This window comes from Balaenoptera borealis (assembly GCF_965194805.1).
Source record: "Balaenoptera borealis genome assembly, chromosome: 10".
NCBI lineage: Eukaryota > Metazoa > Chordata > Mammalia > Artiodactyla > Balaenopteridae > Balaenoptera > Balaenoptera borealis.
Window position 1 is genome coordinate 106,176,376 of NC_138874.1, and position 72,089 is coordinate 106,248,464.

At 41.3% G+C, this 72,089-nt stretch overlaps 2 long non-coding RNA genes across 3 annotated transcripts; one reads left to right on the forward strand and one right to left on the reverse strand.

Moving 5' to 3' along the window:
- The first annotated feature begins 16,688 nt into the window (after window positions 1-16,688).
- Window positions 16,689-29,244, forward strand: LOC309635701. 2 transcript variants are annotated; one of them, XR_014248972.1, is made up of 4 exons: window positions 16,689-18,254; window positions 18,568-23,955; window positions 24,298-26,909; window positions 27,049-29,244. It is a non-coding gene; the product is annotated as an uncharacterized lncRNA (long non-coding RNA). The 2 variants fall into 2 exon arrangements; XR_014248971.1 differs by having other exon boundaries at window positions 24,298-29,244.
- LOC309635703 lies at window positions 25,650-38,179 on the reverse strand. Its single transcript, XR_014248974.1, has 2 exons — window positions 29,282-38,179; window positions 25,650-27,590 (listed from the first exon to the last, which is right to left on the reverse strand). It is a non-coding gene; the product is annotated as an uncharacterized lncRNA (long non-coding RNA).
- Window positions 38,180-72,089: the final 33,910 nt, after the last annotated feature.

The following is a 72,089-nucleotide window of genomic DNA, read 5'->3' on the forward strand; positions in this document are numbered from 1 at the left end:
AATTCTGATTCATCCGCCGTATTCACCAGACACTGCACCTTCAGATTTCCATGTATTTCGGTCTTTACAAGATTCTCTTAATGGAAAAAAATTCAATTCCCTGGAAGACTGTAAAAGGCACCTGGAACAGTTCTTTTGTCAAAAAGATAAAAAGTTTTGGGAAGATGGAATTATAAAGTTGCCTGAAAAATGGCAGAAGGTAGTGGAACAAAAGTGTGAATACATTGTTCGATAAAGTTCTTGGTGAAAATGAAAAATGTGTCTTTTATTTTTACTTAAAAACTGAAGGCACTTGTTGGCCAATCCAATACTTTGAGATGATGATTTCAAATTCTTTGCCAGAAAATTCATCAATCTTCATTTCTTTGTGCTCCGCCAATGTAGTTTGATTTCATTCCTTTGAAGGTGCCATGTTTCCTTGCATCTTTGTGTTCCTAGAAGCCTCCTGTTGCTGTCACCAGCTCCAGTTTTTAGTGACTGGCTTCAGGGAAGAATGACCTTCACCAGTCAGCCCAGCTAGAGATTCTGGGGTATCTAAGATATTTTCTATGGGTCTACCAGCTCTGCTCCTCTTGTTCCCTCTAAGGGGGGAAGTCTTAGGACTGTGTGCCTTCTCTTGATCCCAAAAAGCCAGACTGGGTGCTCCAGTTCATGTTCCCTAGGGCAATACCCTGAAGTTTCAAGGCTGTATGCCCAGTCCAGTCCAGCTGACTCCAGTCGGCTGCTGGCATCCATCCCTACTACCGAGATCTGTGTGCTGTCAGCAGGGCCTCACATAGATCATTTGCAAGGGCATGTAGGGTGCCATGCACAGGGGCATGCAGGGTACACTGGCTGATTGGGGGTTCTGCAAGCAGGTTGTCCTGAAGGGTCCATGGACAGGCCTCTTGGTAGAGTCTGCAAGCCAATGAGAAGGACTGTGGCCACACTTTTGAGATCCACATGCTTGTTGTTGTGAATTCCCATCCCCTCTCTCTCTGCTCCTAGCTGTTCCTGACTGCCCCCAGATGATATAACCCCGCTGATCCCCTGCAGTGTTCTGCATGGGGCAGGATGGAAGTGGGCCTCCTGGGGATCATGCTGCAAGCATGGGGAAGCCAAGTGCTCACTTTGCTCTCATTTTCCCCCATGGGAGAAATCATAGGCTTAGGGTCCTCTTTAGGCACCAAGCTGTGTCACCTTTGGGAAGGGATGACATGGGTAAAATAAAACTGGTCTTCCTACCCTATTCAATGCGTCCACTCTCAGATTTTTTACTGGACTTGTTTCACTGCAAAAGGGGAAAACTGTAGCAATAAACATCTTCCATACAGGAGAACATTTCCTAATAAATCCATGTAACTGGAACTCTGAAACTTCCCAAATGTTATACATTAATAATAGTAATGGCCATGAGCAAATATTTATACATACAACCATCTGCCAGTGTAAGCTGAAGCCAACCTATTTTAAAAGTAGCAGTGAGCTTTACTATACGCTTATTTATCGGAGGGAAAGTATCTTAACCCAGCATACTGCCTGTATGTTTTAACTTATCCTGGAATTGCTTTTGCTAGCCAACTATTCTTCAGCTAAAGTTTTAGTGTTCCCTTTTAATAATAGCCTAAGCAACTATTCTTTATTTGTTTTTTTAATGTAAAGTCCTGGAACTTAACAAGCTGATCAAATGATAAAGACATCTTTTGTTTCTTTCTGTACCTCTGCCTTCTTCTAGGTCTTTCTGCTCTCCAATTCTTAATGAGTGTGTTATCTAGAACACCAGTCCAATAAAGGTCTTCATAAACCAAGAAAAAGATAAACTCGTTTCTTCTCTACACTGTTAGTCTCTGAGCACAGTGAGACTATTAAGAGCCTTCCTACTGGGAAAAGGTCATGTGGTAAGGCCCACACACTGGCTGTGAACTTCTTGTTTCTGAAAAATGTGTCCATGGTGCTGACAGTCATCTATCTGAGAAGACATCTGCCCATCTCCTATCTCATCACCAGTAAAGCTCTGAACCTAAAGATGATGAATAGTCAGGGGCTGCCACACTGTGGACCATGTACAATCCACATAAGCAGAGATTAAAATGAGCTAAGCAACTAGACACATCTCTGAATGTATCTCTTTCCCTCCTCAACACTGGCCATCAGTAGCAAGTAATAGATTTTTGTGTCTTAGCTTTGACATCCCAAATCCTTATTCACAGTTTAATTCCCGGACCATCAAAGAAAAGGGGAAAAAACTTTGCAGGCCCTCTGTGTTATGAGCTGAATGTTTGTGACCTCTCAAAATCCATATGTTGAAATATAAACCCCAATGAGATGGTATTTGGAGCTGGGGCCCTCAGTGATTAGGTCATGAGGGTGGAGCCCTTATGACTGGAATTAGTGCCTTTATAAAACACCAATGTGAGGACCCAGCAAAAAGACAGTCATCTATGAACCAGGACATGGGCAGACTCTGAATCTACCAGCATTTTGATCTTGAACTTCCCAGCCTCCAGAACTGTGAGAAATAAATGTGTATTGTTTAAGCCACCCAGTCTATGCTATTTTTATTATAGCAGCCTGAGCTAAGCCATGCAACAAACAGCTTTCTGGAGGCAGCAAGTTTATTCTCAGAGTAGTGGATAAAAGCTCAGTGCTGGAAGCAAGGGGGGAGCCTCATTCATCATTTACTGGTTGAAACCAGGCAAGTCAAATGAAGTCTCTGGGCCTCAGTGTACTCATTTCTAAATGGGAATACCATCACTGGCCCTCAGGGCAGGAGTAAATTAAATTTGATAAAGTATGTAAAACCCTTGATACCAAGTCCAATACAAGATAAGTGCTCAATTGCCCCACATCAGGTTTCCCAACCTGGGGGTCCAGCAACAAGGGGAGGAATTCCCAGAGAATCAGACTCTGAAGGCTAGTGGGATTTGATTGCAGGACTTCGACAGGACTGGGGGAAACAGAGACTCCATTCTTGGAGGGCACACACAAAGTACTGTGCACATCAAGAGCCAGGGGGAAGGAGCAGTGACCCCATAGGAGACTGAACCACACCTACCTGCTAGTGTTGGAGGATCTCCTGCAGAGGTGGAGGGTGGCTGTGGCTCACCACGGGGACAAGGACACTGACAGCAGAAGTTCTGGGAAGTACTCCTTGGCATGAGCCCTCCCAGAGTCCACCATTAGCCCCACAAAAGAGCCTGTAGGCTCCAGTGCTGGGTCACCTCAGGCCAAACAACCAACAGGGAGGGAACTCAGCCCCACCCATCAGCAAACAAGCAGATTAAAGTTTTACTGAGCTCTGCCCACCAGAGCAACACCCAGCTCAACCCATCACCAGTACCTCCCATCAGGAAGCTTGCACAAGCCTCTTAGATAGCCTCATCCACCAGAAGGCAGACAGCAGAAGCAAGAACTACAATCCTGCAGCCTGAGGAACGAAAACCACATTCACAGAAAGACAGACAAAATGAAAAGGCAGAGGACTATGTACCAGATGAAGGAACAAGATAAAACCCCAGAAAAACAACTAAATGAAGTGGAGATAGGCAACCTCCCAGAAAAGGAATTCAGAATAATGACAGTGAAGAGGATCCAGGACCTCAGGGAGAAAAAGGATGGATGCAAAGATCGAGAAGATGCAAGAAATGTTTAACAAAGACCTAGAAGAATTAAAGAACAAACAAACAGAGATGAACAATACAATAACTGAAGTGAAAAATACACCAGAAGGAATCAATAGCAGAATAACTGAGGCAGAAGAAGGGATAAGTGACCTGGAAGACAGAATGGTGGAATTCACTGCTGTGGAACAGAATAAAGAAAAAAGAATGAAAAGAAATGAAGACAGCCTAAGAGACCTCTGGGACAACATTAAACGCAACAACATTCACATTATAGGGGTCCCAGAAGGAGAAGAGAGAAAGAACCCAAGAAAATATTTGAAGAGATTATAGTCAAAAACTTCCCTAACATGGGAAAGGAAATAGCCACCCAAGTCCAGGAAGCACAGAGAGTCCCAGGCAGGATACATCCAGGGAGAAACACACTGAGACACATAGTAATCAAATTGACAAAAATTAAAGACAAAGAAAAATTATTAAAAGCAACAAGGGAAAAATGACAAATAAAATACAAGGGAATTGCCATGAGGTTAACAGCTGACTTCTCAGCAGAAATTCTACAAGCCAGAAGGGAGTGGCATGATATATTTAAAGTTATGAAAGGGAAGAACCTACAACCAAGATTACTCTACCCAGCAAGGATCTCATTCACATTCGATGGAGAAATCAAAAGCTTTACAGACAAGCAAAAGCTAAAAGAATTCAGCACCACCAAACCAGCTCTACAGCAAATGCTAAAGGAACTTCTCTAAGTGGGAAACACAAGAGAAGAAAAGGACCAACAAAACCAAACCCAAAACAATTAAGAAAATAGTAATAGGAACATACATATTGATAATTGCCTTAAATGTGAATGGATTAAATGCTTCAACCAAAAACACAGGCTCGCTGAATGGATACAAAAACAAGACCCATATATATGCTGTCTACAAGAGACCCACTTCAGACCCCCAGGGACACATACAGACCGAAAGTGAGGGGATGGAATAAAGATATTCCATGCAAATGGAAATCGAAAGAAATCTGGAGTAGCAATACTCATATCAGATAAAAGAGACTTTAAAATAAAGAATGTTACAAGAGAAAAGGAAGGACACTACATAATGATCAAGGGATCAATCCAAGAAGAACATATAACAATTGTAAATATTTATGCACCCAACACAGGAACACCTCAATATATAATGCAAATGCTATGCAAATCTTTCATGGCTATGAAAGAGGAAATCAATAGTAACACAATAATAGAAAGGGACTTTAACACCCCACTTCACCAATGGACAGATCATCCAGACAGAAAATTAATAAGGAAATGAAAGCTTTAAATGACACAATAAACCAGATAGATTTAATTGATATTTAATTTAATTGATATTTAATTTAATTTAATTGATATTTATAGCACATTCCATCCGAAAACAGCAGATTACACTATCTCCTCAAATGCACGTGAAACATTCTCCAGGATAGATCTCATCTTGGGTCACAAATCAAGCCTCGGTAAATTTAAGAAAACTGAAATTATATCATGCATCTATTCTGACCACAACACTATGAGATTCGAAATCAATTACAGGGAAAAAAACCCGTAAAAAACACAAACACATGGAGGCTAAACAATATGTTACTTAATAACCAAGAGATCACTGAGGAAATCAAAAAATACCTAGAGACAAATGACAATGAAAACACGACAATCCAAAACCTATGGTATGCAGCAAAAGCAGTTCTAAGAGGGAATTTTATAGCAATACACTCCTACCTCAAGAAACAAGAAAAATCTCAAATAAACAATCTAAACTTATACCTAAAGGAACTAGAGAAAGAAGAACAAACAAAACCCAAAGTTACTAGAAGGAAAGAAATCATAAAGATCAGAGAAGAAATAAATGAAATAGAAACAAAGAAAACAATAGCAAAGATCAACAAAACTAAAAGCTTGTTCTTTGAGAAGATGAATAAAATTGATAAACCTTTAGCCAGACTCACCAAGAAAAAGAGGGAGAGGACTCAAATCAATAAAATTAGAAATGGAAAAGGAGAAGTTATCACAGACACCGCAGAAATACAAAGCATCATAAGAGACTACTACAAGCAACTCTATGCCAATAAAATGGACAACCTGGAAGAAATGGACAAATTCTTAGAAAGGTATAACCTTCCAAGACTGAACCAGGAAGAAATAGAAAATATGAACAGACCAATCACAAGTAATGAAATTGAAACTGTGATTAAAAATCTTCCAACAAACAGAAGTCCAGGACCAGATGGCTTCACAGGTGAATTCCATCAAACATTTAGAGAAGAGCTACACCCATCCTTCTCAAACTCTTCCAAAAAATTGCAGAGGAAAGAACACTACCAAACTCATTCTATGAGGTCACCATCACCCTGATAACAAAACCAGACAGAGATACTACAAAAAAAGAAAATTACAGACCAATATCACTGATGAATATAGATGCAAAAATCCTTAACAAAATACTAACAAACAGAATCCAACAACACATTAAAAGGATCATACACCATGATCAAGTGGGATTTATCCCAGGGATGCAAGGATTCTTCAATAAACGCAAATCAATCAATGTGATACACCATATTAACAAACTGAAGAATAAAAACCATATGATCATCTCAATAGATGCAGAAAAAGCTTTTGACAAAATTCAACACCCATTTATGATAAAAACTCTCCAGAAAGGGGGCATAGAGAGAACCTACTTCAACATAATAAAGGCCATATAAGACAAACCGACAGCAAACATCATTCTCAATGGTGAAAAACTGAAAGCATTTCCTCTAAGATCAGGGACAAGACAAGGATGTCTACTCTTGCCACTATTATTCAAAATAGTTTTGGAGGTCCTAGTCACAGCAATCAGAGAAGAAAAAGAAATAAAAGGAATACAAACAGGAAAAGAAGAAGTAAAATTGTCACTCTTTGCAGATGACATGATACTATACATAGACAATCCTAAAGATGTCACCAGAAAACTACTAGATCTAATCAATGAATTTGGTAAAGTTGTAGGATACAAAATTAATTAACAGAAATGTCTTGCATTCCTATACACTAACAATGAAAGATCAGAAAGAAAAATTAAGGAAACAATCCCATTTTCCATTGCAACAAAGAGAATAAAATATCTAGGAATAAACCTACCTAAGGAGGTAAAAGACCTGTACTCAGGAAACTATAAGACACTGATGAAAGAAATCAAAGATGACACAAACAGATGGAGAGATATACCTTGTTCTTGGATTGGAAGAATCAGTATTGTGAAAATAACTATACTATCCAAAGCAATCTACACATTCAATGCAATCCCTATCAAATTACCAATGACATTTTTCACAGAACTAGAACAAAAAAAATCTTAAAATTTGGATGGAGATCCAAAAGACCACGAATAGCCAAAGCAATCTTGAGGGAAAAAACCGAGCTGGAGGAATCAGACTCCCTGACTTCAGACTATACTACAAAGCTACAGTAATCAAGACAATATGGTACTGGCACAAAAACAGAAATATAGATCAATGCAACAGGATAGAAAGCCCAGAGATAAACCCACGCACCTATGGTCAACTAATCTATGACAAAGGAGGCAAGGATATACAGTGGAGAAAAGACAGTCTCTTCAATAAGTGGTGTTGGGAAAACTGGACAGCTACATGTAAAAGAATGAAATTAGAACACTCCCTAACACCATACACAAAAATAAACTCAAAATAGATTAAAGACCTAAATGTAAGACCGGACACTATAAAACTCTTAGAGGAAAACATAGGAAGAACACTCTTTGACATAAATCACAGCAAGATCTTTTTTGAGCCACCTCCCAGAGTAATGGAAATAAAAACAAAAATAAATAAATGGGACCTAATGAAACTTAAAAGCTTTTGCACAGCAAAGGAAATTATAAACAAGAGGAAAAGACAACCCATAGAATGGGAGAAAATATTTGTAAACAAATCAACAGACAAATGATTAGTCTCCAAAATATATAAATAGCTCATGCAGCTCAATATTAAAAAAACAAACAACCCAATCAAAAAATGAGTGGGGGCTTCCCTGGTGGCGCAGTGGTTGAGAGTCTGCCTGCCAATGTAGGGGACACGGGTTCGAGCCCTGGTCTGGGAAGATCCCACATGCCACAGAGCAACTGGGCCCGTGAGCCACAACTACTGAGCCTGCGCATCTGGAGCCTGTGCTCCACAACAAGAGAGGCCGCGATAGTGAGAGGCCCGCGCACCGTGATGAAGAGTGGCCCCTGCTTGCCACAACTAGAGAAAGCCCTCGCACAGAGGCGAAGACCCAACACAGCCAAAAATAAATAAATAAATAATAAAGAAGTAGTAAAAAAAATAAACTTTAAAAAAAAAAAAAATGAGTGGAAGACCTAAATAGACATTTCTCCAAAGAAGACATACAGATGGCCAAGAGGCACATGAAAACCTGCTCAACATCACTAATTATTAGAGAAATGCAAATCAAAACTACAATGAGGTATCACCTCACACTGGTTAGAATGAGCATCATCAGAAAACCTACAAACAACAAATGCTGGAGAGGGTGTGGAGAAAAGGGAACCCTCTTGCACTGTTGGTGGGAATGTAAATTGATGCACCCACTATGGAGAACAGTATGGAGGTGCCTTAAAAAACTAAAAATAGAATTACCATATGACCCAGCAATCCCACTACTGGACATATACCCAGAGAAAACTATAATTCAAAAAGACACATGCACCCCAATGTTCACTGCAGCACTATTTACAATAGCCAGGTCATGGAAGCAACCTAAATGCCCATCAACAGACGAATGGATAAAGAAGATGTGATATACAATGGAATATTACTCAGCCATAAAAAGGAATGAAATTGGGTCATTTGTAGAGATGTGGATGAATCTAGAGACTGTCATGCAGAGTGAAGTAAGTCAGAAAGAGAAAAACAAATATTGTATGTTAACGCATATATGTGGAACCTAGAAAAATGGTACAGATGAACTGGTTTGCAGGGCAGAAGTAGAGACACAGATGTAGAGCACAAATGTATGGACACCAAGGGCAGAAGCGGTGGGGGTGGGGTAGTGGTGGGATGAATTGGGAGATTGGGACTGACATATATATACACAAATATGTATAAAATAGATAACTAACAAGAACCTGCTGTATAAAAAATAAATTAAATTAAATTCAAAAAAAAAGATAAGTGCTCAATCAATGAAAGCCATCACTAGCCAAGAACATATTGTGCAAAGTAGGTGCTTGATATGTGTTCTTGATTGCAATTGAATTCAGCTAATGGGAACTCAAAAGAAGCTTCTTGGGAAAACTATATTTTATATTTTTCATTTAGTGAATTTATTTAACATAATCTCTAATTTTTTCACATAAGTCTTAGGTTAGCTAAACTCCCCTCAAGGTGGTTCTTTATCATGCTATCATATTAGAGAATGGTTATTGGTTTTGTGTGTTTTCCAGCATGTTCAAGTTTTGGAGGGAAATCATACCCTTCTTCCAAGGCACTGAAGCATTCAACCCAGGGAATCAATGAGACAACAGATGTTAGAGACAGATGCCCAACTATCCACTCGATAGTCAGGCTTAATGAACTAACACAGGAAGAACAATTAGAGACTTCATTAATTATACTCTAGGTTCAATTCCATTGTTAATTCTAATCCTTTATTTGAGCTAATGACTTCAGGTTTTCTTATAATTTGTGCCTATCAGTGAATCATAACGTCTTTAAATTTCCATGACTGTGTAAAATTCACACTGTATATATATAACTTTCTATTTCCAAAAAAGACCTAAAGTATTTCTAAAGATACATGAAATTCTTCAAGATAACATGATTTCTTTAAAAAAAAGTATGACTATAACATGCAACAAGGAATAAAGTTAATACAAAAATATATATTACAAAGTCTTACACATTTGTCACAAGTTCTATTTTATAAACAGGAATAGCTCAGACAGGTCAGCCAAGATTTTCATCCGTTAACACAAAATCAAGGCACAGACTTTCCTTTAGGCAAACATCCACCATAGTAAATCCACTCTAATTCAGTAGTTTGCTAATTGTTTGTCTTTGTTATTCTTGCAGAATAATAATATATTACAGGCTGTCCTGTATTCCTTAATAGTTTATTACAGAAACCAAAATAAAAATTCCTTCAGTTAATAAAACATAATGAAAATGCATTTTTGGTCACTTGATGTACTCTGGCCATCTTTTGAGAGGAGGGTAATGTGATTCTGGGCTTCTAACCTTTAAGGTGCTCAGTCTTGCTCTTGAACTAATGCATATGTGCTCATTTGCATACTCTCTTTCCCTCCCTCTTGAGCAGACCACACTGACACCAGGAGCCTCCTTACCAGGCACCGAAACTGTTTCAAGATGTTTCAAGCTGAGAAATGGCCACCTGCATGCATTCTGGTCAAGATTTTAAGTTATCCTACCACTCAAGTCTTCCTGAGGAAAGTTCAAAAGGTGTTCATCTGAATCATTCATGCTTTTGTTATCCTTGACCTAAAGCAATCTGGTGGATTTTTCTTTTGGGGGCGTGGGGTAGAGAGGACAAACTTTTTATTAGAAAACGTAAAAAAAAAAACATTATATGCTCCAATATGTCAATAATTGTATGGATTTGTTTTTTATTGTATCATAAAACTATTTTTTATTACTTTAAAGTTCTAATATGAGGTATAATAAAATAAATAAGATCTATAAAATATCTACTGTCATTTTGATCAAAAAAGAGAACCAGGTATAAAAATATGACTTTAATCAACTACAATAAAAAATTTTAATAAATAAATAAAAATTAAGAACCCACAAGATATTAAAAAAAGATCAATTAATATTTCTTTTCTCCTTTTTAAAAAAATATGACTTCACACAAGTGCGTAATTTTATCTTATGCATATATACAATTTCGTTTGCTCACACAAGCTAAAGTAGTAAATAATACAGCTTGATTTACTGACTTGGTTTAAAATGCCTAAGCTAGAAAACAATTACAGTAGCAGAATTTTATTTCCATTTATTAGTATGGAAACCTTTTTTGTGATTTCAAGACCAGAAAATGCGTGACACATGAGAAGATGCACCTTCTTCTGTTCAGTGAGAAGTGTGCGAATCAACATCAACACAGAACTGCTGAAGAAAGAAAACCTATATAGCGTGGGTTATTTCACCTTCGCAAGCTGGGAGCCATTAAGTAATGGCTCCCTCCATTCCCCCCACCCGCTTCGGTGAAACACATCCTGAACATTGGGCCCACCTTTTCCAGAAGAATGTGCCCCACTGCCCCTTGGAAACTCCATTTCGTTTACTTGGTTCAGTTAGTTAATGACGGTCCATTTTGGCTCAAACATCCAATTCCCTTTCATCAATCATGTCTTTCTGGACTGTCAGTTTCACAGCAGTGATTACCAAGCCTTTCCAGGCGACATCCACAGACGTTCTCGAAGAGAAACCCAGATCCACTTCTCTGTTTAGGATGTCCTAGGGACCCGTTTCCTCCACTTCCTTCCAAATGAAAATGAGTTTTGTGAAAAGGGGAAACCCCACCAGAAAATGGATGCTGGCAACTCAAGTGTTAATCTAGAAATCTTATTATTTGGTGCTGGAAAAGGGCATTGTAACAAGATGGGTTTTTTATACAATGCAAACATGGGGAATGCAAAACACTGGCAACCATGAAAATAAGATTTAATTTGGAATCACAACACACAGGATTTTTTCTACTTTAAATTCTTCTTATTCAATCATATCTGTTATAAATATTCAATAGAAACAGTTTTCCAGGATTGAAATAGTCTTTAAGGAAGCAAGCCATGTGTGGTTTTTCAGTCAAGCATTTTCATGCTTCACTAACTGTCAGGCTGTTCGTGTTCCTTTCCCAAAAAATATTCTTTATGACTCTGCTTAGGTCTCTGAAAAGCAACTTATTCTCTGGAGACTTGAGGAATCATCTACACATCACAATTCTATAGACATCAATGCATGCAGCATGTGGATGTGCTTTAACACAGAGGCAGACCTTCCATTTGGACATGGCCACCTGTCCACGTGTCACTGCAATTAATTCAGCCCATTGTGAGCGCCTGCCTGGAAGCTGGAAAGGCCAATTTCAGCTCTAACTCTGCCACTTGTTGTGTAACTTACTGTTTAACTTTGGGCGAGTTACTTTCCCACAAAGGACCTAAGGTGTCTGATCTTCAAAATACGGAAGATGGGCTCCATGAGGGATCATCAGAATACGACAGGTGGGCTAAAATCTGTCTGCTGCCTGCTTTTGTAAATAAAGTTTTATTGAAACACAGCCATGCCTGTGAGTTTACTATTATCTGCAGCCACGGGGGCAGAGTTGAGTAGTTGTGACAGAGCCCATCTGGCCCCCAAAGCTTAAAATAGTTATTATCTACCCATTATTAACAGAGCAAGTTGGCCAGCCCTGGACTAGTTGATTTTGGGGGTCCTTTCCAATTCTAGAATTCCTTATATATTCTATAAAACACCTAATATTTATATATTAATCCTTTCAATCCCCAAATCTTTATGGAGCTTCTCCTGTGAATTATGCCTTGTGCTGCTTCAAAAGATACATATTATACATTAAGCAAACTTTATAATAGTTTCTTTTTCTTGTAGGATTTAAATTATGTTAACAGCTCTTGGAAATATCCAAGGCAATATTTTGGGGCAAATGTCTTATGATTTGATTATCATTGTTAAATAGAACATATCTTTTTTTCTACTATAAATATTTAAGAAGTTTTAAAAAAAGTGCAGCACAGGAGACATCGCATTAAGACATCATTTTAACAGATTGTTTAGCTTTGGTAATATAATTTGACATCTAAACATAAGCTGAGAAGGATCTCCCTCAAAACCTTTGATAATATGATTCATTGTCAAATGTTTGTTTTCGCTATCTGGCACTCATTAATTAATTCTTTTTAATATAGCTTGGATTTACTGATTTTGAAAAAGAGAATTATTCTTATTGATGTTGCTAAAATATCCAGGTGGCTTGAATTTCACCAACTAGATAGTTTAATCTAGCACATTTGTGTAGCCCTAATCAAATCTTTACTAACAGATGTGAGAAGCCCAGTACCGGAGCTAATGTTTGTGTCTCTATGATAATTAAATTAGCTCAATAAGGAAAGTAAATGAAAAATAATGACCAAAATTTTCCCCTAAGCTTGTGTTATAGTCTTGAAAACATTTTTTTCCTACCAAGTTTTTCAGTAATGAAACACAAATTGAGAACTTTTAATTTAAAGACATATATTTTTCAAGAACTAGTCATGCAGTAAATTGTTTATAATCAAGTAATCATGTAACACTTTTTTTCACCAGAAAATAAAGCCTACAACTAAGCCAAAATTCAAATTTGAGGTTTCCTGACAAATTCATTATAAAGAATGGAATAATCCTTTCTTTTGGCCAATAGCATAGAAAACTTTCTTTTTTAAGTATTATCTGTTCACAGTATTTTCTAATGAATAGGAAATACCTTTCTTAGGTTGAATGATTATTTCCAGGTATAATTAGTTCCTGCTTACGACAGTGCTGTACCAATGTCATGGCTCAATGAACTGGCTTTATCATTCATTAATCATAGCTTTCATTGAGCTCCAGGTGACAGTGCCAACTACAGGCCAAATAACTTCTCATTTAAAGGCAATTTGTAGAAATAGGAAAGTTTAGAAGTCTCACATTCACCAAAGGATTGAAGAGTGTTTAAAAAGCCAAGATCAGGCATTTTATGGATGGTGAGTTCATGGAAGAAGGGTGGCTGATGGGTGAGGGCAGATGGCTTTCTGGGGAGGCCGTGTTGCAGCTGCAGGTCAGAGCACGCTGGATGGTATTCCGTGTGGACATGAGACAATACTGCCTCTGTTTCTGTCCCGCTGTACTCTGACCTTGCTGCAGGCGAAGTGGTGTTACAGCTGCACTTGCGGGATGGTCAGTGGTGGTGGAAATGGGGCCAGTGTGGTCCCCTCTCACCCAGCCCGCATGCCTGCAGGTGTGGCAAGCTCTATTTGTATATTTTACTGTATTTGTTTATTTGCCTGGCTAATCAGCTCGGGGTCACATTCCCAAGCTGGAGGTGTTCCTTCTTTGTCTCTTCCTAAGGGAAAGAAAGAGAGAAAGAGAGAAAGAAGGAAAGGAAGAAGGAAAAGAAAGAAAGAAAGAAAGAAGAGAGGAAGGAAGGAAGAAAAGAAAGAAAGAAAGAAAGAAAGAAAGAAAGAAAGAAAGAAAGAAAGAAAGAGAAAGAAAGAAAGAAAGAAAGAAAGAAAGAAAGAAAGAAAGAAAGAAAGAAAGAAAGAAAGAAAGAAAGAAAGAAAAAGAAAGAAAGGAAGGAAGGAAGAGAAAGAAAGGAAGGAAGGAAGGAAGGAAGAAAGAACGAGGAAAATAAGAAAGGTGCTTTCTAATTTTCTTTAGCTTCTGTGATAGGTTGTCTTACTTTAAGACCTCTTAGGCAAGGAATAGAAATATGACTTGACAATCAGTTAGAAAGTTTGTAGGTGTATCATTTAACGCACTGTAGGCAAAGTATCCATTGCAGTATACAAATAAAATAGCCCCTGTCCCAGTTCTGTGCTCTTAGTTTAATATATTCTCTTAATTTGGAAAGCTCCAAGACAAGGGTGCAATTAGTTTTTCTTTCATGAGGAGGGCTAGGATCCCTTTAGCTTGCTTACAAAAGCCGTGGAAAATCAATGTGTTAATTGCTTTCCATTGAATTGGAAATAATTTTTTTCCTGTTTCACGCAAAACAAAGTGCATTTGCCTGTTAGTTCATTCAAATGATGAAATTAACCATGTCTATCAGCGATGGGGCCCCTAACAGGCCAGTCCCAGTCCTAATGCTTTATTTACCTCATGTAATTCACGAAGGAAGAGCTTGCGTGTCCCATTGACCAGAGGAAATCGAAACTCCAAGAATAAGCTGCCCAAGTGAACACAGCCTCAGTGGGGAAGCTGCCTTTAAGATACAAGCTATTTCTCCAAAGCACTTACTTGCAGATGTGTGGTTAACTTTGCACCCCTGCAAAGGGGAACCCATCCCTGCAAATCACAAACACTCAGGTAAGTTCACAATTTTTTTTCAATTAATTCATTTATTCAACAATTATTTACTGATTTCTTTTTATATGCCAGGCATATTTTTAGGTTTGGGGGAACAGAAGTGAATAAAATGTCAAAGATCACTATCCTCATGGTGTGGTGCTTATAGCCATAAAGTAAGCCCAAAAATATAAAGTGTATAAGATGATGATAAATTCTTCTTCTTCTTTCAGCGGGGAATATTTTTTTTTTTTACGTCTTTATTGGAGTATAATTGCTTTACAATGTTGTGTTAGTTTCTGCTGTATAACAAAGTGAATCAGCTATATGTATACATATATCCCCAATCCCCTCTGTCTTGAGCCTCCCTTCCACCCTCCCTATCCCACTTCTCTAGGTGGTCACAAAGCACCAAGCTGATCTCCCTGTGCTATGCAGCTCTTTCCCACTAGCTATCTATTTTACATTTGGTAGTGTATATATGTCAATGCTACTCTCTCACTTCGTCCCAGGTTCCCCTTCCCCTGCGTGTCCTCAAGTCCATTCTCTATGTCTACGTCTTTATTCCTATCCTGCCACTAGGTTCATGAGAACCTTTTTTTTTTTAGATTCCATATATATGTGTTAGCATACGGTATTTGTTTTTCTCTTTCTGATGTACTTCACTCTTTATGACAGACTCTAGGTCCATCCACCTCACTACAAATAACTCAATTTCATTTCTTTTTATGGCTGAGTAATATTCCATTGTATATATGTGCCACATCTTCTTTATCCATTCATCTGTCGATGGACACTTAGGTTGCTTCCATGTCCCAGCTATTATTGTAAATAGTGCTGCAATGAACATTGTGGTACATGACTCTTTTTGAATTATGGTTTTCTCAGGGTATATGCCCAATAGTGGGATTGCTGGGTCATATGGTAGTTCTATTTTTGGTTTTTTAAGGAACCTCCATACTGTTCTCCATAGTTCACAATTTTCACATGAAACATGCTTTTGAGACAAGAGTGTGTGACTTGCATTGACTCACTAGAAGGCACTCTAATGGGCCTGGTCTACAAATTTAAATATGAGTATTCCTTCAATAGGAACAATTTATTATAATTAATATATCTAGAATAGATAAATTAATTCTTTTTATGGGAACAGGAGCCTCTGGTTTATAGAATTGCCAATAAATCAGGTAGAGCAAGATGACATGAAATACTGAAAATATTGAAACAAAATTAGTGAGACAATTGGAGAAATTTGAATTAGTATAGGTCTGTAGACTATATATAGGTCTGTAGATTAGACAATAGTCCTGTGTCAATGCTAAGTTCCTGATTTTGATTATTTTACTGTGGCCATGTAAGAGAATGTCCCTATACTGGGAAAATAAACACTGAAGTATTCAGGAATAAAGCAACATCAGGTCTACAATTTATTCTCAGATGGTTCAGAAAATATATATATATCTCTATCTCGCTATTGAGCGTGATAAAGTAACTGTGGTGAAATGTGAACATAGGCAATCTTGATGAAGGATATACGGGAACTCTTTGTCCTATTATTGTGACTTTTTCATATATAAAATTATTTCAATATTTAAAATGTAATTTTAAAAACTTTAAAATAAATGACCCTCTAGACTAGACATCCAGTTCTGGAGTGAAAGGCTGGAATGTTCTGAGACTAACCACCGCAGGAAACATTTCTCTCCACATGTTTGTAACTTAGTTTCTGAAAGCCAAAATGACCATAGTATCCTGATAGCTAAAATAGAATTCATTTTCCAGCAATTTATTTGAATGGCCACTGGAAAATATCTGTTTTACCAAACAATGAGTACCAACATAAAAAAGCAAACTATTTTCAGATTAAATATTCAAGTGTAAAAATATGTATGAACAATTAAATTATTGCCTTCCTTATAGACCAATGTTTCTGTATGCTGAATTTTCAATGATCAATATCAAAATATTCCAATAAATGTAGAAGGTGCGCAAACACCGTGGCAATTTGTAGAAATAGGAAAGTTTAGAAGTCTCACTTCTAAACTTAAGATTAAGAAGCACCTTTGGGAATGTATATCTAAACCCAAGGGGAGGTAACATAAACATGGAAAGTAACTTCAGAACTAAACTAGGAATATTAAAGCATCATAAAATTTAAGAGCAGGTGAGAATATGAGTCTGGAAGAAGTAATATTCAACCTATATTTCAATTCTTAATGTATGGAGTGTGTAATGCTTTTGAAGGTTGCCCTCTGTGTTCTATATAAGATTTTCACTAACACTAATAAATTAAAAAAACAAATGAATGGAGAAGATTTAAATGTCAAAATGCTACAGGTAGCATTGGCAACCTCCACAGTCCCCCCTGGCTTAGCTGCAACATTAAGCACTTGACATTTAGGAACTAGGAAAAGCCCTGGACTTAGTCATTGGACCCGAAGCCCCTCCCAGTCCTGGATCTGTGACATACGCAGAGTCACCAAACTGCTGCCATTCTCTGGTCCTCAGTTTCCCCATCCATAAAGCGAGGAGGTTGGCATACATGACATTTATGATAACTTGTGGCTAGCACACTATGACCTGCAACACCTTGTTAGACGAAAGATGTGAGTTCCCAGGGAGGCATTCAGATTATGCCGGAAGAGAATTTTGTTGCATTTCATATTGCTTGAAATCATTGACCTACAAACTAGAACTCAGAAATCTTCGGGTTACATAAATCGTGTTGTTTGAATGAGAATTTTCTTTGGAATAAGAGAAAATGACAAGCAAGCAAATGTACTTTCTTCTTAGGTTGAATGTTGGAATTAAATAAAAGTAACTCATTTTTTAAATTTTTACCTGCATTAAAAAAACATTTCTTGGGCTTCCCTGGTGGCGCAGTGGTTGAGAGTCTGCCTGCGAATGCAGGGGACACGGGTTCGAGCCCTGGTCTGGGAGGATCCCACATGCCGCGGAGTGACTGGGCCCGTGAGCCACAGCTACTGAGCCTGCGCATCTGGAGCCTGTGCTCCGCAACGAGAGAGGCCGCGATACTGAGAGGCCCGCGCACCGCGATGAAGAGTGGCCCCCGCTTGCCGCAACTAGAGAAAGCCCTAGCACAGAAACGAAGACCCAACATAGCAACCAATCAATTAAATAAATAAATCTTTAAAAAAAAAAAAAAAAAAAAAAAACATTTCTTGTGCTGGAAACATTATTAGGGAGTTTGGGAGCTCCGTCTCTTTTCCCTACCTCCCAAGAAGAATTTAACTAAATCTTGAAAAGTCACCCAAATGCCAGTCTTTCTCCTGCCACCTTCAATATTTTTCCACCTGTGCTCTTATTTATTTAACATTTTTCTTCTAATTGATTCATTTTTTTAAACCTCAAAGGCTTATAACAGCCTCATGCATACCAGTGGTGTGCATATCATCCTTCAGGATAATAATGCCCTAAAGGTTAGTAATGATAATTAATATGTATAGTTTGCCAAATGTTGCCCCCATATATTAGCTCATTTAATCCGTACGACAAGCCCCAATTTTACAGGTGAGAAAATGGAGGCTTAAAGAGGTTAAATGAGGGCTTCCCTGGCGGCGCAATGGTTGAGAGTCTGCCTGCCAATGCAGGGGACACGGGTTCGAGCCCTGGTCTGGGAAGATCCCACATGCCGCGGAGCAACTGGGCCCGTGAGCCACAATTACTGAGCCTGCGCATCTGGAGCCTATGCTCCGCAACAAGAGAGGCCGCGACAGTGAGAGGCCCGCGCACCGCGATGAAGAGTGGCCCCCGCTCGCCACAACTGGAGAAAGCCCTCGCACAGAAACGAAGACCCAACACAGCCAAAAATAAATAAATAAATAAATAATTAAAAAAAAAAAAAGAGGTTAAACGATTAGCTGTAATTATACAATTAGTGATTAACTAAAATTCAAGTTCAAATCTTCTTATTCCACATCCCATGTTCTCCTTGCTACACCAACAACGTTACAGATGCTAAGGCTCATGTTACATTTTCCTTCCTAAAAGCATTTTCCATTTCAGCTGTGTTCTCTTTTCCTAGGGTCGGGAAGTAGGGAATGTGCTCATTTAAAAGAAAAAATCCAGGTTATAGATTATTTGTTTATCATTTACATACTTTACACTATACTTTCTACTCTATGCTAAGTACTATATATCATATAATATATATTACATATCTAATTTTTCTAAAGACAGAAAGTTCTGACATCTTGGTTTGATTTTTGTTTCTAAACTCATGAGCCGAAAGACCTGATCTTGAGCTTCTATAAACTGGGCTTGTTTCCTTGTGAATGCAAGCAAAATTGAATTCCTCTCCTCTTACTTAAAGAAATCAGATAAGTTGCTGATTGGAGTGAGATATTCTGATTTTCATTTATTTATTTTTAGCGTTAATCGACTTGGTTGGTGAGTGTGTCTTGGTTGAAAAGGAGTTAAAAATACAGTCAAAGAGATTTCCTTTCCTCTTTTCTTCCTGTGGATCATGACCTTTGGTTTTTTCAACTTCCTCAATTTAGATTCAGTAAATTGTCATAGAGTGCCACAACACCTGCTTTGGTACTTGAGAAATTGACTTTTCCTGCAAATTACCCTGATCAGTGACCTTGTCTTGGCTACCAAAGGGTTTGGAGAAGGAGGGAGGCTGTCCATGTGGCCATGCCCCAGCCCACGGTTGGTATTTAGCTCTTTGAAGTTCACAGTTATCTATTTAACGTACAGACATATTCTGAAAAAAATGCCACATTATAATCATCAACTAGAAAACCCAACTGTCACCTCTTAGGGAAATAACACTCGATCTTACAAGGGATGGACCGCAGTATAATATAAGAGCTTCCAATTATAATTTTCTTAAAGCGGGGACACTTGGTAGATCTGGCTCTTTGTTGTGAGTGATGATCTCAGTCAGGTCTCCGTGTGAATAATCACGCAAGAGTGAAATGACAGAGGATAGAAAATGTGCGGCCAGCTCTCGGAAATTGTGTCTTTCAAAGTGCTTCTTTAGGAAGAAAATTTAAGATTGGTGTCTCCTGCCACACAAACGTTGGACAAGATCAAAGGTCACCCCTGGAAGCTCAGGAGGTAAAATTATATTTTTATCCTTTAGCTTTGATTTTTGGCGGCTTACTGCATTTTTTAAAAAAAAAAATTAATTGCTCTGTCCAGCCAACAGGTGTTAGCCCTCAAGTGTGGGCCCAACGGCCGGCGGCTGGGCAGGCAGCTTAAAGGCCCATAACTCACTGCAATCTTGAGCTTCCTCAAATTGGTCCAGGAGAAAGTTCTAAAAGTACTTCAAGGCCAGATGACATGGGAACCTGTGTCCCTGTCAAATATCAAAGAAAAACAGACTGTAAAATGTAAACTTATAAAGCGTGCACTTAATTCTGACAAGCTTTTAGTATCAAGTTGCAGATTTTAAGCAATAAGGCGGCTTAGGCTGAAATCAGCCATAGGAAGCGGAACCTGAAAGCTCATTTCGAATTATATGGGGAGCCCCTGACTCATTTTTTCCACATCTGTTCAGTTTAGTTTAGACAAGGAGTTTGATGCATCATTTCAGGAATCAAATTCACTTTTTACCTGTGATTTTTATAAGTCCCAAGAGCCAAAAACAAAAAGTTTTTTCTTGTTTTTCATGAAGTTTCCTACAGGTCAACTTGTATTCGGCAATTGATTAAATATTGAAACATATTGAAAATATTATTTCAAACATTGTCATGCTGTAAATGAAAATTCAAGCTTTTTTTGGTGGGGCCATAGGTTTTTTCTTAAATAACTGAAAGTATAGGGCTTAATCAAATATTTGACCTCATCCTAAGTCGGCTTAGAATGTCTCTAGAAAGCCTCGTTTCACCAGGACCATCTGTGCCATTTACACGGAAGGACAAAGGTTATGAAAGCTATGATACAAAGAGCCTCCAACAATCCTGTTGGTGATGAACAGAGATGATGGAAGGGTTGTCACAGCTTTAGTCTTCTCTGGGTGGGCGGTGCATTGTGGGTATGTCAGCTCTTTGGGCTACGACAAAGTACTAATGAGGTTGGAACTGTGAGGCTGTCATGGAGTTACCTTTTGTCTGTTTGACCAATCACTGTTGTCCCATTTTTGATTGGTCATGGAGAACCAGGTGAGGGGAAAAGGAGGCGGGGGCCATGGGGGAGAATGGGGGGTATCATAACCTTTCTACTAAATAAATACTTTAGACCCACACATCCCACTGGTTATGGAGAAGGAAGGTTACCCTTGTGTATAAAATGGTAAACAACTGAAAAATAAAATTGATGGGACATCCATGCCACGTGTTTGCACTGGTGGCCCGTCAAGTTCACATCCAGAAGTCCTGGGAGTCAATGAAAGTCAACTACGGGAAGCGCCTAGTCCGGCTCATTCAAGTCCATATTGCTGGGGAGCAAACTATTTCGAAGGTTCCCCGGGCTTTAAAATAAATACTCTGACTGGAGGGTTAGCTGTCTTCCCCACTTCCTCTCTCTTCCCACCCGCACCGCTCCAAGAAGCGTTGGCTCGGTAACCAGGCTGCTGATATAGCAATATGCTTTCTCACATTGAAAGGAGGCGAAACTTCAGCATGTGAATTGTATTCTCCACAACATATGGTGGAGAAAACAGACAGTGGGAAGGGAAGTGATTTGTGACTGTTCATCCCAATGTGCGTTCTATTGTGTTGCCAAAAATGATAGACTTAAATGAATTGCTCTTTTTGGAATTTATACTCGTGCCTTCTTCTCATTTTTAAAAAATGAAAACGAAAATCCTCATGTCCATGTAGAAATTCCCATTTATTTATGTGGTTCCCTGGCCTGCTCCCTCCTCCCCCTGACTTCCTTACCCCAGCAGAGCCGAAGGCATTTTGGATATGGAAACTGCATGTCCCTCTGCGGTCAAGATGAACAAGAAAAGGAGATGAAGTAAAAGGGGAGGGGAAGCAATTAGTGTGGAATCCTAAACTCCAGATTCTTCTCAGAAATTTTTATGGCTTTTCTTAGGCAGCTGAGGAGAGACTGGCTTTGCTTAGAGAAACTATTAAGCCTGCTGCAAATTAATTTTCGTTGGTCTACGTCTTCTGTTTTAATTTTGTCAATGGCAGCTCCTATTGTTGAGAAAAAATTAGTACCTTAATGCTGTCTAAACATAAATCTCATCTTCAATCTATTAACATTCAGCTGTGATAAGAATAATTAGATGAAGTGTTTTTTAAGCATTATTTACAAATATACTCACAAAAGAATGATTCAAACAGGCATTTTCTTTAATGGATTTAAAGACAGGCGAATGAAATTAATCCAGAAAGTCTTGCCATTCTTAATTTTATGGTCTGTGGCCGGGGGGAGAGCAGCGTGCTGCAGCCCCGATACAGTACAGTACCCTGCGAGCACATCACAGTGCCCCATGGAGAGGGAAGAAGCACGTTAGGCCAAGATAAGATTTAGAATGCCTACAGATCACGGAGACAGGCTGGAAATGATCCAGGGGTCACAGTGGACCAGACAGAGTCACATATATAACCCTGTTTATAGATAAAGAAGTGAGGGGGTGGAGAGATGGAAGACACAGGGTTGTAAAACTAGGAGTTTGGAATAAAACATCTGAGGTAGGGTAAAACCCTAACGGTGGGCAGTTCTGGTTCTACCAAAGAGGAGAGATGAGGAACGGTTTGAGGTACATCAAAGCAGAGCCACAAAATTTACAACAGGGTTGAAAACCAACAGCTATGAGGAGGAAGAGCAGTGGGAATACAGAGATACATGGCATGGGGTGATTGAGGCTCCTGCAGAGACCAAGGAGTGCCCTCTATCGTGGCTCTCTGTGGGCATCAGAACTTGGGCAAGATGGCACCATAACCACTTGTGCCAGTTGGGTCAGGATCTTCACCCTGATGTCCAGGGTGGGCCCAGCCAACCTCTCCAATCAGCCCTACACACCTCCTCTCTTATTCTCTGCTCCAGCCAAACTAGACTTGCCCCTGTTCTCCCAGACCCTACACTTCCCTGACTGCTAGATAGGCCATGTGCCCACCCATCTCCAAACACCCAAGTCCTTCTAATGGCCATCCCTTCCACGGAGGCTTTCCTAAACTCCTCAGCCAGACTTTATCACTCCTTTGAAATCCTCTCCCACATCAGACTTTTGCGGCTTCCTTTACTTTTTGCCTTCTAGACTTTGCAAAGACAACATTTTCATGGCTGGCTTTCACTGAGAGCTTACCTTGTGCCAAATGCTTTACATGCATTATTTAATTATTCCCCCAGCAGCCATTAATCCCAGTTTACAGATGAAAAAATTGAGACACAGGAAGATTAAGTAATTTGCCCCAAATCACATTGGTGAAACCAGCCAGGAATCAAACCTGAGTGGTCAGACCTTAGAGCTCAAGCTCTTGATGATAGCAGCTTGACCGTGTAAGGAACTACAGCCATGAGCCTGCAGCCCACCTTCTAACACAGTGTGGAACAGTCTATGGCAGACTCTGGATGTCAACCTTACTCTTCATTTTATTTGGCAAGCCCTTTCCCCTGTCCCACTGCTGATGGTCCCTCTTGCTTACTGTAGTAGGCTGAAGTGTCCCCCCAAAACTCGTGTCCACCTGGAAACTGAGTATGTGACCTTATTTAGAAATAAGGTCACTGCAAATATCATTACTTAGATGAAGATGAGGTCATACTAGAACAGGGTGGGCCCTGAATCCAATGACTGGTGTCTTTATAAGAGGAAGAGAAGACACAGAAAGAAACGTAGGGAAAATGTCACGTGACAATGGAGGCCGAGATTACAGTGATACAGCTACAATCCAAAGAATGCCAAGGACTGCCAGAAGCCACCAGAAGCTAGGAAAAGGCAAGGAAGCATCCTTCCCCAGAGCCTTCAGAGGGAGTGCGCTCTGCCAACACCTTGATCTCTGACTTCCGGCCTCTATAACTCTGAGGGAATAAATTCCTGTGGTTTGAGGCATTTTGTTAAGGCAGCCCTGGCAAACTAATACATATAACTGTTATCTCATCAGATCATGGTTAAGTGCCTTAATTTTTTTTCAAAAAAATTGGATAAAAATGTATAAAAAATTAAATTAAATTTCTGCAAAAACATTAAAAGAAAACGGCTAAAGAGATCGTACACTCCACTTAGAAAGGTCTAAAATATGAATCACGTGAGCTTATGTGAAAATCACTCCAGGCGAGCCTGAGGTGGGACGTGGCAAATGGATGGATGGTGATTCTCCAGATTAGTCAAAACTAGGTGCCAGGGCTTCCCTGGTGGCGCAGTGGTTGAGAGTCTGCCTGCCAATGCAGGGGACACGGGTTCGAGCCCTGGTCTGGGAAGATCCCACATGCCGCGGAGCAACTAGGCCCGTGAGCCACGACTACTGAGCCTGCGCGTCTGGAGCCCGTGCTCCGCAACAAGAGAGGCCGCGACAGTGAGAGGCCCGCGCACCGCAATGAAGAGTGGACCCCGCTCGCTGGAACTGGAGAAAGCCCTCGCACAGAAACGAAGACCCAACACACCCAAAAATAAATTAATTAATTAATTAAAAGGAAAGGAGGGGGGAAATTGATAAAAAAAAAAAAAAAAAACAACTAGGTGCCATAAGAGGCCAGTGTGACTGCTGATGGGGAGAGGTGTGACATGCACTTTAAGAGCAAACAGATGGTCATTTCAAATAGCCCCAACCTGAAGGTTACAGGCATCGATGCCCCCAAATTCAGGCTGATTTGTCAATCAGTTGCTTCTCAGAAGGGCAGCTCTACCCCGTGCTCTCACGTGTATATCAGCCCAGGTCGGCAGTTATTTCGTGTTTGATTCTCAACCTGGGATGCTAATAGCTCTCCTCCCCTTTCTGGATCATGAGTTTTCTCTGGGCAGCTGGGCTTTTTTCACTTACCTCTTCAGCACTTAACATAATTCTTCCTACAGCGTGGTATCTCAGTAAATTTTGTTGAATCAAATTTCTGAGAGCAAGAAAGGAAGACATTCCTCTCTGTCCTGAGAAAAACTTTATGGATGTGAGGTGGAAAATATTTAGAATAATTATCATATTCTTCTAACACCCTACAGGCCCGTATAAGTCTGACCAAAGCTTTCAGTATGAATAATAGCACTTAACCTAGGGTCTTAAAAACTATTCCCCAACTACTTATATCAAACCAATCCACAGTTGATTGGAGGGTAAATCAGCTAACATAGAAATATTTGTATCATGAATTACTCTTTTCCAAGAAAGTTCACATGCACTATCTCCCCTGATCCTAATCAGAGCTCTGGAAAGTGCATGGAGCAGGTATCAGCCCACTTTAAAGAAGAAGCAACTGAGAACAAGAAAGGTAAATAAACTTGTGGTAGAGTTTGGGAATAGACTCTTCATGGGACTTCACTCTGGGAGAGACCTTAGAGAAACTTTCCACTTGGACCCCAGACCAGGGAAATGATGCTCAAACCCATTGTCTAATGGGCCCGGCAAGGACCAGGGCAGCCAGAGGTTTGAGCAGGTATCCCAGTGAACATCAGAAGGTGGAGTTATGGGGTGGATCCAGCATAGTCCTGCCTGGCCACCAACTGGACAAGTGGCAGGCCTGAAACCACTCTGGTCTTGACAGCCTCACCTCTAAAGTGAAAGGTTTGTAATATCTGGTCTCGAAGGGCATTCCTGCTTCTCAATGCTGAGACAAACCTAACCAACTTCCTTCTAGTCTTATGTAAACTTGGCAGTTGGGCTTCTTGTTTAGCCATTTGAATTATTTAATTTTTCCCCTTGAAGGATAAGCAGCTGATGTATCAAACACAATGGAATATTACTCAACAATAAAAAAAGAATGAAATAATGCCATTTGCAGCAACATGAATGAACCTAGAGATTATCATACTAAGGGAAGTAAGATACACAAAGAAAGACAAATATCGTATGATATCACCTATATGTGGAATCTACAAAAAAATGATACAAATGAATTTATTTTCAAAAAGAAATAGATCCACGGACATAGAAAACAAACTTATAGTTACCAAAGGGGAAAGGGGGAGGGGGAGGGATGAATTAGGAGTTTGGGATTAACATATACACACTACTATATGTAAAGTAGATAACCAACAAGGACCACAGGAAACTATACTCAATATTTTGTAAAAACTTATAAGGGAAAAGAATCTGGAAAAGAATGGATATATAAGTATTTTATGTACAATTGAATCACTTTGCTGTACACCTGAAACTAACACAACATTGTAAATCAACTATACTTCAATTAAAAAAGTGAAGCAAATTTTGTAATTTTGAGAAAACTTAGCATTCAAAATTGTGAGATATTTCTTTTTTTGTGAGTAAAAAAAATGCTAATTTCAGTTCCGCATCCCAAATTGGATGTAGGAGCGTAATTCGGTGTAGGGGCTCTGAAGATGCTCAGAGGATGCTGAATAATATCTTCGTGGTTATATTAGGGAACCCCCAGGGTTGACAAAGCTTGAACTTGGCTGAATTTAGATTTTTGGACATTTATTTGACCATATTAATTGTAAGCAGATCAAGAGGATGCAAATTAATTATTCCCTGGTGGAGTTTTGTTGTTTAACCAAAAAGGGAACATTTCTTTCTAAATAAATGACCTGTCATCACTGCATGCAGGTCTCTTCTCTGCAACCCATCTTCTACTCCACTGCTGGCTTCATCTTCCTGATGCGTTTCCTTCTGTGTGTCTCTCATTTCCCCACTGGCCTTTAAGAGTGCTCCTTCCTTGCCAAAGAAAGTCCAAGTCTCACCTGTCCTGTCTCTTGGGCCCCTTTTTCCACTATGTCCCTCCATAAACTATATCCTTGGCAGAGGTCCTGGAGGCATGTCCTTTCATTGCCCTTGAAGAACAGGTGGAGACTCACCCTCGCGCCTTTCCTCCCTTCTCCTCTTTGGCTGACCCCTCTTCCCCCTGCTACATCCCAGGTCTACTTCCTAGGGCCAGCCCAGTCCAAAAATACACAGAAGCAGGGTCACGTCTGTGCCATTCCCTTGCAGCTTCTCATCTTCCTGTCTCTATGTCTGGTCTCCTCAGCAGGGCTGGAAGCTCCCTGAGGACAGAGGCTGAGTCTTCTTGCTGCCAGCAATTGCCTCAGACAGAAGTAATGGGCAACAGATAAAATAAACAAAAGACCCAGACCCTGGCTTAATTGGGAAAATGGTTTCTCCATGTCGTCATGCCTTGGATGTGTCGGTGAGCCATTACTGAGTACCTAAATAAACTCAGCATTCCACTCAATTCCTTACTCTCAAACACTTCCTTTCTTATCATGATTTTATAAAAGATTCCTCATGTTTAAGGTATTGTTTTATTTCCCTCTCCTCTTCAATAGATTCTACATTTGAATCTCTTAAATCTGTACATAGAAACCAAACTAAACAGAGAAGTTCTCCAGGCTGTATCTCCGAGAGGAAGTCCTAGGACCACTTCCTCTGTGACGTCTGCTTCCTGCAGAAGGTATGGAGGCAGACGATGGAAACTCACACTCGAGGAATTTTTCTGTCATGGGAAAATCTTTGGTGCCCAAGAAAACATTGGCTTTGCCTGTAATTCAGGGTCAGAATAGACACCATCTCATGTCAGCATCACATGTTCCTCAGAATAGTTCCCATGCTTCAGCGCGCCGCCCATACAGCAGCAGGTAGGGGAAACTCAGCAGGGTTTGGCCTCCATTGCACGGAAGGAATCTGAAATTCAAAGAAGATGCCATTTCTCCAGCTTGGGTCCAGATGAGGATTCAGAATATAACTCAAGACTTTCAAAAGATGATTCATGAGTTGGAGAAGTTATGGTACAGAATTTTTGAAGGGGGTGGAGAAGTAGTAAATTCCCATCCTCTCATTGATTCCAAACAAGTCTTCTCATGGTTGGAACCTGGAAGCATTAGAGTAGGTAAAATGTTCTCTTTTTAGATGATAGGGAAGAAAGCCTTCAGGAAAGATTAGGTTTTTTTTGTTTTTTTTGTTTTTTTTTTGGAAAGATTAGTTTTATGATTTTCTATAAAAGAGAATTATTTATTTCAGAGTAGGGAAACAAATATGCCAATTGTTTAGTATAAATCTTTAATGGGTCCTATGTTTTGTTCTGATTTTTATGGTCCCATTTCCCCTTCTGTAAAACTGCGATGTTTATATATGCCTTACCTCCTTCACAGGATTCCCAGCAGGATCAAATAAGATAAAATATAAGAAAGTATTTAAGAAAGCATAAAGAATTCTAAATATAAGGGAACATTCTTTTTATTCTGTGAAGGTTTTGGATAGTCTTAATGACTGCAGGTTTCTTTAAAAGACCATGCTGAGTATTTATCTCTAAGTTTCACATCTAAGTTTGTTTAATATTTGCTGTATTTGTTTTCCTACTGTGCAAACTATAACTTCAAAATTATTATTTTTAAACAAAATGCTTTATATTCTTTAAAAATAAAGATAACAGAACTTCAGCTTCAGAAGATAAAGTCAGTGTACTTTTCTCTATCCCTCCTTCAAACTACAACTAAAAATCCTGGACATAATATATAAAACAAGCATAAGAAGACTCTGAAAGGCAGAGAGAAGAAGGCAGATGGGCTAGGGATCCCAGAACTTGAAAAACAACACAGCGATGATTTTTCTTGTTGCCTCAGACATCCCAGACTGGGTGCTGGCGAAGCAGGCAACCTGCAAATACCAACAGATGCAGACAGAAAAGCCTCAGCAAAAAGCCTGCTCTCTCTAGCCAAGGGACAAGGAAAGGGCAGCCTCGCAAGAAAGTAATAAACTTTTAGAAAACAACTACTCAGCTGTAACTAAATATCACAGAAAACACTGTGGCCCCAGCCCCACCCATGACAGTAAAGGCCAAGTGGGATTCTAGACATCACCCCTCACCAGGCTGTAAGGAGGTGTCCAAACCCCACCCCACCCTTGCTGGGGTGGTGTCAGAGATGGCCATGTAGCTGGGACTTTCATTCCTTACAGGGAGTAAGGAGCTCCCCACCCCAAACCCCCATGTCCCTGCAGGATCAGTGAAGGTCATGTGGTAACCCTAAACTTCAAGCCCCACCTGACAGTAATGAGATGTCCCCACTACCCCAATCCACTGGTGGTGTCATAAGTGGTGGGCTTGAAGAGTCAGGATAACCTTCTAACATTCAGAGGCCACTCCACTCTGGGGTGTCACTGGAGGCCTCGTGGGGAGCCAGAACTCCCACACCCTCCCAGCACTAACAAGAAGCATCCCCCGGGACTTCCCTGGTGGCGCAGTGGTTAAGAATCCACCTGCCAATGCAGGGGACACAGGTTCGAGCCCTGGTCCGGGAAGATCCCACATGCTGTGGAGCAACTAAGCCCGTGCGCCACAACTACTGAGCCTGAGTGCCACAACTACTGAAGCCCACGCACCTAGAGCCCATGCTCCACAACAAGAGAAGCCACTGCAATGAGAAGCCCGCGCACCGCAACAAAGAGTAGCCCCCGCTCACCGCAACTAGAGAAAGCCCACGCACAGCAACGAAGACCCAACGCGGCCCAAAATAAATAAATAAATAAATTTTTTTTTTTTTTTAAAAAGAAGCATCCCCCTACCTTTCAAATATGCGTCAACAGAGGCCAAGAAGAAACCTGGCCATAACGAGGTGCCACTCTCCCCTTCCCCTTCTCCTGCTGGAGCAGTGTCAGAAGAAGCCAACTGAAACAGAAGATTAAAATAAGATCTAGTGTCTTATAACATTATACTAAAAATATTCAGGGGCTTCCCTGGTGGCGCAGTGGTTAAGAATATGCCTGCCAATGCAGCGGACACGGGTTCGAGCCCTGGTCTGGGAAGATCCCACATGCCATGGAGCAACTAAGACCGTGAGCCACAACTACTGAGCCTGCGCGTCTGGGGCCTGTGCTCCGCAACGGGAGAGGCCGCGACAGTGAGTGGCCCGCGCACCGCGATGAAGAGTGGCCCCCACTTGCCGCAACTGGAGAAAGCCCTCGCACAGAAACGAAGGCCTAACACAGCCAAAAATAAATAAATAAATAAATTTATTAAAAAAAAAAAATTCAGATTTCAATCAAAATCATTCATCATACCAAGAACCAGAATGATATCAAACTGCATGAAAAAAGACAATTAATAGATGCCAACACTGAGATGACAGAGATATTAGAATTTCTAAGATATGAAAGCAACCATCATAAAAATGTTTTGATAAGAAATTATGAACAACTTGAAACAAATTCAAAAAACAGAGAATCACAGAAAAGCCACAGAAGATATAATGAAGAACCAAATGGTTCTTCTGAAAAGTATAATAACTTTAAAAATTCATTATATGGGCTCAACAACAGAATGAAGGGAACAGAGGGAAGAATCATTAAATTTGAAGACAGAACAATAATAGCTCCCTAATCTGCACAGTAGAGAAAAATTAAACTGAAAATAAGGGATCAGAGCCTCAGGGGCCTGTGGGACTTTAATAAAAGGTCTAATATTTATGCCATTGGACTCCCAGAAGGATAGGGGAAAAAAAGAGTGAGGCTGAAAAAGCACTGGAAGAAATAATGACTTAAAACATCCCAAATTTGGCAAAACACATACATTTTTAGATTTAAGAAACTGAGTGAATTCCAAACAGAATAAGCCCAAAGAAATCCACATCAAGACACATTATAGTCAAACTTGAAAAAAAAAAAATTGAAATCACTGAAAAACACACTGAGGAAATTCTAATGACAGTGAATTTCTTATCAGAAACCATGGAGGCCAGAGGAGGTGGCATAACATTGTTCAAGTGCTGAAAGAAAAGAACTGACAACCCAGAATCCTATATCCAAGAAAAATATCCTACAGGAATGAAGAGGAAATCAACACATTTTTCAAATGAAGAAAAACTAAGAGAATTTGTTGCCAGCAGACTTATCCTAAGAGAATGGCTAATAGAAGTTCTCTAAATAGAAATGAAATGATAAAAGAAGCAATCTTGGGACACCAGGAGGAAGGAAAGAATATAGCAAGCAAAAATATCGGTCAATACAATAGACTTTCCTTCTTCCCTTGAGTCTTTTAAATTATGGTTGATGGTTGAAGCAAAAATTATAACACTGTCTGACATGTTTCTAAATGTATTAAAGGAAATATTTAACACAATCTTATTATATGAAGAAGAATAAATTGACATAAAGGGAGATAACTTTTTTACATTTCACTCAAACTGGTAAGATGGTGACACTAGTAAACTGATAAATTATGTATATATAATGTGATACCTGGAGCAACCACTTATAAAGCTCTAGGAAGAGATACACTCGAATTTTGATTTTAGATAAATCAAAATCGAATTCTAAAAACGGTTTAAGTGAATCACAGGAAGTTGGGAAAAAGAAAACAAAAATTAAAAACAGAGTGAACAAGCAGAAAGAAAATGGCAGACTTAAGACCTAACATATCAACAATAATCTTAAATGTAAATGGTCTAAATACACCAATTGAAATACACAGATTAGAAGAGTGTATTAAAAAACATACCCAAGTATGTGCTGTCTAACAAGAAACTCATTTCACATGTAACAAGAAAAGCAATTTGGGAATAAAAGGATGGAAATCAAAAATACAATCAATAATCTAAGCTTCCACCTCAAGGACCTAGAAGAAGAGCAAAATAAACCTAAAGCAAGCAAAGGAAGCAAATTATAAAGACAAAAGCAGCAGTTAATGAAATTAAAACCAATATAAAAATAGAGAAAATCAATGAAACAAAGAGCTGGTTCTTTGAAAAAAAATAAAATTGACAAAATTCTAGCAAGACTGAAAAAGAGAGACACACACAAATGACCAATATCAGGAATGAAACGTGGAGTATTGCCAAAGACACTGAAAACATCAAAGGGACAATAAGGAAATACTTCAATCTACATACATACATTTAACAATTTAGATGAAATGGACCAATTACTCTCAAAAAATCAAACTACCACAACTCATCCAATACAAAATAGATAATTTGAATAGCCCTGTAACTATTAAGAAAATTAAGTTTATAATTTTAAAACTCCCCCAAAAGAAATCTCCAGACTCAGATGTTTTATTGGAGAATTTTAATGAAAGTTTCAGGATTAACATTAATTCTACACAATCTCTTTCAAACAATCGAAGAGGAGGGAATATTTTCCAATATGAAGTTAGTATGACCTTGATACCAAAACCAGGCAAAGACAGTACAAAAAAGAAAACTATGGACCATTATTCCTCATGAGTAGAGGTACAAAAGTCCTTAAACATTGGCAAGTAGAATTAAGCAACGTAAGAATTATATATCATGACCAAATGGAGCTTATTTTAGGAATGCAAGGCTGGTTCAGTATTTGAAAATCAATCAGTGTAATCCATCATAATGATAGGCTAAAGATAAAAATCATATGATTACATCAACATATGCAGAAAAAGCATTTGACAAAATTCAACATCCATTCATGATAAGAAAAGACAAACAAAAAACCTCTCAGAAAAATAGGAATAAAGGGCACTTTTTCAATTTGAGAAAGAGCATCTACCAAAAACCTACACCTGACATTACATCTGATGGCAAAAGACTAAGTGTTTTCCCCTGACATCAGGAACAAAGCACTCTCACTGCTCTTATTCAACATAGTGCCGGTCTTTCTAACCAGTGTAATGAGACAAGAAAAGAAAACAAAAGACATACAGATTGGAAAGAAATAAATAAAACTGCACCTACTTACAGATGACATGATTTTCTCCATAGAAAATTCCAAGAAATCTACCCAAAAAAACTCATAGAACTAATAAGCAAGTTTAGCGAGGTTACAGGATACAAGATAAATATGCAAAAATCAAGTATATTTCTAAATAATAGCCATGAATATAACATGAATATTTTAAATATAATACCACTTATTTACTTATTACCATTTGAAAAAATAACATACTTAAATATAAATCTAACAAAATGTGTACAGGACTTGTATGCTGAATTTATATAACACTGATAAAGGAAATCAAAGATCTAAAAAAATAGACATATTTATTCACGGATTGGAAGACCCACCGTAGCAAAGATACCAATTCTACCCAAATATATAAGCAGGTTTAATATAATTCATATCAAAATCTCTGCAAGATCTTTGTAGATATAGGCAAGATTATTCTAAAATTTGTATGGAAAGGCAAAGGGACTACAATGGCTAAAACAAGTTTTTAAAAATAAAAAATAAGTGAGAAGAATCAGTCTACCTGATTTCAAGATTTATTATATAGCTACAGTAATCAAGCCTGCATAGCACTGGCAGAGGAATAGACTCATAGATCAATGGAACAGAATAGGCAACCCAGGGATAGACGCACACAAATATGCCCAACTGATTTTTTTCCAAAGGTGCAAAAGCAGTTCAATGGACAAAAGATAGCCGTTTTAACAGATGGTGCTGGAGCAATTGGATATCCATAGGGGGGAAAATTAATCTTGACCTAAGTCTTGAACTTTATCCAAAAGTTAGCTCAAAACAGATCACTAACTTAAATGTAAAAGATAAAACTAAGAGTTTTAGGAAAAAAATAGAGAAAATCTTTAGAATCTAGGGATAGGCAAAGAATTCGTCCCAATGACTAGGGACACCAAAATCACACACCACAGAAGGAAAATTTGATAAACTCACTTCATAAAATTTTTAAACTTTTGCTCCAAAAAAGACCCTGTTAAGAGGATGAAGAGACAAGCTTCAGAGTAGGAGAAAATATTTGCAAACCATATACCCAACAAAGGACTGGAATCTAGAATATACAAAGTACTCTCAAAACTCAATGGTGGGAAACCAAACAATCCAATTAGAAAAGGGGCAAAAGACATGAACAGACATTTCATTGAAGAGACTATACAGATGGCAAATAAGTACATGAAAAGATGTTCGACATCATTAACCATTAGGGAAATGCAAACTGAAACCATGCCCTATCACTACACACCTATCAGAATGGCTAAAACTAAAATAGCAAAAAATGCAAATGCTGGAGATGGTGTAGAGAAACTGGATCACTCCTATATCGCTGATGAGAATGTAAAATGGTATAGCCCCCCTGAAAAACTGTCTGGCAGTTTCTTTTGTTTTTCTTTTTTTTTTTTTTTTTTGGACAAAATGTTTATTACAGCACCTTAATGACATCAATAACAAAACCTGGTTACTCTCAAATGTCTGCTTTAAGGAAATTAAATTCTTTATGGCACATCCATATAATGAAATACTAAGCAGCCAATAATAGGCCATATGTGCCAACAGTATTGTGTGAAAATAAGAGAATATAGAACTGTGTGTAGAGTTTGATCCATTTATGTCATATATATACATTTTTTTAACATCTTTATTGGAGTATAATTGCTTTACAATGGTATGTTAGTTTCTGCTTTATAACAAAGTGAATCAGCTATACATATACATATAACCCCGTATCTCCTCCCTCTTGCGTCTCCCTCCCACCCTCCCTATCCCACCCCTCTAGGTTGTCACAGAGCACCCAGCTGATCTCCCTGTGCTATGTGGCTGCTTCCCACTAGCTATCTATTTTACATTTGGTAGTATAAAGTCCATGCCACTCTCTCACTTTGTCCCAGCTTACCTTTTCCCCTCCCCATGTCCTCAAGTCCATTCTCTATGTCTGCATCTTTATTCCAGTCCTGCCCCTAGGTTCTTCAGAACCTTTTTTTTTTTTAGATTCTATATACATGTGTGAGCATACGGTATTTGTTTTTTTCTTTCTGACTTACTTCACTCTGTATTCTCTAGGTCCATCCACCTCACTACAAATAACTCAATTTCATTTCTTTATATGGCTGAGTAATATTCCATTGTATATATGTGCCACATCTTCTTTATCCATTCATCTGTTAATGGACACTTAGGTTGCTTCCATGTCTTGGCTATTGTAAATAGAGCTGTCTGGCAGTTTCTTAAAAAGCTAAACGTGCAATTATCATACCACCCAGCAACTGGACCCTGGAAATTTATCCTAGAGAAATGAAAATTCATGTTCACACAAAACCTGTAAGTGTATGTTTATAGTAGCTTTATTTGGAATAGCCACAAACTGGAAACAGCTCAAATGTTCCTCAATAGGTGAATGATTCAACTACAGTGCATCCATACCATGGAATATTACTCAGAAATAAAAAGGAATGAATTCTTGATATACACAACCATCTGAATGAATCTCTAGAGAATTACAGAGAGTGAAAAAAGCCAGTCCCAAAAGGTTACATACATACATCTTCCCATTTATGTTACATTCCTGAATGACAAAATTATAGAAATGGAGAACAGATTAGTGCTTGCCATGGCTTAAAGGGGGATTGGGTTGGGAAGGAAGTGGATGTGGCTATAAAAGGGCACCTTGAGGGATCCTTGTGGTGATAGAAGTGTCCTGCATCTTGACCTTATCAATGTCAATATCCCGTTTGTGATATTATACTATAGTTTACAAGATGTCGTCATTGGGAGAAACTAGGCGAAAGGTACAAGAAAATTGTGTCATATTTGGCAACTTGTTTGAATCTACAGTCATCTCAAAATTAAAAACTTTAATTTTTAAAAATCCAGAAAAGGGCTTACGAAGTTGTAAAAAAGTTGTAAAAAAAAATTTAGAGGGATACAGTGCTAAAAGACCAATGAAACCAGTAAAAATCAGTAAAAAAAAAAAAAGTAAAAAAAACCAATGAAATGCTAAAAGACCAATGAAACCGGTAAAAACCAGTAAAAAAAGAAAAAAAAAGTTGTAAAAAAAAATTTAGAGGAATACAATGCTAAAAGACCAATGAAACCAGTAAAAACCCAACACCTTAAAAAAATAAAGGTAAGCAAGAGAGAGGAAATCATAAAAACAGTGGAGATTGAAACATTAATAACAGCATCCCATTTCAAGGCTTCTTCAGCTGTCCACTACTCTCCTGGGAGTCATTATGTTTTAACCATCAGGGTTTGTAAATAACAGAATATTGTTACCCTTTCTGTTCTATCTACCCTCCACCTTGATGTCCTGCTGTGATGGCTATAGACATTTCTGAGTTATCTAATGTATAGTTACCGTTATAAGAACCTGAAAACTCATACAAGAGTGATAACATTAAATTTATAAGCAGTGTTTAAAAAGAAATAAAACAGTGTAAAATATATATAGTATTCCAAAACATTGAGAGTAATTCTGATGTATCTGATTACGATGAACTGAAATGGTGACATTTTTTGACACTCCTCCCCATCCAGAAGTGGGGTCTGTCTCCCCTTCCCTTGAATCTAGCTGGACTCTGACTGACCAATAAAGAAGGGATATTCTGGCAGTCTCCAGGCCCCCTCTTGCCATGGTCATTCTGAAGGAAGCCAGCTGCCATCTAAGACAAATTCCTTAAAGACCACCCTGCTGTGAGGAAGCCCAAGTTAGCTGCGTAGAAAGGCTCCTTGGAGAAAGAGAGATGCCTAACTAGCCCCAGCTCATCCAACTACTCCAACCCAGTGTCAGACATGTAAATGAAAAACGCATTTTGGAGCCTCCAGGCCAAAAGTTGTGATATGGAGAAGAGTCAAGAAACCCAGGCAAGAGCCATAACTAGGGTCCCTGGCGTGTAATGCCCAGTGAGCCATGCCAGTCATCTTCAGCCATTTGAGTCGATGTAAGCAGAGATGAGCCATTTCTACTGTGCCTTACCTGAATTTCTGACCTACACAATCATGAGCATACTAAAACAGCTGTTGTTTAAATAACCAATTTTGAAATGGTTTTTAAAGCAGCAATAGATAACTGGACCACTGATATATCCATGTAGCGAGCATTAACTGGCACTTTCTCATGGTGATTAATATGCTAAACTTTGGAGTCAAGCTGACAGGGGTTGGAGACTAGTCTCTGCCTTATACTAGTTGTATAATCTTGAGCAAGTTTAACTCCCCAAGGCTTAGTTCTTTCATCTGTAAAACAAGTGATAATTATACCAATGGCGTGGGATTTTGTAACTATTAAGTCAGGTAGTGCATATGATTGCTCGAGACAAAGCTATTGTTATAATATATATTATATAAAATATACATAGCTAATGTAACATATACAATAGGTGCTCAATAAGTACTTATTAAAAATAAACACTTTTATAGTTTATTAACAGAAATTGTTCCCAGTTCATCTCAGCCAGTGAATTTAGACTCAGCTCCTCATATTATCAGTAGTAGGTTTGGAGGCCCTTTTTTTCTTCCTTGAAGAAGGAAATTTTCTAAATACAATGTGGTACCCTGGATTGGATTCTGGAACAGAAAAAGGATATGAGTGGGAAAATTCATGAAATCAAGATAAATTCTGGAGTTTAGTTAATAGCAACGTACAAATGTTGGTTACTTTTGACAAATGTGCCATGACTATATAAGACGTTTAACAATGAGGGAAGCTGTGTGAAGGGTATATGGGATCTCTCTGTGTTATCTTTCAATTTTTCTAAAAATTTTAATTTATGTCAAAATAAAAAGTGTATTTTTTTAAAAGGCATTCTTTTCCAAACCCTTCTAGCTAGTTGTCCCTTCTGGATTCCGGCAGCAAATTGTACTTAAGTTTTGTTTCTCATCAAAGGTTTTGCTTCCGTTACTATAACATATCTAAATTTTCTGCTTTAGATAGTAAATGAAACACATATCTGCCTTCTTCCTGTTTGAAAATACATTTCTAATTTTAAACGATGCCTAAAAGAAGTTTCTTTTGGTTTTAAATCAGGAAAATATTCTGTCGTGGATTTTCCTTTTCAGGTTGTAGTGGTTTAATTTGTCGTCTTTCAGCTTGAAACAGTATTTCTTAACATCCAGGCAACATTTTCCATTTAAATATGCAGAAAGATTCCATGGTGTAAAGGTATCGAGAAGGTTGCATCCTGAGATCATCAAACTCATTCATTAACTCAACAAATACATGTCTGTTGTGTGGAAGAGCCAGTTCTGGGCCTGAGAATTCAAGGGCATAGTAAGACAGATATGGTCCCCGATCTAGAACATGCAACTTGTGGGGAGACCAACATCAGCCAGTCAACCACGGGAATAAATGTAAAACTGCAACTGTGGAAGTGTCTGCAAGGAGAGGTAGGTACATAGTGCTCTGCAAAGGGGCCTTCACCAAGCCCGGGGCATGGGAGGGGGAATCAGAGAAGGTTTCCCTCAGAAATGATCATTGTGGGCTTCCCTGGTGGCGCAGTGGTTGAGAATCTGCTTGCCAACGCAGGGGACACGGGTTCGAGCCCTGGTCTGGGAAGATCCCACATGCTGCGGAGCAACTAGGCCCATGAGCCACAATTACTGGGCCTGCGCGTCTGGAGCCTGTGCTCCGCAACGAGAGAGGCTGCCATAGCGAGAGGCCCGCGCACCGCGATGAAGAGTGGCCCCCGCTTGCCGCAACTAGAGAAAGCCCTCGCACAGAAACGAAGACCCAACACAGCCATAAATAAATAAAATAAATTTTTTTTTAAAAAATGGTAAGTTTTACATAAAAAAAAAAAAAAAAGAAATGATCATTGCACTGAGCTATGAAGAATCCATAGACACCCCAGATGATGAAACTAGCATGTACAAAGGCCCTGGAACAGGAGGGAACAGGAGAAGGCCAGGTGGCTGGAAAACAGAGAACAGGAAAGAGTAGGGTGTTAGGTGAGGTTGGCAGTGGGCCAGGGCCTTGGAGGTCTTGGGAAGGATTTCAGTTTTTTTCTAAGACTAAAAAGAAGTCATTGACATGCTTTAAGTTGAGAGGTGACATACTTAGATTTTCTTCTTTAGCTGATTGCTCTGGCTGCGATCTAGAGAATGCCCTGGGAGAGGGGAAAGTGGGAAAGGGCAGATCAGTTAAGAGGCCATTACAATAGATAAAAAAATATGGCAGTAGGGCAACAAAGGAGGTGTTTGCAAGAAGTAAAGAACTCTTTAAGAAGTTTGGTTACTGAGAGGATGAGAAAGAGAGAGGGTGGCCACTGGTAGGGGATTGGGAATCAAGAAAGGATTATTTTTATTCTGTGAGATCTGAGCAGATTTAAAAGCCTATAGGAAGGATTCATGTGAGGTAATGTTGAATATCTATAAGAGGAAATGGATAATGAATTGATAGTCTAGGTATCCTGACAGTCACCCAAGTGACTCTCCCCTTCCGGAAATGTGTATCATAGCAGTCAAGGTACATTCAGGACACAGAAGTCATTCCCGCTATTTGAACAGAGATAATTTAATGTAAAGAATTTTTAGTAAGGTTTAAAAAAAATTATTAAGTAACTGAAAGGCTTAAAAAGACCACTTTAGGGCATTGCAGAGGTAGCTACTGCAGAAGGCAATGACCACCCCTAGGGATGGAAGAACAAAAGGAAAGTTCGGATTATTAAAATTTAGAAGCTTAGAAGAGGGAGCAGTGGGGTGGGACCCAGACCTCTGAGGAGGAAGCACTGGCCAGAATATGTGTCTCTATAGGGGCACCACGAGGCTAGTTCTGTAAGTGCTGGGAAAATTGCAAAATGGATTCAGCCATGTCTCAGGAAGGAACTGCAGCTGCGGGGGTGAAGCAGCAAGGTCTGGAGAGGTGCTCAGAAACAGGAAGCCAAGAGGCAGGAGCAAGTCTCTCCTTCCTCCTCCATCTCCCTCCTTCTCCCCCTACTGGCCGAGCCTCACAAGGAGCCGCTAGCGGAGCAGTGACGGGGTGTGCAGAGTCCCAGCCTCGGCACCCCAAGTTGAGTATAGCAGAGGAAGGCAGACCTGAGAGATAATAATTCCTTCTGGAATTGTAAAGAGTTCCTAAATGGGCCTTAATTTATACTCATTTTCAGTGAGATAAGGCTGGACCCATGATAGGTGTTCATACTGTCATGTAAATACTCGGAACTGACAGAGACCACGTTTCTGATGGCAACTCTTCTGGTGTGGCATTGAGACCCTGTCATGTTTACTTAGGAAGGAACATTAGCTGCCGGAGTGTCCAGTGGGGATGCTGAACTTGCGTGTCCTCCACCAGCTCATACAGGCTTCATTTTCACCTGTATGGAAATGGGGATGAGGATTTTTTTCTTTTTCTTTTTTAACACTTATTTTTCCATTATTTAAGGGCTACTCTCACTGGATGAAATTTGATATATTCAGAAAAGTAAAAAGAGATGTATCTGTGGGGCTTCCCTGGTGGCGCAGTGGTTGAGAGTCTGCCTGCCGATGCAGGGGACGCGGGTTCGAGCCCTGGTCTGGGAGGATCCCACATGCTGCGGAGCAACTGGGCCCGTGAGCCACAATTACTGAGCCTGCACGTCTGGAGCCTGTGCTCCGCAACAAGAGAGGCCGCGATAGTGAGAGGCCCGCGCACCGCGATGAAGAGTGGCCCCCGCTTGCCACAACTAGAGAAAGCCCTCGCGCAGAAACGAAGACCCAACACAGCCGTAAATAAATAAATAAATAAATAAATAAGTCATTGAAAAAAAAAAAAAGAGATGTATTTGTTACATCACCCAGTATTCTACTACCTAAAGACTCCTGACCTTTTATGCATATTTTCAGTTTTCTTTAATATCATTACAATCATTTGAATATAAAATTCTGTATTCTTATTGTTTTTTTCACTTAATCTTATTTGACAAACATTTTCCTTGTTACTACAAAGCCTCTGTAAACAATCTTTAATGGCTGTGCACCATTCCTTTTAAGGGGACGTTTCATAATTTACCCACCCATTTTTTAATGGTCAAACATTTCGGTGACTTGTAATTTCTTACTCTTCTAAATGATATTTCAGTAAATATTTTTGTGCCTATGAACTTTCCTTTACTCAGAATTATTTCCCTAGAAAAAGTGACTGAGAAGAAATTACTGAGTCGTAGGGTATAACTAAAGAAAAAGTATGGGTTTTAGAGTTGGAAATGCCAGCAAGAACCACAGCTGAATTCTGACTTGACTGGGTGAGGCCCCTGGGAGCCCAGTGCAGGAGGGGATTCTTCTCTCCTTGGCGGGGGAGAATTTTCTCTGAACCAGGTATTAAGACCTTGGCCAAGCAGAGTGACTGGTGTCTGAGTCTTATTTACAGAGACATAGAGACAGTGTGGGGTGGGTAGAGGCTAAGGGAGAGGGGTCTTTCCACATTTCAGCAGGACTGAACCTGTGTCTTCACCATGCAGAGGACTCTGGGGAATACAGCACTGCTGGGGCCCCTGGCTTTGCCACGTTGGAACCACCTGGAACCAGCAAGCTTGTCAGGAGATCCATTTTGTCACTGTGGGTCCTGGCAGCAGGGATGGTGACAAATTGCCCCTTCCGTGTGGCTTCCTGGGGAGGGGAGCCAGGGTGAACTGACTCTCTGTGACTGTTGGGAGAGCTCTTGCAAGAACCTTCCGAGATTTCATATATATGTGTTAGCATGGGGGTGGGACAGGGAGGATTGGAGGGAGACCCAAGAGGGAGGAGATACGGGGATATATGTATATGTATAGCTGATTCACTTTGTTATAAAGCAGAAGCTAACACACCATTGTAAAGCAATTATACTCCAATAAAGATGTTAAAAATAAATAAATAAATAATGAAATAAAATTGATTAAAAAAAAAAAAGGAACCTTCTGAGGCTTCAAGAGACCCTACATGTTACGTGTTATGTAAGGGGGACCAGAGCCAGGGAGGCGTGGTTTGTTCATCAAGGTGGGGTCTTTTATCCCTCACGCTGCTGAAGCCTGAGAAAATCAGGGTTGATGCTTTTTTTTAATTAAATTATTGTCATGAAATAAATATTTATTGTATAAGTACATAAAAGGTTGAAGCCAGTTTCCTAAAATTCTTTTTAAAATGGTCTCCCCGCAACTGGAAGATGAGAGAGAAGTGGAGAATTCAAACCGACTGGGAGTCTGACTTTTTTGGGGGGGATGGGGGTGAGCCTCATGTCGAGCTACGGAGGTGACAAAAGAGCAAAAATGCAGACCAGGAGGCCAGAGTCATTTTCAGCTCACTCCAAGTGACTGAAAACAGGATCGAGGTAGACTCTGCTCAACATCTTTGGGGAGAAACTCCATCAACCAGCCTTAGAGGCCAATGGATGGGACTTTCTAGCAAGAGAAAACATGGAGGGCATTTGCCACCTCCCTTTCTCCAGGGAGCAGCAGAATTCTGCAGGAGACCTCTGGGACCTTTCCAGAGCCTGCATGATGCAACTGGGAATTAAATTTGGCCAGAAATGTTTGAAAGCTGGAGACCCTCAGCAAAGGCTCAAAACCAGTTGCTGAGTGGGCCTCCCTATTGGAGTTTTTGCCAAACAAAACGACTTGAAAACGATCCAGTCAATGACAAAGCACTGCTGGCAAACTGAGCCCTTGAAAGTCATTTGAAAATGGACTCTTCCTCCTCTGAGACCAACCCTTGGCCACCTGGGTCAATAATTATGGAGTTGTTTGGACTGGAAGGAACTTGGCCAGGGTCATTTAGTCCATTCCCATGCATCGCGCTGGGATCGAGTTCATTAGTCCAAACAACCTGTAATAAAGAGTTCCCTCCTCTCGCTCAGAATAGCTCCAGGGATGGAAATTCCCCTTTCTTTGGCAGTTCATTCCCTTGTTTTGCTTGTTCTCTTGTTCTGCGCGATCCCTGGTTTGGTTTTTCTTTTTCTTTTTTTTTTTTAACTTCTTCAAGCTCTGAGCCCATGTTTTCCCTCCCGTAACTTAAGCCACTGAAAGCGATTCCTTCGATAACATCATCTCGCCTATTGTGAAACTGCTAGGGGCTCTGTCTTCTGTTGTCTTCCTAAGACAGAACATGGTTCGGGCTCTTAGCTGTTCTGTCTTCCAAATCCTGAGTGGCTTTCTTTTGTTTGTTTGGGGTTTTCTCCACCCCTTAGCCAGACTCTCTAGAATCACTGCCTCTTAAGGGAAAAGAGAAGTCACAAAAGCATCTGTTGGGAGTGACAGGGATGCCCAGGTTCTTTGCCTCCTGGTTCCCAGGACGTCTGAACGGCAATCCTTAAAGTATGAGTGCAGGAAAGGGTTTCAGGTGGAATTACCGTGAAACAACTTCTCCACATGGATGTTCAAGGGATTACCAGGGTGATTTTACAATTCGGTGTTGACGAAAACACAAATGTGGAAGACATTTCCAAGTATGCCCACCTCCTTCCTAAATAAAGCCCAGTCCTAAGACTGTTCATTCCTTCCTGAACCTCTCTCTCTCTCTTCCTGTTCTTCAGCTCTTTTTTCAGCTCCCCTGGGTGCGTCACCCACCCACACAACCACAGCTGCCTTTGGGTAAACCCCAGGCTTCTTTTGAAGTTCAGCTGTTTCCATCCAGGCAGCTGGATGACAGGCTGAGAGTGGCGCCCCTCAGCCTCCTCCTGGCTGGTCAGAGCCCTGAACTGCGCTCCGGGGACCTCAGAGCTAATCTGAGCCTTGTTTCATCTTCCGAGCACCGGCTCCCAAAGGCAGGATGCATGATTTTGTCTTGTCTCTCTTTCTCCTCCCAGGCACCCAGTCCTGAAGAATTGCAGTTTATGTTTCTGGAAAGTGTGGGGAGGCCCCCCTCAATTTCAATCTGTTATGATCCCATATTTAATCAGGTGAGGAGTTGAGATAAATGACCTTAGTTGTAAGGATATCATTTTGTAGTCTATCTTACTATCTGGTAGAATCAGTCTCCCCTCTTTATCCTTATTTTTCAAAATTGGCATAACTCTTTTAGAGTCTTAATACTTCAAATATATATATATATACTTATAGATGTATATATATATATATATATATGTTAGAATGTGTCAATCAAGCTTTGATAGCTTTTTTTCATGTTCAGCCAATTTTGCATCCCAAGTTGATCATGAAAACTTTTTTTATACATTGTTGGATTCCACTTGCTGATGTTTTGTTTAGAGAGTTTGCATCTATGTTTATAGGTAAGACATCTATAGTTTTCCTTTTTCATACTGACTTTGTCTGGTTTTGATATAAAAGTTAGTACTAGTCTCAAAAAAAACAATGACTTTAGTTGTGATAAAGGTCAGGGCCACTCAAAGCCTCCCCCCTCCTCTGGTCCCTAGTCCATCCACTCTGATCTGTCTCCTTTAAGTTTGGACCCCCAGCTTCGGGAGCACCTGGAAACTTGATTAAAATGCAAATTCCCTGGCCAAATCCAGACTCAGCAAATTAGCATCTCTGGGGATGGGGTCCAGGCGTCTGCATCTTTAACCACCTCCTCAGATGCTCCTTGGGCCCGGAATACTGTCTGGAGCTGAGGGTGTGACAGGCATATGTCTCCAGCATGTACCTTGTGCCGCTGTCCCTTACACTTTTCTGTCACTCTGCATCTCATCTCTACTCCTCATCCTCAGGTCTCCAGGACCAGGGTAGCCCACGCATGTCTCTGAACCCCCTATAGACTGAGCCAGCCAACTTTTAAATGCCCAACGTGACAGCCGACGCAGTGAGACCTGCAGGGCCGGCAGCCTGGGATCCTCCACGAGGACACTGAACAGGAGTCAATGAACTCGTGTTGATGAATCACTCTGTGGTTCCTCCGCCCTCTTTCAAAGGACTGTTCCCGCGCAAGTGCCTCATACAGAATGCTGGCCATGACTGTGCTTCCTGGAGCTCTTATTATGGGTCAAGCACTATTCTGACCAGGACTTGGCGTGAACATGGCAATTACTTCATAGGGTGACTGGGAGCTTTAAATGGCACGATGCATGTGAGGTGCTTACGACAGTACCTTAAAGGAGGTAAGCTCTCAATAGGTTAGCTTCTACTACTACCATGATGATGAAGATGAGGAGGAGGGCAACGAGGATGGCAACCACTCAACTGAGTTTTTGGAGGACGTAACTCGAGGTCTTCACGCGGGTGTGTCTGATGGGGCGGAGCCAGGACCGAAGATCAGGAAAGGGCCTCTTCCCAGTCTGGTTGCAGAGTTGCAGTCATCCCTTTGCTCCTGTAGGATGTTGGAGGGACCAGGAAGGGGTGGGCAGGGCCACGGACGTACAGAGGGAAGGAGTGGTTCTCATGGGTGTTCGGCTCCTTTCCAGTCCCACAGGGAGCGTAACCCTCCCCACACTGTTCCCCCACCAGGCAGCTCTGTCTCTTGTCCTCACCAAGCCCTGATAAGCTTTGCTTTTTCAGCTGCCAAGTAATTCCCCACCCCCATCCCAGCTTCTGGGCCCCCAACCTCCACTCTAGCCAGTGATGATAGAGATAGATGGTCTCAACCTCTTCAAAAATGTTCTTTTCTCACAAAGGAATGGGAACACTGTCAAATTTCCAAATTTAAGGGTAGAATGTCAGTACATATTGTTTGTATATTTTTGTACATACATGTTAAATGTATACATTTATGGTCATTTACTTTCCAAGGACTGAAAGAATCATACCATCAGACACATTCAACACAACCTGAAAAATCAAAGAAACAAGAGTCTTACGGTGGTCAGAGAGCAGAGGTGGGAAGGGGCGTCACTATTCCCAAACCAGGCCAATGGGGTTGGGTGTAGCTAAGGCTTCCATTGAACCCCGACCTTCCCAGTAATGGGGCAAATTATTTGGGAAGGAGACACACTCCCTCGTCTCCTGGCAGACACGACTCTGAGAGTTTCAATGAGGCACGAGGCAGAGTGGAATGGATAGCTTGTACCTCCAACTTTAGGTTTTGGCGGTGCTCAAGGTCCACGGATGGCGCTGGAGAAACAAGATCCTGCAGTAACCGGTCAGTTTTCAGAGCAGTGCTCTCGGCCACGTGGCCAGACATACAAGTGCTGAGGCCACGCACAGGGGCAGCTCAAACGGATGGGAGATGGGGTCTTACGTGAAAGAGAACAAGGGCAGCAAATTCCTCCCTGGAGAGAGCGTCTGTGTGTGTATGTGTGTGTGTATGTGAATGTGTGCACCCCACTCATCTTCAGCGTGTTCTTTCTGTTATTAAAGCAAGAACTGCTTTCAATTCTGAAAACGACCCTGGCCCTCACTCTGAGCCCGGCCCTGGCCCCGGCCCCGGGTATCAGCCACAGTCGCCACAGCAGGGCTGTCCTCTCCCTTGCAGACATCCAGGACAAAGACACACCACTTAGGAAGGTGAGACGCCTTTTAAAAATTAGACAAAATCTTAGAGGGTTTATTTCCTTTATCTTTAGACCTACATCCATTAACCCACACTCGAAGACAATCAGTGCCGCTGTTCGGGAGGGCAACTCAGATGGGTCGAAACTGCCATTGTATATCCAGGAAAGAGAGAGACACAACATAGATTTAAAAAAAAAAAAAAAAATGCCTGTTTCCAGGGAACCAGCTCCCCCTGAATGCGGCCTGATAGAAACCCGAGATAAAACTCTCATGGATTCTGCTGTACTATAGTGTCACTGAGACAATTTGCACAGTCTGTGAACTGCTCCCATTTGCCAAACTTCTTTTTTAGCTGTTCTAAACTTGATCTCATCAAACTCTTATCTTTTAACTATACGGAGCAGCATTTGAAATCATAAATTTGGGGGAGGAGGGAAGAAAGACAGGGTTACATGAATAGCTGGGACCAGACAACAGCCGAGGAGATGTCTTTTTTCTGAAGACTGCAAACCCTGAACCATGACTTATTCTGGGCCCTTCTGATCCTCTTCGCTCGCATAGGACCTCTCGCTATGATGATACACTTGCAAGCCTCCTGGTTCCCTTTCCCGGCATCATTGTGAATATCCAGTTTCCTTCAATAGCAGCCATCTCTTTAAACCATTATAATACATATGGATTTTACTTTCTGGCTCTTCTTGCATATTCCTATCTATCAAAAAAAAAAAGATTTATCTTTCAGAGGTGGTTTTATCTTTTATTGCTTAAACAATCATCTTCTCTATTGTTGAGAAAAACCCAAAGCTGTCAGTGTTCCTGGTCTCGGGTCTCTAGCAAACTCACCTCCCCCCACCCCCTCTCACCCCCATCTGCTTATAATTTAATGCTCTGTATGTTTTAATCATTTCATTAGGCATGTCTTTATTTTGAAATGCAACTAATTCTTCAGTTCAAACAAACAGCCAGTAATTCTAAAAGTGAGACCATTCTTTTCTTTGGGGTAGAGGCTGGCCTAGAAGAAATATCACACCTATTTTGAGAAGGGTGAAAGAATTTAAATGCTCCTTTTTTTTTTAAATCATTGATTCTTAAAAGTGGAAAGGATCTTAGAGATTTGTTGATTATCTCCACAGGTGTGGAACTAACTTTGGAACAGTTCTTCTCACGTCCTTCTGAACACCGTGATACAGCCATTATTATTATTAAGGCTTATCAACAAATAGACTAAAAACAATTATGTCGTAAAATACTCATTCCTAAGAGTATCTCATTATCTCATACCTATACTTAGTAATAAAAGACACAAAAGAGAAAACTGACCCTACTATAGAACTTGTATATTTTACTAGTTTATTTTCTTTATAGGCATTTACATTTATTAAGGCAAGGGGGGGTCATATTTTGCTATGGGGGGAAAATAATTTACAAAGTGCTTCACTTGATCGTTTTTGTCCCTGAATTTCAGATTTATTCTACATCCAGTATGAAGCTGCTGAAATTCCAGCACTTATTTAGTTTTAACATTATATTGGTGGCCCAACTGTAAAACATGGAATTGATGTCTTTATTTTCAGATACTTAATTGATTTCTGGTAATAAAATGTTCTTTCAACATTTTAGAAGCACAGGTAACATTTACTACACAATTTTCACTTAATAAAATTTGTTGAAGCATTGGTAGATAAATGGGTAGGATACACATGAACTTTTTTTTTTAATTTATTTATTTAATTTATTTATTTTTGGCTGCGTTGGGTCTTCGTTGCTGCGCACGGGCTTTCTCTATTTGCAGCGAGCGGGGGCTACTCCTCGTTGTAGTGCGCAGGCTTCTCATTGCGGTGGCTTCTCTTGTTGTGGAGCACGGGCTCTAGGCTCGTGGGCTTCAGTAGTTGTGGCACGTGGACTCAGTAGTTGTGACTTGCGGGCTCTAGAGCTCAGGCTCAGTAGTTGTGGCGCATGGGCTTGGTTGCTCCGCCGCATGTGGGATCCTCCCAGACCAGGGCTCGAACCCGTGTCCCCTGCATTGGCAGGCGGATTCTTAATCCACTGTGCCACCAGGGAAGCCCCAACATTTAATACTTGTGTCTTAATTCAGCTTTAAGTGCCAGTGTTTATTAACGTTGGTACATAGCAAATGCACTTTCTGATAGAGTCTCTTCCAGTGAAGATTTCGTCTAATTCAAAAACATAAATCAGAACCATTTAAATTTCCATATAAAGATTGAAATGATGATGATCTAATAGCGAAGTTGTCGCTATTAGACAACACATTTGAGGAATTGTTTTAGAACACATTTGGGAAGTTATTGACAGATGGAAAGTCCGTGGGTGGCTGGCACAAATGGTTGTCATGCGCCATCTAGTGGCTCTACGAGAAACTGTGCTCATTTCCCGGGAAAGGTTTTTGGAGCCAGTTTGACTGCTCCGAATTTCAGAGCCTGTAGGAGAAGCCAAGGTACGTTTGTCCATCTTTAAGGCTTTAAACTGAGAGGGACCACTGAGGACAGCATGCCAAATTATCTTCCAAAATCTCTGTGTCCTAAGGAACACCTAAGAAGTAACTAGTCAGGGAAACTGTTTCTCTCTGGATCCGGAGCAAAACTGGGAAGCAGTCGGAGAAATCTTTGCCTGCAACAGTTGTGGTATAAAGCAAGGTAAGTAGCATGACATTCCCTGCTACATTTTTCCCACAGAAACCATCACTGTGTGCAGAAACCCATGATCTGGCCATGACTTCTACAACCCGGAGGACCTGCTTAGCATTGCTGAATTTGCACAGGGGAAGATTCTGTGGCAGGTGGCTCATTTTATCCAGCATTTGGTGCTAATTCATAAGACGTCTTAATTCTTACACATATGCATAATAGTGACGTTTTGTAATGGATTACAATATCCTATTTCACGATTATCAACAATCTGATTTTTAACTTTCTAGTTGAGGGCTATTGCAGTAAAAGAATTAATAGGTCCACAATTAGTAGCAGAAAATAAATATCTCCAGGTTTATTCTTATAGTGGCAAGTTATTCAAAATAGAGTGAGCACTTTGAGTTCTTGCATTATTTCAGCTTTAAATATCTTCAAGACAATTTGAAGTGTGACCATGAGTCATTTAGGTGTAAATTTCACAAAAATCACTAAATAAACAATGTGTGGGTATAGTGGCATGGTGGGAAGAGCATTCAATATTTGAGAGTAAACAACTAAATTTAAGACAAATTGTTTAGGAATCTCACAAATGAGACAGTTCTGCTTCTCTCTAGTTTTCTACACTAGCATGTTTACAGTGCTTGAAAAATGCTGCTTTCAAAGTCATATTAACTGCTTTTTAAGACCATCAAATGAGAAACAATTTAGCATATTAGTTCCAAAATAGAAAACCCTGCAAGATCATTTCCTCTTAACGTTAAGGTCAATTTTTATTATAAATGCATGCTTTCAGTAAAGAATGCTCAGCCTAAAAGATAATTGCCTTTGCCTTTTGAGCTATAATCCTGATCCCTATGTTGTGATAGAGCTTCAACTACATCTCAAACATTTATTTTTCACTTTCTACATCAAAGAGGACCATGGATCCATTTAAGGTACCTGTATCATTCATTTATAGAGAAGCCCGTAAACAAGTAGAAACATGAATAACCTGATTGTTATGCAGGTGAAGTCACCTATCAAAACATCCTGAAATTTTTTTATCACTTTAGTGCACTATTCTTAATTAAATAGCTTTTGTCCTGAAAGCTAAAAGTATGTTTTAAAATACTGGTAGATGGAAAAATGAATTAGATTTGTGGGCTTAGATCTCCACTGTTGCCGACATATTTAGAGGTCTACAAAGAAAATTTTTTCTCCCAAACCTTTTGGCTTTCCTTAATCTTATATGTTCAAAGTGATTGCATTTTCCAGAATATTTACCTATGAACTGACATTATTGTTGAAAAAAAAAAAAAAACAGACTAATTTTTGGCCGTGCCATGCCTCACTAGAAATCCTAATTATGATGTACTATGTTTGTACTATGAGAGAGGAGAAAAATAAAATTTGAAAAATTCCAGTCTCTGGCCCTTGGCCTTTTGCCGGCTTTCCTGTTTTCTTTCAAGTCCTCAGCATCTATGCCATAGCTCAGCTAAGGGCCGATATAATTTTCCTCATCTTCCAATGCTACACTTTTCAAATATACCTGAAAATACAAATCAATGACAATTTTTAAATTCTCTGTCCTGAGCAAAGTAGGAGCATGTGGTTCAAGCCATGTGTGGTAGCCGTGCTATCCTGGGCAGTCCTTTTAAATCTCTGACTCTCTCCCCTGTCCACTTTAAAGAGATGTTGCTGGAATAAGAGGAGACAATTTCAGGAAGGTTTGGGGCTCAGGAGGACATCAATGAGATGCATTGTTTTGCACAGTCTGGCTGAAGTGTGCAGTGCAGAGTAAAACTGAGCTCCTCTTTTATTGTGGAGCACAGTTGGGCTGTTTGATCTCTAAGTCCTCGGGTAATTGGAGTCTACACAGCATGTGGAATCGGGGCCTGAGCAGCTCGCCCGCATGCCCAAAGCCCGCCGCAGACCTGCCTGCAGCACCATTTCCCACCCCCCGACCCCACCCCCTGCCAGATCCAGCTTGTATTTGGGGCTTTGCCTGGACACAGGACACAGGGGCATCTTCTGAGCTGAGAAAATGACGATGGGCAGATTCTCAGTGGAAGACATCCTGTTTGTTATCAGGTACCCAGAAGTGAACAGAAACTATCCCTGGTCTAGGCAGCCAACCTGCATTTGCGGCAGGGGGGGATGGGGGGGCGGTTTCTCTCGTCACAATCCACAGCCCTCCCTCCCAATAATGGTAGTTTTCTGATCCAACTTCACCACCACAGGCTTGTTTTTCACACTGGATTTCCATGCAATCTACCTTCTCCCCCGCCCCCAGCCCACCATGCACTCTCCCTCCTCCAGCTCACAAGGCACCATGGTTGGTTTACACACCACTCACTCCACAAAGAGTCACTGGGCACCTACCGGGCGCCAGGCACTCAGCTATCTGGGAGCTCTGTGGTGAATAACAGTGACGTGCATCTGTCCTCAACAAGGAGGGTGACCAACCGTCCCGGTTTGCCCAGAACTGAGCGGATTTCTGAGACTTAGTGCTTTAGGTTTTAAAACTGGTGCCGTCCCAGGGAGACTGGGACGAGTTGGTCACTCTATCATGAGCCTAGCATATGCTATCTTCTATGGCTCCTTGTCTGCTTAGAAAGACGTTTGTGCCCCTATCCACAAAGGCGGGTCCTTCACACGTGCGTTCATGTCTAAGACCTAGAAGCTTGCATTTTTGCATTACGCGGGACTGCAGCAGTTATCCAAATCAACTGCTTCCTTTTCTAGATAATTCCAGGTGGATCCAGGTTTTGAAGGGCTCAAAGCGTATACAAGCTGGGATCCTCCTTAAGAAAAATAAGGGAATTCCCTAGCGGTCCAGTAGTTAGGACTCTGCACTTCCACTGTAGAGGGCATGGGTTCGATCCCTGGTCAGGGAACTAAGATCCCACAAGCCGAGCGGTGAGGCCAAAAGAAAAAAAGAAAAAGGACAAAATGATGAAGATGAGATATAGTGCTTTGGGGGAGGAGGCGCACAAGAATGCAAGACCAGGGGCCTGAAGCTTAAGTTTCATTGGCTTCATGGACAACCCACCTTTGTACATAGAAATAGTAATTAGTGATTAACATTTATTAACTCATTGAATCCTCACAGTCAGCCTGTGAGGCAGATGGGTTGTTATTCCCATTTTACAGATAAGAAAGTTGAGGTCCAAAGAGGTTGGGTAACTTGTCTGTGGTCATCCAGCAAGGTCCACTGCTCAGCTTCCTTCTGCCAGAAATGGCAAATGACTCTCCCACTGGACAGAAACTTGCAAAACAGAATCACCTGGCTAGCAACTCAACAAACTCAATTGGTTTAAAACTTAAATCCTTAAGGTAAGTAGCCAGTCAAATTTTGTGGACCCCGAGAGGTTCTGCGTGGCAGGAAACCCAAGAGGAGCCTGAGTGCATCTGCGGCTCTCACAAAAGGATGTACTCTGTCAACATCACACATTTCTCTAGATGAGGATGAGAATTCTAGCACGTGCCTCAGTATGTGTGATGGTTGTACCTGGAGGGAGGTCTATCTTCTCCAGCTAAGGGAAGGCACTGGATTCTCCTAAGTCCATTGACAAGTCTGAGAAACTATTTTCTTGCCTTGGTTCTTAGCATGACTCTTTTCCGCTTCTTTACCTCTCTCCTTCTTTCCCAGCCTCCACCAGACACACTGTGGGTATCCCTTGGTCCATAGTCCTATAAGGAACCCACTGAGGAGGGGCAGTGGACAGAGGATTAGGAGTGTGTAGTTTATAAGACAACAGTGTAAAGCAATTATACTCCAATAAAAATATTAAAAAAAAAAAAGTGTGTAGTTTGCCACCAAACTCCCTGGCTTGGAATCCTAGCTCTGTGACCTTGAATGAGTCACTTCACTTCTCTGTGCCTCAGTTTCTCCATCTGTAAAATGGGAATGATAACAGTATCTATCTCACTGGTCTTGTGAAAAGTAAATGAATAAATTCGTATGCAATGCTTAAAACAGGGCCGGGTGCATAGTAATACTACAAGCATTAAATATTATTATCATCATCAAATTATTATTTTTACTGGCAATTGGGCACTTCGGTGCAGAAATCCCAACAAGGAGGAAGGGCAGTCTGCCAGGTACAAGATTGCAGTTTGAGCATTCGAACGGTCATTTCCACTTAGAGCCAGTAGTGAGTAGCTTTGAATGTCTCCATTCCCTTGATGGTCTCTTGTTTTGGGTCTGTCTGTGGGACACATGCTTAGCCTAGAAGTGGCGCATTAAATAGCACCTCTTAGGCTGCCCATCAATTGCTAATTAAAGTGGTATTAACCCTAATGGGTTGGGAAGCAGGACTCGCATTTACCCACCGTGGGTTTCCACAGGCTGAGCAGACAGCTCCCCCATCTGGACCGTGCACCCTCGGGGTGACTGGGGCCCTCGGGAGAGGGAAGCTGGGTGCAAGGGCTGAAGTTCTGCAACTTCAGAATCTGCTTATTGTTCCTGACAAATAATAATATAATAAAGCCCAGACGTGCTTGTACCAATCAGTCACAGGTGCTGGTAATAGTTCACCTAATTACTTCATTATTTTTTGCCACTCCACAGAGCAGTTTGTATTTATGGTCCTGTATATGGTTCTATTACTACCACTTATTGTGACGATTCCAGCCATTCCGAGGAGTCTCTGAGGGCCTGGACAAGTAGAATCTTGTTTTTCTTGATTTCCCTGCGGGGTAGGAGGTAGGGGGTGTGGTGGAGAGAGGAGGAGTCTGGAGGAAAAGCATCCCACCGGCATCGACCTGCAATTGCTCATCTAAGATGAGTGATAAATGATGGGTGATTTTTGAAACGCTAGAATTTTAAAACAGAACAAACATATCCTATCCTGTGAGGTACAAGCCCAGCCGTGGTGAGAAAGAGAAGGAGACAAGACTGAACTGCCCTGGGCCCGCACCCCTGATGGAAAAGGGCTCAGACCCAGCCCTGCATCATTAAGTTGGAAGCGGAGCTGGAGGCGGTCCCTAATGAACACCAGGCCACAAATTAACAGAGTTGGTTTGAAAAAACGTTGTGAATTTTAGTCACTCAGGCATCAGTAAATCTGCTAGAAGTCAGGGCTGGTTGTTTATAGCTTGTTAAGATGTTGATTGTTTACATATTACATTTTCCCTTTGAAAAAGTGGGCACCTCGCAGCGGCTTCTTGTCACTCATCGTGTGCTGGGGTGCTTCCTGCCAGGGAGAAAGGCTGCCTGCTGTTTGCTGATCTAATTGGGGCAGTTCTCCACTTTGGGGTCCCTTCCTCTCCTCGGCCCCTTCTCTCCCTTTCTCCTGCATTTAAAAATCACTCTTAAACCCAGTGCCCCTGGAAGCAGAGTTTCAGACAAGCCCTGGGTTCTGCACAGCCTTCTATGTGCTCGTTACTTGCAGATACACAGCCAGGGTAGATGCTGAGCACGGCCTTGTCGCCCCCCTCGGGCCCTCCTTCTTCTCAAAGAGGCTTCAAGGGCCTGATTTACACACCTGGACTCACTGGCAAGGTTAGGAGCCAAAAGCAAGCAAACAAACAAACGAACCAAACCAAATCATGCATGCTCCTGCTGCTTTCACTGATTGCAAAGAAAAGTGACCAAGTCACAGAAGGCTGGAGGTCGTGCATCCTAACTCTCTCCTTTGACTGAGACCCAGAGGGGAGGTGGCAGCTGCAAAGCCTCCCCGTGCCTGGATCCAGCAAGAAGCAGAGCCCAGGACCACAGACTTCCTGTGGGCAAAGCACCTCACGGGAGCTGCTTTCCTGTGTCTTCACTTCCCTGTTTAAACCCATTCAACAGGTTTTTGCCATGGTGAGCACAGCCTCGGCTTCTTCAACGGCCCCCAGCAGAGCTCGACTCTCTGGAGGTTCTGGGGTTCGTGTCGTGCTCTGTCCTTTGCAGCCGGAGCTTCTTCCTACACATTTTCCCCGTGCAGTCTCTGTGGCCTATTCCCCTTTTCTGGGCCTTCCATGGTCAGAAACCTGCCTGTATGGTCCAAAGCCAGTCAGCTAGACCCTTCGAAGGAGGCGGGGAGTGGGGAGCACACAAATCTCCTTTTGTAAATGAACTTACTGAGCAACGCGGGTCCACACTGACCCGTCACTTCACAAGGAGGCCAGCGGTATGGGCCTGCTGCCGCCCGGCTTGAGCGCTTCTGTCCACACAAGGGCCTGGGTCCCAGGCGTCACTGCTGGCAAAGGAGCTTAGGTTGGGCTGGATGCTGAGAGCAGTAAATAGGCAACAGATCTCTGTTAAAATCACCCCTCAGTCCCAAGATGAGAGCCGATCCCACACGAACTTCTGACGAGTGACTTGCAGCCAGCACTGCGCTCAAAGGACCACTCCCCAGTAAAAAGCGGGGCGCGGCGGGAGGCATCCCTCCTGACCATGACCCCGGGCTAGCCCTGCTCCTCCCAGCCTGGCCCGGCCTTCCCCAGGGTCCCCTGTGGAAAGGTGTGTGGAGTGTGGCAGTGACGGCAGTCGTAGCAACGGGTGAGAAATCCACTCCTGAGGCTGTCCTGCTGCCCCTCGCTGTAGCCTGCGGGGACAGCACAAGCTTGATTGGAGGGCGTGAGCTTTCACCGTGTCTAGACATTTAAGTCGTGCCGTAGACGCTCAGAGGAAAAAGCATAAGGCAAGCTGTATTAGTTTCCTGGGGCTGGTGTAACAAATGATCACAAACCAGGTGGCTTAAAACAGCAGAAACTTATTCTCTCACAGCTCCGGAAGCTGGAAGTCTGAAATCAAGGTGTCAGCAGAACCTCTGAAGTCTCCAGGGGAGGATCCTTCCGTGCCTCTTCCAGCAATTCTTAGAATTCCTTGGCTTGTAGACCATGTGGCTCCAATCTCTGCCATCCTCATCACTTGGTGTTATGGGCGGAATTCTGTCTCCCTCACCCCAATTCATACACTGAAGCCCTAACCTCAGCACCTCAGAATGTGATTGTATTTGGAGATAGAGCCTGTAAGAGGTAATTAAGTTAAAATGGGATCATTAGGGTGGGCCCTAATCCAATACCACTGGTGTCCCTGTAAAAAGAGGACATTAGGACACAGGTAGCAGGTCAATGGATGACCATGTGAGGACACAGCAGGAAGGCAGCCATCCAGGGCTTCCCTGGTGGCGCAGTGGTTGAGAATCTGCCTGCCAATGCAGGGGACACGGGTTCGAGCCCTGGTCTGGGAAGATCCCACATGCCACGGAGCAACTGGGCCCGTGAGCCACAACTACTGAGCCTGCGTGTCTGGAGCCTGTGCTCCGCAACAAGAGAGGCCACGATAGTGAGAGGCCCGCGCACCGCAATGAAGAGTGGCCCCCGCTCACCGCAACTAGAGAAAGCCCTTGCACAGAAACGAAGACCCAGCACAGCTAAAAATAAATAAATAAATTTATAAAAACCAAAAAAAGAAGGCAGCCATCCACAAGCCAAGAAGAGAGCCTTCACGAGAAACCAGATCTGCCAACACCGTGATCTTGGACATCTAGCTTTCAGAACTGTGAGAAAACCAATTTCTGTTACGACATTTTGTATGGCAGCCCAAGCAAACTAACACACATGGCGTCATCCCCGTGTGTCTCCCTGCACCCATCTTCTCATAAGGACACTAGTCACAGTGGATTAAGGGCCCACCCTACTCTAGGATGACCTCATCTTAACCACCTCTACAATTACTCTGTTCTGAATAAGGTCACATTCTGAGGTTCTGGGGAGGACATGAGCTTTGGGCAAGACACTGGTCCATGCAGGGCAGTGCAGTTTGCCTAAAAGAGTAATTTACCCTAACCCGCTTTTGATGTTGACTTTTTTATGGGTCTCAGTTTTCTCTCCCTCCTGGAGGGCAGTCAACGGACCATGGTAAGAAATGCCTGTGCCTCACTAGGGGCTGGGAGCTCCAGTCTATGAAGCAAAGATGGGCTCCAATTCCTCCAAACAGCCCACGCCTTCCACCTCGGCATGGCATGGCCCGCTTGGCCTTCTCCAGCTCTGTCCATCAGTAAGCTGACCAGGCAGATGTAGGGCCCCTGCCATTTGCTGTTATCTACACCTGTGATCTGTCTGATTCAATTTCTTCCTGAGCTATTTGTCCAGAAATCGAGTGTGAGCTGGAGCAAGTTGTTTGATCCCTTCCCATCAAGAAAATGCCAGTGCTTCTCAAGGATGGGAGATGGCGGGCGGGGGGCGGGGTGGGGGGGGCAGGGTTACGTGTCTCTAGTTCCTATTTTTTAGAAAGAATGAGAGTTTGGTGGTCCTCAGCCTTGGCCACATAGTCACCTAAAGAACTTGAAAAAATGCTGATTCCTGAGTTCCCCCGAGATTTTGATGGAATTGGTCTGGGATGGGTCTGGGCACTGGGATATGTAAAAGGTCCTGGTAATTCTAATGTCCCTGGCTGAGACACACCTGCTCAAGGTGACTAGAGTCCCGAGTGATCAACTAAATGGAATGGGGGTGAACTTAAATGACGTACACCGACTCCCTCACAGAAGAGACAAGGTAACTGGTATCTCGAGCACCTAAGGTTGCCCAAGGTCACCCAAGGAAGGAACCCAGGGAGCCAAGATGAAACCTCAAGCCATCAGCCACTGGCTTCTCCCCAGGTTTTCATTTCCTGGCTGCAAATTAACATATTCAATGATTTTAGCCCATCCCGCTGATCTGCCTTTTAATGAGGTCTGCAGGCTTTTATGGACCTGGTCTCTCCTCACCCAGGTACCTGATTTCATCTACACTTGGAAATGTGCTGCAACCTCCTTATCATTTTGATGCCTCACCTAATCGGCTTCACCTGGAGAATAGCCACGTCCCCCAGCCACACGCACCGAGCCCAGCCAGCCTTCAGCGTGGCTGTCAGTCCTCCCTGGGAGACCCAGGTGAGAACATGGACCTGGCTTTCAGCAAACTCTCCCACTCCACGGACATGGGGGAAAAGCCCACATTCCCCCGTGACCTCCAGTGATGGGCTACAAGCGAAGGGCTCAGCTTGCTGACATTTACAGCCACAAGCTGCCTCATTTTTCCCACCCAGACTTTTCAACTGTCTGCTTCATCTTTACAGACGGAAGAGTTGCAATTTGCATTCATAAAGCTCATAACCTGTTGCTTTATGTCCTTTGTGTTGGCTTACTATTGGAGAGCAGGAAAATGGGAGGAATAATTAAATAGGTTGCTGTTCACTTCACTGGGGATGAAAGTCAAGGGTCAGCTTTGTTGAAATTTGGAAATAAAAGGGGCCTTTGTGTCCCTTAGAAATATCAGCTCACAGAAGGTCTTCGTAATAAAACAATTTCTGAAGTGTATTTTTTCTTATATTTATTATAGCTTCTTTGTTTTTTTTTTCTTTTTTTTTTGACCCTTTCAGACTGTCTTATTATTATTGTTCCTTTTAAACCAGGGTCTTCTGCGCTCTCTCTCTCTCATTCTCTCTCTCTCTCTCTCCTCCGTTCTCACTCTTCTCTTTCCCCACTCCTCTCCAGAAAGCACACACATATTCCTTGAAGGATCCTGACTCTTACAAGGTATGTTTTCCTGTGAACAATTTTCACACAATTTATTACATGTCCTTAAGGATAAGAAAAAACTATACTTTTGCTTTAGTGCTCAAAGGAGTTTCATAGAAATCCTTGGTTGCAAATCGCCCTCTTAAAATAATGAAAGCACAACCCGAGTGTTTACTCGCTGGGGGTGCAACGCTCCTCTGCTTGCTAGAAGGCCTGGGGTGCCCAGGGTGCTGGGACCTGCCTGTTGGGATGGGAGAAATTAATTAAATTACCTTATATTTAGTGTTAATTTTGTCCTGGGCTTGTCAGATAATAGACAACAAGCCTGGACTTGGCTAGGAGCATCAGCCCGGGCAGGAACAGAGTCTCCTGGGTTGTCCTATCGTCAGACTAATTGAGCTGACATCTTGGTAGCGATTAGTTACAAAAGTGATTCCAATATTATTTCAACAGGTGTCAATTTTGGGGGCTGTGATCAGAATCACACAACCTGCTGCATGAGGATGGCAGTGCTCAGTTTAGCCACTCGGGCACTGATGTGACCGTCTGTCCAGCTGGGGGAAGGGAAGGAGGCTTGGCGATGTTTCTAAAGAATCATCACTTGCAAGAGAATTTGAGAGGAAATAGGTTAAGATGTCAGTCTGGGACTCACTTTCACTGGGTCCAGCTTGGAACAAGGACATCTTTGGGTGATATAAGAAAGTCCTGAGGATTCTTCCTATATTTGGAGTGAACGCTTTTGATTACTGATTAAATTTTGCCTCACTAGCGCGAACCTGAACCTTTCAGGAAGTGGGTTGTGAGAAGTCCTAATTACCGTGAAATTATATTTCCCCGTAATGTTACGGCCCCGATCCACATGGACCTATAGGACTGTAATTCCCGAGGTAAGGAAATTCGCCCAGGCACTTGTGATTGTGCAGACTTGCACTCAAATATTATTTCCCGGTCTCGACTCCCAAGCCCTGAAAAGCACTTTTCACTCAAATGAAAAAGACCTTCCGAGGATTTCCCTTCCTTGTTTCAGAGAACTAAGCACAAAGCACAACCTAATGAAAGTACTTTATCAGATCAGCTCCTGTGGGCCTGGTCTTCTGTCCACATAGCTCTGTCCAGGAGAGGAGACCCCTGGTAAGGACACTGTGCCAGGCCACACCCCTCAGAGGTCCCCACCGCACCCCACACCCGCTCTGGGGGAAAGTCTACTATTTAAAGCTATCAATGGACCCAATAATGCAGGCTTCTGGCCCCATGAGAAAGGGAAGAAGTAGGCTTTCACCTTTGGAAATTCAACGTGAACTTACCACTTACACATACTGTTTGGTTAGTTTCCACATGTTGTTTGTCCTGAACAAAGATCCTTTTCCCTCCCAAGCATCCAAAGCTGGTGTCGGGTCTCTGAATAAGGACAAATCAAATCATTCTGTCTATTCCCTAGTAAACCCAGAACAAAATTAACATAAAATATGGTGAGTTGTTTAGTGTTTCTTACCTTATCTCACAGATCAAACAAGATGGCAATAGGGCCATCACAGAATGCCCTGGTAGAGAAAAGTCTTGAATCATCCACCAGAGATCTACAAGACAGCTGCACCCCTAAGAGCCTGTGGGTCACACAAGTGATCTCAGAGCCAAGTTGCATCCTCTGTCCAGCCTCAGAGCAAAAGCCTTGAGCGTACGCAGCCAGCCTGCCAGGAGAAGAGACATGGAGCTGGCGTTCTGGCTGAGTCCCTGAGTAAGTTCCTGGAAGCCCAGTTCACCTGACCTCAGGCCACAGAGAGCCACTGCTAGCTCTCGGTGTCTGCAACAGCCTGATGCAGCTGCCACAAGCCCAGAGCAGCTGGCAGCAGGCTGGGGGAGTGGGGGGAATGGCGGGGGGGAGGTGAGTCACCTCCTGCTGCGGATGTCTCAGCAATCAAATCTGCTGATGGGCAAGCAATGATGGTGGAACACCTGGCTTTGCTGTCACTTTACATACCTGCCATAGTCACTTTGGATGCACAGAATCACATGTTGAGTGGAAGGTGGATAACTGGCTGAAAATATATCTATTCATCACAGCAAGACAGGGGGAGTCAGGACATGGTCCCTCACATTTGGAAGAGCTAAACTTGGGCCGAGGTCTTCAGAAACAAAATACCATTATATACAAAGACGGAAGGGTAACAGGTGGCCCCATTAGGAAAGAATTCACAAAGCTTCATTTCTGATAATCACTTGGAGACTGAAATATAATGATCCCATTTATTCCATCAGCAAGACTTGTCACGGTCTTGTTATAAGAAGAATGAGCCTCCGCCCTTTGGAAATTCAACGTGAACTTACCATTTTCACATACCGTTCAGTATAGTTTCCACATGTTAATTGTCCAATAAGTAACTTCCTGAACAAAGATCCTTTTCCCTCCCAAGCATCGAAGCTGGTGTCAGGTCTCTGCATAAGTGCAAATCAAAGCATGCTGTCTATTACCTGATAAACCTAGGACAAAATTAACTTAAAATATAATGCGGCTGTTTAACTCTTCCTAGCTTATGAATCAAGTATATCTAAGATGGAAATAGGAATCTCACAGAATGCCCTGGAAGAGAAAAATCTTGAAGTAGTAATCTGTTTTCTGGCTAAAGAGTATAGACTTCTGGTGTTAATATCATCTCATGTGTAACATGCAGGTTATTTACATATCTAACCACACATTTATGCTATAAAAGTTATATCCATATACACAGTCTATACATAAAAAATAAAATATTAGAATTCTATTAAATATCCTGAAATCAGATTTTTATAATTAAATTTTTCTCTGGCTTTTTATTATTTACAAAATGTATTTGTTTGGGTAACATTTTAATTCCTGAAATTTAATATTCCATGGTACATCATTAAAGTAATAAGACAAGTGAGTGAGTAAACGGGTAAGTGAACAATACATGTCTCCACTGTCGATTTCTCTCTCGGTGAGGAGAGTTCCAATTTTGAGGGGCCTCTTATAGAGAGCTGGGTTTGCACCCCACCTCTTTCCACCTTGACTTTCTAGATTGATCTGTAGGCATTTTCTAAGAGCAGACTCTGGCTTAGAGAAAGCACTCTTGGAAAAGTATGTAATGATATTCCCTGCAGTTACTTGGCCAAACAAAACTGACTCTTTATAGCGCAGAGAGAAAACAAAATTGTTTACTCATTTAGTATTTATTAGTTTGGAAATGGGGACATAGTACCTAGCACACAACGAAAGGCTGATGTTTGCTTTATCGAGGTACCTGCCTGGCGTGCCTTCAGAAGACAGGAAGAAGAGGCTTACAGTTCCTGAGCTCATGTTGACTCTCTGTAGCACAATTCCTCATGTTTTAGGGGGCAATTAATTCTCATAATTGACGTTGGTACAGCATGGATCTTAAATGATTTATGAAAGAGTTGACTGCCTCAGTGCAGGCATTTCTAAGAGTATCTTCACCCATTGCTGCCATATCCTGTGGAACACCAGATACAAAGGAGACCAGAAGATGGACAGCGATGGGAGCAAAAGTGTCACATCTCAGCTTTGAGCCTGGGCAGCTCAGGCTTGGGGACAGCACGTGCTAAGCCTGGGCCACACCAACCTCGTGCATAATCCAGAGCTGTAAGTCAGACCCTGGCCAGGCCTAAGGTGGCATTTGAGGTAGCAGGCTTAGAGTGAGACCACGGAGCCTGAAATGGGGCTTCTGGCTGTGAGAATCTGTGGTCATGTGGCTCTGTGGCTGTCCACATCAAAGGCATGTCCATCTGCCCAAATGTCAACCCCACTGGGCATCATTCCACTGCTCCTTAGGATTTTGAATGTCTTAGGAGTTTCCTTTCGGAAGGCAAAGACCCCAGTACAGATAGGCTTTGAGCTTTACACTTTGTTCATGAAGTAAGACCTAACTCAGAGTAAAATGATTCACTGTGAGAATTAATAATGGGGCAGGGAAGAAGAGGAGGAGGATGAAGGGGGCAGCTGATAGGGAAGAACAGGGGGACTAGTATTTACTAAACATCTACTATGTGCCAGGCACTGCGCTAGACCCTCTATACATGTGTTGTTTCTAAATCCCCACAAGGACACTGAAAGATGGGTATAATTATCCCTATTTACAGAGGAGAAAACTGAGACTTAAAGAGATGAGTAACTTGACAGGCCAATCGCTGGAAGTAGCCGTGCTGGCGTTTCCCCCCTGGGTTACCTGGCACAGTGTATGCTTCTTCCATGATGCCATGAAGATGCTCCAAAGACGCACCCTACGTCCTCACCTGTGATCCCTCCCCAGTATCCCTAGGAGGTAAAAAGGTTGTTGACTGATTCAAAGGAAGGTGTCTCTTGGTGGCCCCAAGGGAGGGGTTAGGTGCTTCATTTCTTCCCCCAGGTCTCCATCCACCACTACAAAGCAACTCCATATAGGTATAATGTAAATAAAAACTGTGTGAGCTTTCTAGGCAAGCACAACCTCAAAGCAAGTCCTCTAGAGTCAACGTCTAACCAGATTGTCAACTCGAAGCCCCTCTCATCCAGAAAATTTGGGGACTCCTTTGATTTACAAAATTATATATCAGTATCTCTTAGACTGAATGCTCCCTGAGAGGAGGAATTGTGTCCGTTCATCTTTGCACTGCATCTCATAGGCTATCCCCAGTACCTGACCTAGAATCATTTCCCAGTAAATACTGGCAAAATGAATGAATGAAGACGAATCTCTGCGTTCTTCAGCTTTAAACCGGAAAAAGACTGAATCACTCCCTGTGGGGTGCCAGAGCTCCCCCTCTAGACTTCCCATCCCCTAGGGAGAGAAGTGTCCCTGCAGCTCTTGGATGGCTTCTAGAACATTCTGTACCCACCTGCACCAAGCAAGGCCTGTGACATTCTTAGGACACCAGTGAGCTGCCAGACTATGCCAAGTTTAATGCTCCCCCAGCAAAAAAGGAGACAAGTACGGGCCCAAAGATACATGCAAAATGTACATGTGAAAACCGAACTGCTATTTCTTGGGGCATGATGAGAGGGTGTTTCTGCCTTTCAACAAAGGTCTGGGTAAAGGAACTCAGAGAAGCCCCAAAGGCCTGAGACTGAAAGGGGGCTGTCCATAATTTATCGCTTATCTGCCTAAGAGCTGTCTTGGACAGACTGAAGTCATTAGCCGAGCAGGCTTGGGTGGGAGGAACCACTAAGGTACCTGGCACGGTGAGTCCGGAAGGGGCAAGCTCCGGCATGGTCAGCTCCTAAATCTCCAAACGCAAATTACCAGGGCAGAAACACTTGGCATGTTCACCACATCCTCCCCTCCCACCTCCTCAGAGCAGCATGTGCCCTTTAAAAAAAAAATGGCCCAGATAAAAATCACACCCATTTACTGCAGTGTCTTTTCCATCATTGTAAAAGAAAGGCCTTTATCACCTCCCCTGAATTAGATCTGTGATTTTTTTGAATGACATGTATAATAATTAGACTGTGAAGATGTGCCGTTAATCCATTTAAAGGTGTAAAGAAGCCCATTTAATGAACATTATAGTCACATTAGACTTGGAAACATCCAACTCTTTTGTTGAATAAAAAGAAGTTCAATGAGATTAACTTCTCTTAGTTGGTTTTAAAGAATAATCAAACACGTCTCCCTCTGATAGTGTGCTGTGCCTTCTTGCATGGATTCTGCATACCAATGTCTGCCAGCCCAGAAGGGTAAGAAAAAGGCCACTGGACCTCACATTTCAGTTAAACAATTACAAATTAAAGAAGATCACTCCTACTTTCTATACTCACTATAAAGTGATAAGAGGCCGAACTCCTTGAACTTGTAATTATGTAACAGAAATGTTAATCTGGTTTGCTATTCTCTCCTGCTGCGTTAACTACATTCTTACAATTATCAAGTTTACTCCTTGACACATAGATATTTCTACTGGGAGACCAGTTACTTGATCCTATCAGATATTGACCACAAACAGGGTAATGGATTCTGTTTACAAATCTCATTCTGTTTCACATCTCCCGACAAGGCAGTCGTGATACCTGCCTAACACAGGTAAGTGCCCAGCGCAGGCGCTGTCTGCTCCCATTTACAGTGGGTCAGAATCCAGATATCTTAGCTAACTCCTAGGGCTCTTTAAAAGAGCCAGACTAGAAAACAGAAATGGACAAATTTGGAATAATCCCAGAGTTGATGGGAAAAAAAAAAAAAAAAAAGATGCTAAATCCCAGTTGCTAGACTGTATCTTTCTTCTGAGAATTCCCATTATGGGCACACAGTTTATCCAAGCTGAACCCAGAAGATGGGATTGGTCAGATTTAATCTGCTAATTAGCCTCTTCTCCCTCAGGCATCTGACTTTCTACCCTCTTTTTAGCTTAGGAATGTATATTTTGCCTTCTATGTTCCCTCTCTGTCTTATCTATAGCTGCTAAGAATTGAAAAACAAGCGAACAATTGAGGTGTGTAACATACTGCCTAAGATTTCAGAAGGCAGAAGGTATAGATTTCTTTTCACCAAGGAAAAGAAAGTTTCAATAGTGAGGAAGGACAAGCATCAGTGGGAGATGAGAGAGCTGGCTCGGGAAGAGCGTGTCAGCACAGCACCCTGCCTCCTTGCTTGGTGCCTAATGCCTCTTGCTAACCAGTGACAGTGATGGATGACTGTGGAGACTGTCTAAGCCAAACTGCTAACCAGCGCTGTGTTAGATCTTTTTGTAGTTTAGGAAACAAAGCTGATAAGATCAAGAGGCAACATAATCCTGGTTAATGTAGTGTGATCTGTCTTGTAGAGCGTAATTGGGCATCACACCTTAAACCAGCCGTGATATTTGTAGGAATGGAAAGGAAAACTTACAGCAGTTTAAAAGACGTTGCTGTTGTTGTTGTTTTTAAATAATGTGTTGTGCCTTCCTTCCATTATTATGATCCACCATAATGTGTTCCGGAGGGGCAGAGTCTACTCCCAATGGGCTGACACTAACTCAGAAATTAAGCCTGGGACCTAGAGGTGATCACACTTAGTGAAGTAAGCCAGATAGAGAAAGACAAATAGCATATGATATTGCTTATATGAGGAATCTAAAAACAAACAAAAAAAGATACAAATGAACTTATTTACAAAACAGAAATAGACCCACAGACACAGAAAACAAATGTATGGTTACCAAAGGGGAAAGGAGAGATAAATTAGGAGTACGGGATTAGCATATACACACTACTATATATAAAAAAAAATAACAAACAAGGACCTACTGTATAGCACAGGGAACTATACTCAATATTTTGTAATAACCTATAAGGGACAAGAATCTGAAAAAAATACATGTATATATTTATGTATAACTGAATCACTTTGCTGTACACCTGAAACTAACTATACATCAACTATACTTCAATTTTTTAAAAAGGGGGAAAAAATTAACATATATTTCAATAAATAAGTATAAGATTAAAAAAATAAAACCCTAAACTTAAAAAAAAAAAAAAAAGAGAGAGAGAAGAAAATAAATTAAGCCTGGAGACCCAGCACACAGCTACAGTTGTACTTTTCACCTCTGTTTTGCTCTGGCTCATTTATAATCCTCAGAGATGAACGTCCAAGAAGGATGAAACAGGGAGAACTTGTTCTGAAAGGTCACAATTAGATCATTGCCTTTCATGGGTCTTCAAACAGAACCAAGGGGAAAAAAGCCTGGGGCCTTCCAACGCCCTCGGAAAAGAGGTAGAAGAACATTATGTTTTGTTATTTATTGCTAACACTTTTCCTTTTCCTGAGGTTATCTTCATTATATGTTTATAGCACAAAAGACGTGTACTAGGTAAGACTAAAAGGTGACACATTCGGTCTACAAGTGAGTGAAATGGCAAAAGCAGAGGAAAATTTGATGCATGCAGTTCTGGAATGGAGTGTAATAGACGATGTGTTCTTTTTGGTACCTGGCTGGGGGTTTTGTGTGCAGAAACTGATTTAGAAATCTAGATAGCTCTGGGATAGTCGTCATGGGTGAAGGTTGCTAATATCACCAAAGTTTGAAGCTATTCTGTAACTGCTTTCATCAGCCTGAAATTTAAAATTACACTTCAGTGAAGAATATCTACAAGATCTTAAAAAAAAAAAAGGCATACCCAGTAGTATCCATTCATATGCAGAAGAAGTGTCAAAAAGGTTTTATCTCAGCTCCTAAGCAATGTGTCTTTTCCACCCTTTCATTGAAAGGATCATTTAAATGTGAATGCATTATTTTTTGGTTAGGTTATTAGATTGTGTTCAGATTGCACAAATAATTATAAAACTTGAGTCCGATTAGAAACTGCTCTGGATTTTCCTCTATGGGATAAAAATCTTATGAAAAGCAAATAAATGCAAAGGAGAGTAAAAATCGTTTGTCAATATGCTGTCCCAAACTTGCCCGAAGATAATTATCATTGCTTATAAATACATGTTTGAGGTTTGCTCGAATACGTTTTTGTAGAAAAGAGAAAAGTTATCATCTTGAAAGGAACTAAGTAGCGCCTCAAAATCGCTATCATGGTCTGGAGTGAACTAATCACTTTATCCTCATCCCCGAACACATTTATCCACCTCCTAATTCTTCACCTAATTAGAGGGAAATGCAGAGCCGTCCTGGTCAGGGAGGTGGGGATTAGGGTTAAGAAAACACTTGTATTTGGAACCCCCTACCTCCCCTGGTCAGTGTGAAAGATTCTCAAAGAATCTCCCAGCCTAGCTAATCCATGACCCTCAGCAGGGGAGGAAGTGTTAACAATTTAGTTTAAAACTCACACTCTCAGACAAATGCATCAAAAACGGCTTTTCTCCTTTGATTTGTAGGTATTAGTTGTTTTTCCAGGCCCCATTAAGGACTCTTCATCCTGTACAGCAAGGGGCATTAAGCCCTGGCAAGTTAGAGTTGTTCCCAGCTCTGTGTTATTCAAAGGCAATTTACACTAATTATTCGAGCCCACAGTGTTACCCATATTAGCAGAATGAACCATCTCAGCAGGTAAAAGTACTTTTGAAATGTTAATTTATTACCAAGGTATAAAAATGTCCTGGAATTAAAATAAAGTGGAAAAAATGAATAGCAATTTTAAAGGATGGGACTGAAACATTCTGTACCCCTTTTTTATTTGCAGCAACTCCTTCCTAACTGCCTGCCTCTTAAAAACATAGTTTGTCATGGCAAATGGCAATGCATTCTCTGACATTATGGTTAATACAAAGATCTCGCCTACTTTGGTGCATTTTTCTATCCAGTTTACCAAGGGAAGCCAAATGAACCTTCCAACCCAGCTGCATTCAGAAGCAGCGAAGTGATTTTGGGCCTCACAAAATCTGCTCATGGGTGTTGGCTGCTGTTTCTCAGCCAATGATATTTTCAAAACCCTCTTTAATATTCCATTGCTTGTTCCAGAAGAACTTCTCTGGTCTAGAAGAAGCAAGGCAGCATCAACAATTTCTCCAGTAGCATTTGTGACTCCATCCAAGGACGGACCCACATGTCAGGGGCTCCCAGACTACAATTTCCAGGGTATCCCAGGCACAAAAAAAACTTTCATCATAAAGTCCAAGGCTCTGCTTTGCCTTCTGGCTTAGTCTCTCTCCCCTTCCCAAGTGACTGTGTGGGAGAAGGGGTAGGCGAAGAACTTAAACTGAAATTAGACTCTGCCATATTGGGAAAGAACTCACTGTTAGCCAAGATCTGACAGCTAGGCTCTCCCCGTTACAAGAAGTGCCAACAGCGACCCCTCCCGGTGACCTGAACAAGCCACAGGGTCCAAACAGTGCAGCTAGTTGTCAGTGAAGACTACTTTCACGTCTTCCATTCATTCATTCTACAGGCATTTATGCACCAAGGCACATGAAACAATCTCTGCCCTCATGCTGTTCAGAAGACAATCAGGGCAATAAACTCATAAAGCTGTAACAGAGACATGAGGAGGGGATGTAGGGCCCTCGAAAAGAAAGACCCACACAGTCCAAAAAATACAGGAAACTGTTTACAAAAGTAAAATAAAGATTCACTAAGCAGAGGGAAAAGAAAACCTAAGGTTAAAAAAATAGCACGTGCAAGGGCCCTGAGGGACACAACAGCACAGCCCAGATCTGAAAGTTGGGTGGGGTATCCAGACTGTCCAGAGCTACAGGAAATGATGGGGAAGGAGCGGGAGGAAAAAACTGGAAAGGTCGACAAGAGCCCCGATCAGCTGTCCTGGGAACTGCAGTGCATCTTCCCATAGACTAGAGGTCTCCCAACTTTTTTGACCATGTATCCTCATCCCTGAAAAAGGATTTGACCATCCCCAGTATACGTACGATTAAATTACATGCATGGGGCTTCCCTGGTGGCGCAGTGGTTGAGAATCTGCCTGCCAATGCAGGGGACACGGGTTCGAGCCCTGGTCTGGGAAGATCCCACATGCCGCGGAGCAACTGGGCCCGTGAGTCACAATTGTTGAGCCTGCGCGTCTGGAGCCTGTGCTCCGCAACAAGAGAGGCCGTGATAGTGAGAGGCCCGCGCACCGCGATGAAGAGTGGCCCCCACTTGCCGCAACTAGAGAAAGCCCTCGCACAAGAAACGAAGACCCAACACAGCCATAAATAAATAAAAGTTAAAAAAAAAAAAAAAGCATGAATGTTTAAAAAAAAATTACATGCATGTACCGATTTAATCCATTATAATAAGTACTAGTCAAGCTTATTTTATTTCTTATCTTTTTCATGAAAATATGTTAATAGAAGTTCTAGTATTTTCTTTCCTCACCCCAGTGTATTGCTGACAGTGACAAATGCCCCAGAGTTGATGGGCCCATGGAAACCCCACAGATTCTTCTAGTGCATCTAAGTAAGGCATATGTGCTTCCAACTCCTAATGCAACCAGAAGCTTGATCACATGCCAAGAGTTCTGACCTAAATCAGTCAGAAACAGGTGAACTACAATTACGGCAGGAGCCAAAGAAGTTCCAACCAGTGGACCAGCAGATGCACCCTTAACACCCCACAAGGGAAATCTGGCCCTGAACTGTCTAACATCTTTTCCCTCCTGTCTTGGAGTAAATGTATTCATGACCCATAAATCAGCATACCCAAGAGCATATACTATAACTTCTAGAGTTTAGAACACAGCCAGAAACACAATAAGAGCATCTATAAGTCAAGTCTAATATAAAATAAAAACAAGAATAAGTTGTAGCATAAATTTTAAAATATATGGGTCACCATGAAGCTGGAATCTAATTTGTACTTTCCAATTGTCTATTAAATGCAATTTTTGGTAGATTCCTTATGAATCCCCCAACACACACACACACACACACACACACACACACCTTAACTTTGCTACCCAAGCAATTCTAGAGTGATTAGGAATTCATATTTGGATACCCACGAAATACATAATAGAACAGCTATTGCTAGAAGCCATGAATTATAGTGACACCCCTCTTTACGAAAATTTGCCCGAGGACCAGAATCTGTACTTAGGTCATTGGCAATAGTGGGCTCCTTCAGATTCTAGAAATGGCTAACAGAGTCAGGATGCCTCATGCTACCACAATCCATCCATCCATCCACCCATCCATTCAGCCATCCAACAAATGTTTATTGTTAATGAACATTGCATATTGTTATTATTGGTGTGTCAGGCATTCACAGTCACAATTGGCAGGGAGACATTTTCACCTAATATTTAAATGTTACTTGCCGGACAATAGTAGGAGACAGAGCATCTAAAATGATTGTACAGAATGACTATTCTTCAGATAGAAACCTAATTCTCGATCAGTGTTCTTTTCACATCAGGTGTTCAAAATGTCTTTTGAAATCAAATTGTGACATTGTATCTATTCCTACTTGGAGAATATGGTAAATATCTCACTTATTTGGAAATGACAGTAACCCATATTCTATCTGAACTAGTTCTCCCTTTTTTTCTTTTCTAGAAATGCTTTTTATTTTACAGATAGTATAAGTGAGCAGGTAGGGTACAAGGAGAATTTTGAAAGTGTTTAGAGAACAATTTGCTTCCAATAGTTTAGTAATGCACCTTTGCCTGCAAATAATGGATATGAAATCACAAACCAACTGAGTTAATCATGTATCCTAAAGACCTTTAGAGTCACAGCCCAGCTCTAATTACAGAACATCCATGGAAGTAAGAATAGTACATTCCCATAAAAAATTTCTATGGTTCAAAGTATTCGCTAGTTAATCTTGCTGCCCCTTCACCACCACCACCACTTAGTTTGAATTAATGAGGATGGATTCACTAATGAAAGCCAAGAATTCTCTTCATTCTGATGAGACAATACAGTCATGGGGAGTAGCTCTATCAAATAATTTCCACGGCATATGCTGGGAAGCTGGAAGTACTAAAGGGGATGGTGCGTGGCTCAAGGCTTATGATCAGAAGGGGGTGAAATTAAGTTAGAACTGAGAGTTTTTTTACTTTAAAAAGCATAAAGAAGCAGCACTTTATTTTCATATTGAAAGAAGTATTGAAAAATGTACCATGAAATTAAAGCTCTGAAAATCTTTAAGGAATCTTTCATTATCTTTGGATCAATGCAAAAACAGAAGCTTTGCACATGCAAAAATCAAAACACTTATACACAAAACATAACCTTTACTGATAAAGATTGTATTTATAGAGTACATCTTATATTCATAATGCATATGTGTACACTTTTAAAATGGCCTCAATTAATAACCACATAGCATTTCTAGAAAACTGTTTGAAATGGGTTTACTGGCTTTTGTAAATGTCTTGAAACTTCATTCACATAGAGAGGCAGCACATTTCAGTCGACAAAGCACTAGGCTTCAAGTCCACAGGCTCAGACCCCTGCCCAGGCCCAGCTACATCACTGGCCACTAAGGTGACTGCAGGCAAGTCACTTAGCCTGGCTCAAAAATAAAGGTTTGATTGGCTTGGCCTCCAAGGGCTCTGTCAGTGCTAAAACTGTCAAACTCCATATAGGAAGTTTTTGATACAGTCATCAAAGAGGAAAGCTGTGTATGAAAGCAAATGTTTCCTAAGATAGACATACAAAGGATTTCTTTAAAATTTTGATTAAAGAGGGGAAAGCATAGTTTTGTTTAAATCACACACACGCACATACACACACGCAGACACTCACACAAGCCTATAAAGTGTACATTTCGTAACACCCAGCAGTGTTTTTCCCAGTTGAATAAAATGTGGCTTTGCAGGCGTTCAGATCCTACTGCATCTGTGCATTCTGCACAAGGCTGTTGGCTCTAGACAGGCTTTACTTCTAATTAATACAAGTCTAGCTGAATCAGTGTGTGGAGGAAGAAAGACTAGAAATGAAGAAAGAAAATGAGACATTAACACGAATGCCCATCACACTGTGCATATCTATTTATCTGCATAATATTAATGATACCAAATATGCAAACAGATGTTTCTCTCATTAAACTGTATATGCAAATACTACTGGTAGGAGTGGGAATGTTGTCTTGGGGTTGAGAGATCGTAGAGGGTAATTAAAGGTTAATCCAGTTTTCAGTTCACAGACTATACGACAAGAGTGGTTGTAAAGAAAAATTGTCACTTAACCTTCAATTCATTACCAATGGCACATGGATTTTCTACTTAAATAACATAAACATATATGCGCTAATCATCACTCCCCCCTCTACCACCTCTGCAGTGGTTGATCATTAGCTACCGTTGGCAAAGACTTGTGAGTTGAGCGAAGTTGAGTACTTCTGGGCAGAGCATTAATAAGAAAAATAGATATATCCTCAAAAATATTGATGGGTTCCTTAGAATCATGTAGAGTCATAATCTAGTTTTTAACAGAAAAATCTAAAGTACTTACATCATTACTCCCTGAATATAATTAAAAGCATTGTTTTAAGATACTGAATGTGAGATTTTAGAGGCTACAGTGACATGACTAAGATCGCAATATATTACTGTTTTCCCTACCGGGTGAATTGAAAATGGTAAATGGTTTGGAACATTTTTTGTACAGAAAAGTTTAACTCACCAGCTGAGGTATTTTCACTTCCTGTTTTGAGGAGGCAAAAAAGAACTTCAGCAATTAAGGTCAGAAAAGTTCCGAATTGGCAGTCTGTGAGAAGAAATGCAAGGTCAGTATGAACTATGTGTTTGCAGGAAGAGTTGAAGAAAAGCAGAGGGAGAAGAGGTTTTCCTGCATCCGTGGAATACTAAAGAGGATTTATTTCCTGATCAATAGTTACAAAGAGCTTACCT